At 37.8% G+C, this 72,089-nt stretch overlaps 2 protein-coding genes across 13 annotated transcripts; one reads left to right on the top strand and one right to left on the bottom strand.

Annotated features, from left to right (window-relative positions):
- Positions 1-27,593: 27,593 nt before the first annotated feature.
- On the bottom strand, positions 27,594-45,230 carry RMI1 (RecQ mediated genome instability 1). Of its 2 annotated transcripts, none has more exons than XM_036738045.1 (3): positions 45,171-45,230; positions 35,459-35,541; positions 27,594-30,238 (listed from the first exon to the last, which is right to left on the bottom strand). In XM_036738045.1, exon 3 carries the CDS (start codon positions 30,207-30,209, stop codon positions 28,329-28,331), a length of 1,881 nt encoding a protein of 626 aa, XP_036593940.1. In that variant the 5' UTR covers positions 30,210-30,238; positions 35,459-35,541; positions 45,171-45,230; the 3' UTR covers positions 27,594-28,328. The 2 variants fall into 2 exon arrangements, with proteins under 2 accessions (XP_036593940.1, XP_036593941.1); XM_036738046.1 differs by lacking the exon at positions 45,171-45,230 and adding an exon at positions 43,825-44,098.
- On the top strand, positions 44,269-58,296 carry HNRNPK (heterogeneous nuclear ribonucleoprotein K). 11 transcript variants are annotated; one of them, XM_036738052.1, is made up of 17 exons: positions 44,270-44,400; positions 46,857-46,935; positions 47,042-47,125; positions 47,773-47,870; positions 48,349-48,405; positions 49,883-49,926; positions 50,845-50,917; positions 51,467-51,538; positions 52,044-52,157; positions 52,541-52,669; positions 53,479-53,786; positions 53,902-53,956; positions 54,474-54,578; positions 54,990-55,005; positions 55,082-55,164; positions 56,060-56,229; positions 57,045-58,296. In XM_036738052.1, the coding sequence occupies exons 3-17, from the start codon at positions 47,068-47,070 to the stop codon at positions 57,073-57,075; spliced, it is 1,413 nt and encodes a 470-aa protein (XP_036593947.1). In that variant the 5' UTR covers positions 44,270-44,400; positions 46,857-46,935; positions 47,042-47,067; the 3' UTR covers positions 57,076-58,296. The 11 variants fall into 11 exon arrangements, with proteins under 11 accessions (XP_036593952.1, XP_036593953.1, XP_036593947.1 ...); XM_036738053.1 differs by having other exon boundaries at positions 54,474-54,557; positions 56,985-58,296; XM_036738054.1 differs by having other exon boundaries at positions 54,474-54,557.
- Positions 58,297-72,089: the final 13,793 nt, after the last annotated feature.

A 72,089-nucleotide genomic window follows, 5' to 3' on the forward strand; every position in this document is an offset into this window, starting at 1 on the left:
AAGGCACTTGGTTATTTTAGCATTCTAAAAGAGAAAATAGTAAAAAAAAAAAAAAAGTCCCACCTTAATTACAATTACATATTAGCAGAAGCAGCCCAGGGTCCCACCAATCAAGGCTTTGCCTATATCCCCATTTTAAGTAAACTGTGTTGCCAAGAACATCTATAACTATCAAGCTGAGTAAAGCATTTAAAACCAAGAAAGGGTAAGACTTCACAGTAAGCATACAGGAAAGACTTACAAAGAGATCACATGGACAGGCAGTTTACAGCATGACAGGTCAAAAGCTCACTTTGCCTTTTGAGTAGGACACTCCCCCCTCTTTCTTAATTATCTAGTGGTCAGAGGGTATAGCCTCCTAGAGGCTAAAAAGGTCAGCAAGATCTGCTAAAGCTCAGGAAGATAAAGAAGAAATGGTGAGGCAAGATGCTATAAAGAGATTGAAAGGGATGGTGTATGATAAGTGCTCTTTTGTAAATTAGCAGTTCTGGGTTCTATGATGGAAGAAACCATTTAAATTTACATTTGCTTTGTTTGTTCGAAGACGGTCCAGAAGACAACTATGCAAAATATAAATGAACTTTTGATGGAGCTGTGAACTGGCCCTACTATTCTGGAAAACAATATGGAATTTTACAACCCAGAGATCCTACTGCCAGACATAGACCCCATTAAAGACAGGGAAAATAGGTCCCATGTATACTAAAACATTCCTATCAAATGCATTTACTAAGATGGCATAATAACAGCAGCTTAAAAACATTCCTCCTTACCTCTTCACTCTACCAAACAGACACAGAATCCATGGAAATAGTGGGCACCAGCTTAAGATTATGCAGGTAGTAAGACACAAACATGGGAACACTCAAGAGTCAGACAATTCACAAATCATAAACAGGATATGGGAGTCTCTTCCCTTCTGTGGAATCTTTACAAAACTCACCTATTGTACATGACATCTCTGTTGGGCAGGTTGCTCAGCCAGGCTCCCAGGTACCATTCCTATCCACAGCTCAACTGTCAATTGCCAGACCTAGATCTGGAATCCATAGATGACTCTCTTTGCTGCTGCCAGCTCTCATTCCTCAAAGCTTCTTCCTCTCTTCAAGTGGTAGGCTCTCTATAGCCATGTCTGTCTGGAATGTATGTTTCATTCACATCAACTGGTTCTTGAACTATCTCAAACTAACTCTCCAGAAGAGTGTCTCTGGCTCTGCCATGGTTGATGGGAGGGAATAGAAAGAAAATTCTACCCCTATCCCCCCACCCCCAAGTATCTCCTGACCTTCATTCACCCTAACAGCCATCTATCATTCCATGATATTGCTCCCAAGATACCATTAGAGAAAGATGTTCACATTTAGGGATCACCAAGTGTTAACTAATATCTTTTTTTAACACAATAATTTATTACCTTTGTTAACTTCTTTTTGCTTTCTGAAAACTATATCAACTAAAGAAGAGGGGCACCAAGCCCGCCTCCCTTACAAATGAAAAGGAATATCACTATTACTTTCCTTAGCCATAAGAAATGACAAATATAAGAAATCCAGAGAAACATGGGAAGATGTATGAACTAAGGCAGAGTGAAGTAAATAGAACTAGGGAAACAACATGCAAAATGACTACATCAAAGTAAAACAAAAGTAAAATAAAACTGAACATGGTATAATTAAAATTACCAATTTTGGTCTCAGAGAAGAGATGGGGGATTATGGATGTGGATCACTGCATACATAATCAGATACAATTACATATCCATTGGCTTTATTTAATGGCTTATTTTGTTATAAGGAAAGGTTTTGAGGATGTAAGGCAAGAGGTATATCTGTAAATGACTATGATGAAAAAAGAAATAGCATAAGTAAAGCCTTTTAAGGTCTACGCACAGATGTGTGCTTAATACTGTACACAATAATACTGATAATGATAAATTGCCTTGAAAGCCAGTGGCTTCAATTTGGAAATATACAAACAAGGTGACTAAAATGTCCATATCCTTAGACCCAGAGATTCTACTGCAAGTCGTGTACCCCAAGGAGGCCATTGATAAGAAGTTCCCTTATACAACAGAATATTTATTAGCAGCACTTTTTGTGATAGCAAAGAATTGGAAACAAAGTAGATACCATTGATTGGAGAATGACAAAATAAATTGTGGTACATGAATGAAATTGAATATTACTGTACAGCAAGAAATGACAAAAGTGATGAATATAGAGAAAGATGGGAAAATCTACATTAATTAATAATGCACAGTGAAATAAGCTGTGCTAGAAAATCAATGCATTTATACATGCCTACAAAAATGTAAACAAAAAATATGAAAAAGTAAAAAGTTAGTGTTTCAAAATTACAAAGAACAAGAATGGCTTAAAGAAAGAGGTACCCCCACACCATCCCTTGCAGATGGAGGAAGTCTATAAGTATTGTACATTGCACGTTTTCAAACTATTTCAATGCACTGATCAGTTGAGCTGACATTTTCCTTACTTATTTTTTTTTTTGCTTTAAAAAATATTATTTGTTATATAGGATGGCTCTCTGGAGAGGAGGAAGGAGAGGAATACTGGGGAAATTATGGTGATGTAAAAGACATCAATAGAAACATTTTTTAAAAATGGCTCCTCCATAAAGCTGGGAAACAATTTTTACAGCCAGTGTCTCTGATAAAAGCCTCACTTCTAAAATATATAGAAAACTGAGAGAAATTTGTAAGAACACAAGTCATTCCCCAATTGATAAATGGTCAAAGGATATGAATAGGCAGTTTTCAGATGAAGAAATTAAAGCTATCTGTAGGCATATGAAAAAATGCTCTAAATTGCTACTGATTAGAGAAATGCAAATTAAAACAACTCTGAGGTACCAACTCATACCTATCAGATTGGCTAATATGACAGAAAAGGAAAATGATAAATGCGGGAGATGTGGGAAAATTGGAACACTAAGGTATTGTTGGTAGAGATGTAAACTGATCCAACCATTCTGGAGAACAATTTGGAACTATGCCCAAAGGGCTACAAAATTGTGCATACCCTTTGATCAAGCAATACCACCACTAGGTCTGTATCCCAAAGGTCATAAAAAGCAAAAAGGACTCACATATACAAAAATATTTATTGCAGCTCCTTTTGTGGTGGCAAAGAAGTGGAAATTGAAGCGATGCCCATCCATTGGGGAATGGCTAAACAAGCTGTGATATGTAGAATGTAATAGAATACCACTGTGCTATAAGAAATGATGAGAAGGCAGATTTCAGAAAAACCTAGAAAGACTTATATGAACTGATGCTAAGTGAAGTGAGCAGAACCAGGAAAACATTATACACAGTAACAGCAACACCGGGCAATGACCAACTATGACAGACTTAGCTATTCTCAGCAATACAATGATCTAAGACAATTCCAAAAGGCTCATGATGGAAAATGCTATTCACATCTAGAGAAAGAACTATGGAATCTAAATGCAGATGAAAGAATATAATTTTTCTCCTTTTTTTCTTTCCCATGGCTTTTCCTTTTTGTTCTGATTCTTTTTTCACAACATGACTAATGTGGAAATATGTTTAATATGATTGCATATGTATAGCCTATAACAAATTGCATGCTATCTTGGGGAGGGGGAGGGAGGGAAAAAAAACTGGAACTCAAAATCTTATAAAGTGAATGCTGAAAAAAAAGTTTTTAAATAATTACTCTTTTTTTTAAAAGAAAAAGGATTACTACTTGGGCTGCATCCCCAAATTTTGGGTATATCATCTCAAAAAAAATTTAATTAAAAAGTGGCTTCTCACAGGAGGTTCTGAAGCAGAAACTGGGTGACAGGAGGCATGGTACAGTGAAAAAAGCACTGTATTTGGAGTCAGAGGACCCATATGTGAAACCAAATTCTGCCTCTCATTTTCTGCATGACCTAGGGCAAATCACAAATTCTTGTCCTTCATTTCATCTGTAGAATGAAGGTGGTAGACTAGATGACTTCTAATGTCCCTTCTATCTTATTGCTGCCTGTCTGGAGCTACCCCAAGATGATGGGCTGGAGCCTTTATGATCCCGTGAGGGATGGTACCAAAGGGATTCTAGGCCAGGTAGTGTCTAGACCAGATAGTTTCTTCAGTCTGTTCCGACTCAGAAATTTCTGAATAGAGCTTGTAACTAGGTCTCCACAGAGATGGTTAACCCATATAAGCACTTAAAGCAACAATGCACAGATGGAACATAAGACAGCCTTTCTCCTATCTCACAGAAACCGTGAAAAACACATCAAGGGTTAATAGTAACCCATAACCAATGCGATTCTCCCCCTTGTCCAAAGAGTCCTAAAGTCCTCTAGGCTCAAGTGCTACCCAAAGGGACTCCTCTGGAAGGAAACAAACTAGAAGTAGTTTGAAATTCCTGAGTTTCCTCCAGCCCATTTGGACTTTTACTGTCCGAATGATGCAACAGAGTGAAAAGCCCAGAACTTTTGGATTCCTAAATTGTTGCTTAGGCAGCTACATGGCTCAGTTGATAGAGCATTGGGCCTGGAATCAGGAAGACTTCAAGTTCAAAGATAGCCTCAGACAGTTAATAACTGTGTGACCCTAGGCAAGTTACCTAAACTCTGTTTGCCTTAATCCACTGAAGGAAATGGCAAGCCACTGCAGTATCTTTGCCAAGAGAACTCCATGGACATCACTGGAGTGCTATAGTTCATGGAGTCACAAAGAGTGGACACAACTGAACAACACAATATTGTTGCTTAGATTCCACTGCTGCTCCTTAGGGCCATATTCACATTCCTCTTTTCTCTCTTAGAGGCTATTGATATCCAGGAATCCCCTTCTAGCCCCAAAATGGGGTTCATAAATTCTCAATACTCCCCCAGAAAGGAGTGGTTCAGAAATTCCCATCCCTAAGACCACATGGTTCACCTCTGCATGACTGCCATGTCTTAGGCTAAGAGATTACACTATGGCCTCTCCAAGGCTGGGGCCAGAAACTTGACTCCTGAATAGTGGAAATAATATGAAGCTGTGACCATGGAAACTGCAACAGGATTGTTTGGATGGAGTTGGGGGTATGTATATGACTGTGAATGCTATGCCCATGCACGCTTGAGTATTTAGGAAAGAGATGCATTTTCAGATACTAAATCTCAGCTCAAATACCAACATCCAGTTATGCCTTTTGGTTAAAACAGCTATAGCTGGCGAGATAACTAATGGCAGAGCCTCTTCACTCGTTTTATACAATGTAGAAGTATGATACAACCTAATAATTGATAATGCAGAATTACAAACTGAAAATGGTCTCCCATCTTTTTCTGATTTGTGAACTCCTGTTGAGGAGATACCAGAGAACCTGGTGATCAGGAAGGGTTAAATCTTGGGGGGGGGCAGGAAGCAGGCACAGTAGAATAGATTACAATCACATTTAAAGTAAAAAAGAATGAAACTGATCAAAATACAAAGAATTACTTCAATAATCCACGAGAAAACAATAGGTTCAAGAGGAATGTCAAGTTCTACAAGACACTTTTCCTAATTCCTCCAGTTGTAAATGTTCCCCTCTCCCAAATTATTCTGTATAGATTTTGCATATATATTTTTATTTATTTATTTGGTACATGTTTACCCTTGAAGAATGTAAACCCTTTAAGGGGAGGAACTATTTCTTCTTTGCTTTTGGATCCCTGGTACCTAACACAGTATCTGACCCAAGCTAGGCGCTTGATAAATGTTGAATTTAATACACAAAGGTAGCAGGTAAGTGCTTTTAGGGAATCAGTTGGGAACAGAGGAGAGGGGAATGTATTTGCTGCCACCAGGGCCTCCCTTAGCAAATTAGGCAAAGTTTTTTCTTTGACACTCTCCTTCTTCCCCTTTCTTAATTTCTTCTGGTGCCAAATTATGCCAACAGTGAAACCAGCAGTGTGTAAGAAAGAGTGCTGTATTTAAAATCAATGAGCTTGGGTTCAGATTCTGGCTCTATTATTTACTACCTATATTGCCTTGGGCAAGTCACTTAACCTCTGAAAGTCTCTGTTTTCTTCTCTATAAAATAAGGAGGGGGAGAGGTAGACAACATAAATTCTAAGATCCGTCCACTTCTTAATCTATATTCCTATAATACCTTTCCCTCAGTGGTTTAGCTCCCCAAGGGTAAATCACTAAGGCAGATTTTTCCAAACCATGGAGTACACTTCATTGGGGGAACAAAGGATTCTTGGGAGTGTACAAAGTCATGGCCAAAATTATAGGGAGTTTCAATATTTTGAGTTACAGCTCCTCTATAAACACATTTGCTTTTTTTCCAGTGAAAACAAAGTTCAAATCACATTCAACAAAAGCAAGACTAAAACAGTAAATTCACTCCAACTAAATGAAGTATGAATTTGATGTAGTATATGTAAAAAAGGTCGAACTTGAGTTGTTTGACCGAATCTGTCACCAGCACTGTCAGTCACCAGGTCTAGGCCATGAAACAAATGGGTTATAGCATCATGCTGCTTGCTACATTTGACAGTTATATGTAAATTCAGCTAAGGATTCTTGGTGGGAAAAAAATTAAAAGGATGACGTTATATTCTTCAACATAATTTATTTTGGTAAGCACAATAATCTGGTTCCCAAAAAACACAACTTTTAAAAAAATTAAAGTATAAATAATAGTTATAGATTAACTGACTGAAATGTTCAACAATCAAAATTTAAATTTGTGTTAAATTGTTATTGACTAAAAAAATTATATCATTTGGTGTTGATTAAATGCATAACAGATTTAAGAGGAAATAAGTCCATTAAAGCGGCTGAAACTAGTAAAAGCAAAGACAACAGAAGCAGTTTGACTATCAAAAATGCAGAAACATAAAATAAAAAGCCCAAAAGCAGAAAATACAATCCACTCTATTTGTCTTTGTAATTTGCAATTATTAACAAACTACTCTAGGAATGTTTTCGCTTTATATGGTAAAACAGTTCATATATTGAAACATCTTAAAAGTGTACAGGCAAAACAGTTTGGTATGACAGGAGGATTTTTTTCCAGCGAAAATGAGATGCTTTTTAATAAGCAAAAGCAAACTTTTTCAAAAACTACATCTAGAGTATCCAAAAAATTGCTTACATTATATAAGAAAGCTTGTAGAATTGTGAGGCATAAAAAAGCTTCTTCGATAGGAGAAAAGTTGGTCCTGTCTGCAGTTATTGACATGATCTAAACCAGAGGTGTCAAACACAGTCTGAAAAACCATGGTCTACAACATTCGCAAGTGCCACCTGAACCAGATTAAAATGTAACTGGGAATTATTTAACAAAATAAATAAAAATACAGTAAAACATAGATAAGATTACATTTTAAAACTAAGTCTGAGGCAGCTCAGATAGCAAAGATGGTGGATAGAACCGTGGGCTTGGAGTCAAGAAAACTTGAGTGCAAATCTGAACTCAGACATTTACCAACCGTGTAACCCCAGAGATGTCACTTAACCTCTGTCGGCCTCAGTTTCCTCACTTATAAACTGGAGATAATAATAGCACCTGCCTCCCAGGGTTCTTGTGAGGATCAAGTGAGCTTTTTAAGCCCCTTAGCACTGTGCCTAGAACACAGTAAGCACTACTTAACTAAGTAAGTCAACAGGTGCCCACATTTTGAGACTACTGGTCTAAGCAATACTTGCAAATAATAATATGCAAAGCAACTTTGAATGATTTGACTTGCCCCCCTACGATAACAAGAGTTGCCCATGTTCAAAGACTTTTGCAATCAACAGAGAAACTATATGACAAATTGGCAAAATGGATGTTAGCAAAGATTTATTTTGCAAACCTATTGATATCAATGTTATGCTAGAGAAATTTCAACAAAACTGACAGATATTTTTAATAAAAATGATATAAAAATAGAACTGTATAGGACTATACTTAAGAGATCAATCATGTCAAGATGAAATACAGATCTAAATTCATTTTTAAAATGTGGATTCCCACGCAGTTTTGACACCTTGCACACTTCACAGATAATCACTTATACCAAGAATTATTAGTGAATAACTAGCTACATGCAGCTTTTCAAGTTCTTACATGAGTAAACAACTTTGTAAAAAATGATCCATTATCAGTAAGACTCTTTGCCAAATTGTGTGATGACATGGGGGCAGTGCATAGGACCCTCTCTCCTGTCATTGCAAAACAAATGTCAAAGTACATCCAAGGGTATTTGAGCTAAAAGAAGAAATTGCCATTTTTCTTAGTGATAATAATAAATATGAACATTTTATTTAAAAAATTTCCTCCTAAAACTAGCATATTTGGTGAATATTTTTAAAAAACTGAGTACTGTCTCAATGCAAAGTCCTCAAATTCATACTTTGACCCAGGAAAATAAGACTGTATTTGTGAAAAGGTAGAGCTATGGATAATAAACTTATAAAATAATATTTTATATGTTTCCCAAACTAAAAAATACCTGCCTTGCAAAAGAATCAATTCTCATTTTATTTTCAAACCAAAATATTTCTGAATATGTCTGGACAATTATGATATATTTGTTCTTACTCCATTAGAACAAGAACATCTAACAGATCTGTCTTGTGTTAGTATATTGAACCTGAGGATCTTACTAAGTTTTGCTATGAGCAAATAAAGAGCTCCCTGGTTTATTAAACAAAGCAATACAAATTTTACTATTAGTAATATCTTATTTGTGTGAAACAGAATTTTCAGCTATACCTATGATAAAGAAAAATATTAATCTCAATTAGTGGTTAAAACATAAATATAAAGAATAGTATCAACAGATACTACATTTTTAGAAATTTTGTACCAAAAATAATCCCATTCATCACTGTTGGAAATATGAAAATTTGAAAAATTTTGAAAAATTTGAAAATATGAAATATGAAAATTTAATTTATGAAAATGTATCAATGTTTGTTATTTTATTGAGGTAATATTTGTGTTAAAAACTGTAATAAATTCTTGACTTTATTTGAATATAATATGAGCTAAGATAATTATTTGCATAGATTGTTTTAAGGGGAAAGGGAATAAGCATTTATGTAACACCTACTATGTGCCAGGCACTACACTAAGTGCCTTACAAATACCTCATTTGAATCCTCACAATAAGCTCTGCAGGTAGGTGCTAATACCCTCATTTTACAGTTGAGGAAACAAAGACTAAGAGGTTAAATGCTTGACCAGAATCACACAACTATTTAACTAACTGTCTGAGGCTGAATTTGAACTCAGGTCTTCCTGAGGCCCAGAGCTCTATCCACTGCATACCACTTAGTTGCCTAAAAAGTATGAGAGAACATAACAGTTTGTTGTTGTTGCTGCTGTTTTATGAAGTTCAGAAATTACTGACTTCCAGTGCAAAAGACTCCTTAGGAATATCATTACCCACGGGAGTACCTGCATTTTAACTGAATCTCTGATTGCTGAAATTGCGTTGTGAGGAATGAGGAACCACAGTTAGTTTGTTTGTTTGTTCTAGCAGAAGGGAAGTACTCTTCTAGTAACTGCATGCTTTTGCTGCTTCCCATCCATCCCTGCCAGAACCCAGGAAAAGAGGAGTCACTAACTTGGCAACTGCCTGTCCTGAAACTTTGCTGACCTCAGGGTAGAATCTGAACTGGTGATAATTAGATACTTTTTTCCTACCCACTAGCTCCCTACCCTCATCCAAAATTGGAATTTTAAGAAGCTCCTGGCTAAATCTGTTAAGTACACTTAGTAATACTTAGGATCGAAAGGCAGCATGACATAGTGGATGTGGTTGAGTCTTGTTTTTTAACTATATATTTGACTATATGACAGGGCAAGACTTAGGTACCTAGTGTATTATTATTATTAATATTATTATAACAAGTATTATTATAACAAGTATTAATATGAGCGTACTAATATGTCAGGCACATATTAGTGAAGAGCTAGCTATATTGTTTTTCAAGTTCTTGTATGAGTAATGAATGGGATGGTGAAGCCCTCTCATGGAATCTGGATCTCAACCTTTCTCTGAGTTGAGTGGAATGAATGGGGGTGGGGACCTCCTGGCATGGCTCAGGGCTTCTTACTGACAGCTAGGCCTAAGTTTCAAGTTACTAAAAATCACCTGAACCGTGTCCTCGCCAAATAAGGGAAAAAGTGTCTTTAAGAGTTTGGCATCGGCTAAATTGTACCTGGGGTAGTAGATTTCCACAAAATTGTGAACCTGGACTCTACCAATGAGAGTAAAAGACCAGTGGTTGTGGGGCGGGGGTTTGTTTACATTAAGAGTATAAGGCTGGGTTTTGCCCTCTGGGCCCCGCCTCTCCCTACCAATTATCTATGGGTTTGGAGACTGCTTTTCTGAAGGGCTGGAAAAAAATTATTTTCTACTTTCTACTTGAGTAGCCTCTGAGTTCAATTTTGGATTTAGTTTTTTGTCCCACACAGTTATCAACTCTGTAAAAAATGGTTCATCATGAGTAAGGCTCTGCCAAACTGTGTGATGATACAGGTGCAGAGCACAGAACATTTTGCTATCATTGCAAAATAAATTGGCTGTCTCATGTCAAAGTATATCAAAAGGTATTTGAGTAAATTTGAGAAATTGCCATTTTTTCTTAAGTGATAATAATAATAATGAATGGTTTTTTTTTTTAAATTCCTCCTAAAACTTGCATATTTGGTGTATTTTTTTAGAAACTGGGTACTCTATCAATGCAAGGTCCTCAAATTCATACTTTGACCCAGAAAAATTTTAAAAACTGCATTTGTGAAAAGGTAAAACTATGGATAACAATTTTATAAAATCACATTTTTATATATTTCTCAATATAAAAAATACCTGCCCTGCAAATGATATTGGTAATGTTAGTACTTAGAGAAGTATTTAGGGTATCTCTTCTCTCTAAAGATTATAAATTGCAGAGAAAGTACTGACAACACTGGCAGACTCTCTCATCTGAGAATCCAACTCCTTGTGCCCACAATCTATTAAATTTCGCTTCCCAGAAACAGACTTGCAGCAATCTCAACACCCATTTGAAAATCTGTATGAAAAACAAAAAACAAATCAAAATGATTAATCCTGGGCCTGATGTAGTTCTGTTTAATTATTCTTAGGATACCATCAAGTTGACATAAACATTCAGGCTACCATAGGAATTAGAATCTTGGTGAACCTCTCAGAAGCCACAATCCTAGTCTACTAAAGTTGTAAACTCAATATATGATGGATGTCTTCAGGGAACCTTAAATTCAACATGTTGAAAACTAAACTCATGTTCTCCCCCCTCCCATATCCCCTCCACTCACAACTTTTTATGTGCAGTGATGGCGCCATAATCCTCCCAGTCATCCAAACTTGAAACTTCTACTTTGACTCTTCCCTCTCATTCACCCCTCATATCCATTCAGTTTATAGAATTTAAAGAAGGAAGGAATCTTAGGCAACATCTGGCTCAATCATATTTTACAAATGAAGAAATTCCCAAAGAGGTGATTTTCCTAAGATGACATAGGAAAGACTGTCAGTCAATAAACATCTACTAAGAGTCTACTACTATGTGCCAAGCACTATACTAAGCACTGAGGATGTTGTTATTGCTTGTCCTTCATTCTTTAAGAGGACCATGACATCAGGAAGGTGATGCCGTGACTTGCAAGTGAATTGGATTTAAGTGAGGCAGAAGACGCAAAGTCGCCAGCCTCACTTTCTCCTCTGAAGCCTTCTGGGTCCAGTGGCAAGATATACATCAGGATGACTGGAGAGAGCCCCCAAGGGCTGTTGATACAAACTCTAAAAAGAAAGGCAGTCCCTGCCCTCAAGGAGCTTACAATCAAATGTGGAGGGGAAAAAAAAACAACATAAAAAAGGAAACTGAAAAGTGGGTAGGGTTAGAGGGGGATGGGTGGCTTGAGAAGGTACCCAGTAGAGAAGGGTATGATAGAGAAGTCCAAAGAAGTGTGGCCAGGTGGGAAGTAAAAGGATGCCTGACCTAGGAATGGTGCTAGGATTTTAACCTAAGTGCCTTGACTTCAGATCCAGCGCTCTTGCCCACACTTTGAGTCTATCTGTTGGTACTGCCTCCCTTACCTCTCACCATGTAGCCCCATCTGTTCACCAAAACGAGGGTCATAGTCTCCTAACTGGTAACCCTGCCTCCAGTCTTATCCTTTACATCAGTGCCAAAGTAAATCATTCCTGTAGAGGACATGGGTTGTGGAGAGGAGGAACAGAAAAACATTCACACTTCTCTCCTGCACTGGAGCAAAGGTCTAATTGGGAAGTTAAAGTGGAAGGGGAAAGGGAAATGAGCTGATCAAGAAAGTGGTAGGGTGTCTGGGGAGAGCAGCGTCCTGAGAGTCACGGTGCCTGACCAACATTGCTTCCTAGTGTTCTTTCCCATATGATCGTATTTGACTAAAGCACAGTAAAATTCCAGGCAGCTAGGTGGTGAAGTGGATAAGTACTGGGCCTAGAGTCAAAAAGACTCCTCTTCCTGAGTTCAAATCTGGCCACAGACACTTACTAGCTGTGTGACCCTGGCCAAGTCACTTAACCCTGTTTGCCTCAGCCTCCTCATCTGTAAAATGAGTTGGAGAAGCAAAGAGCAAACCACTCCAGCATCTGTGCCAAGAAAATTCCAAATGGGGTCATGGACACTCAGATACAACTGAACAACAAAGGTAAAATTCCAGAGCGCGATGCAATCACCACAATGTTGTCTGCAAAAAGGATTGCCTGGAATCTGTCATGATCTTACAAGAACGCTTTCACAAGAGCACAGTGTAGGGCCACAAGAGACCTTGGAGGCTGTCTAACACACCTTCTTCATTTTACAAATGAGGAAAGGATACCTAGATAGTTTGAGTGACTGGCCCAAGGGTCACAGAGGCAATAAGCCTGAGCCAGGATTCAAATCCTAGCCCTTTGCCTCTGAATGGAGAGCTTTTCTCACACCCTATTTAATATCCCATTCCATTTGGATACTACAGAGAACAGTTTCCTTGACAGTGGTGAGTGTACTTTTCCCTGTATGAAGGATCACTTCATGTTAATAATCAGGTCTTTGAAAAGAGAGAACTCAGTGGTTACATTGAGATGATCATAAGATCATAAACTTAGAGCTGAAAGGGACATCAGAAACCACCTAGTCCAATGCCCTTATTTTATAGATGAGGAAACAGAAGCCTGGAGAAGGTTAAGTGACTCATCCAAGGTCACAAGAGTACAACCTGGCAGAGCTGAGACACTTGTCTGACCATAGCATACACATGCAAGACACCCTAATAGAGAAGAGCCTTTAAGCATGCATTTTGTTATACCAAAATAAGAGCTTTTTATAATCAACAAATAATAAACACAGTGAGATTTTATATTATAGCCACCTTTACTCAATTGTGTAACTATAAAGATGTGGTCTATTATAGGCTACCATTTGGGAACCTTGCCTTCTCTCTTCTCGTGCCTTAATCAACAATGCTTTCGATACCTCAGTAGCATATTTTCATATAGATTTTATAAAGATGGGAAAGCAGGCATATTGCCCTGATATTCTAGAGCCAGAGGGTAAAACAGAAATTGAAAGAATCCACAGATTGCCTCCTCAAATAGATCCCAAAAAGAAAACTCCTAGGAATATTGTTGCCAAATTCCAGAGCTCCCAGATCAAGGAGAAAATACTGCAAGCAGCCAGAAAGAAACAATTTGAGTATTGTGAAAACACAATCAGAACAATACAAGATCTAGCAGCTTCTACATTAAGAGATCGAAGGGCTTGGAATATGATATTCCGGAGGTCAATGGAGCTAGGATTAAAACCAAGAATCATCTACCCAGCAAAACTGAGTATCATGCTCCAAGGGAAAATATGGACTTTCAATAAAATAAAGGACTTTCAAGCTTTCTCAGTGAAAAGACCAGAGCTGAATAGAAAATCTGACTTTCAAACATAACAATCAAAATAAGCATGAAAAAGTAAACACGAAAAAGAAATCACAAGGGACTTACCAAAGTTGGACTGTTTTGTTTACATTCCTACATGGAAAGATAATGTGTATGATTCATGAGATCTCAGTATTAGGGTAGCTGAAGGGAATATGCATATATATGTGTGTGTGTATGGATATATATGTATATGTGTGTATGTATGTATATATGTAGGTGTATATATATATAGACAGAGGGCACAGGGTGAGTTGAATATGAAAGGATGATATCTAAAAAAAATAAAATTAAGGGATGAGAGAGGAATATATTGAGAGAGGGAGAAAGGGAGAGATAGAATGGGGTAAATTATCTCGCATAAAAGTGGCATGAAAAAACAGTTCTGTAGAAACGGAAAAGGAGGCAGGTGAGGGGGAATGAGTAAATCTTGCTCTCATCGGATTTGACCTGAGGAGGGAATACCATACACACTCAATTGGGTATCTTACCCCACAGAAAAGGAGGAAGAAGATAAAAAAGGGGGGATGCTAGAAGGGAGGGCAGATAGGGGGAGGTGGTAATCAAAAACAAACACTTTCAAAAAGGGACAGGGTCAAGGGAGAAAATTCAGTAAAGGGGGATAGGTTAGGATATAGTTAGTCTTTCACAACATGAGCATTGTGGAAGGGTTTTACATAATGATACGCATGTGGCCTATGTTGAATTGCTTGCCTTCTTAGGGAAGGTGGGTGGGTGGGAAGGGAAGAGGGGAGAGAATTTGGAACTCAAAGTTTTAAAAACAGATGTTCAAAAACAAAAAAATAGTTTTTGCATGGAACTAGGAAATAAGATATACAGGCAATAGGACATAGAAAGGAAGGGAAAAGGGGATGGGAGGGGAGTGGGGTGACAGAAGGGAGGGCTGACTAAGGAACAGGGCAACCAGAATATATGCCATCTTGGAGTGGGGGGTGGGTAGAAATGGGGAGAAAATTCGAAATTCAAACTCTTGTGAAAAATCAATGCTGAAAACTAAATATATTAAATAAATTTTTAAAAAAACCACACAAAAAAATCAATATCCCACATTCTTAACATGGCAGAGAATTCTCCTATATTGGGTCTAATCCAAATGCTTTTACCATTTTGGTGTTCTTTAGCACCCTCTTGGAACACATTGGGGACCATGATGCTGAGAGTTCAAATGCAATGGTTCTACTGCCAGTGAAAACAGCTTGTCATAAAAACGTTGGCAGATCATTGCTTTTCTTCTCCTTGTTGACCCTTTTCTTGTTCAATTTTTAAATGATATTGGAATGATCTGACAACTGATTCTCCCACCAAGCTTTCTGAAAACTGACTTTTCCCTCACTAATTTTTGAGGGCCAATTCTGCCCATAATCTTCCATCATACTCTTCTATAAAGTTTTGCACAGGGCTTTATTTTCAAAAACAGTTTTTCATTTGGCTACCATGTCTGTGTGTCTGCCTGCCTGCCTGTCAGAAATTGAGTTTGCCAGATGAGGCATTTTTACATGTTTTGACCTCCTCATTATACCAACAGCTTTACATTGTTTCCTTAGGAAATTGTGATCTTCTGCACTGATCTGTTCCTTTATTTCTTTCCAATTTTTGTGGTGTTGACAATTTATTTAAATAACGTTAAGTTGAAGTTATAGTTACCAAATTTTCTTACCTTTATTCTTTCTTCTAATTTGGTGTTGCTTTTTGCACTAAGAAATCAATGGGCAGTTGACTTGGAGTGACTCCCACATTGGTGAGCAATTTTCCTAAGATAAAATCAATTTTATTTTTTAATGACATTAAGTCAGTACTTGCCATGTCCATGGCTTTCTGATCTTCTTGTGGAAAAAAAAATTTCACTAAAGATATATATGAGTCTTCTGTGGAGCCCACAAGAAGCCTTTGGCCTCATTTATTTCTCAATATATTTTTGCCACCCTTTGCACTGGTCACAAAATATTAGAGCGTATGCTAATTTAATTTGAAGAGTCTCATCAAGTAATCTGTAGTGCTTTTTCTCCTTCATCTACTTCGATAGATTTTGGTAAATAAGCAATTATCTTCACGATGATCTTTTTTTGCTTATACTCATTATAAGCATCGCAAGGCTAGATGACTAAGTTCGCCATGTAACGTTTCTAGTTTCCTTTGGATGCATGTGTGATAAAACTATCTCCGTCAAATGTTTCATTTCCCTCTCCAAGAAGTGCCTGTAAACCATCCCCATTTAATGGCAGCTTGTTTTCTGAATTCACTTACAAGAATGTCAGTATTGCCACCAAATCTCAGAACTGTCAGGGACTTCTCAAATGTCAGAGTCAAACCCATACCAGAAAAAAAAATCTTTCAGTCTTTGTTTGAAAACTCCGATGAGGGGGAAACTATTCTCTTCCAGGGTAGCCCATTCAACTTTTAGATAATGCCAATAGTTAGGAAGTTCTTAATTACATCAAGAATAAATCTGCCTCATTGCAATGTCCACTCATTACTCCTACCTATGGACTCTGAGGCCAAGCAAAACAATCATCATTTCCTCATGATATCATTCAGTTCCAACATTAATGTTAACTTGTTGGTCACTGAACAAGGATCTCACATTTATAAAGCTAATAGTTACTATAGAAACTATGTCACTCAGCACCTTCTGCCTTCTTTTCTTATATTTTACCAGACATTACAGAAGTCATAGGGGGCTACACGGGAAAGTCATTTTGTTTTTATTTCATAGTTGTCACAGCCAAACCTACTAGTGATGAGCCTCTCTGTACTTACCTAGGCTAGTCCCCAGATGGCAGACAGTCTGTTGAGGAGACCAGTTTTTTTGTTTGTTTTTTTTTTACTGAACTTGTCATTAGCCTAGGGAACTCCCTCCACCTATGAGCTCTGCACCCGCTTTACAATGTATAGTCTTTGATTGCTGCCTGGGAAGCCAGTATTCATTAGCGGCAAGGTTGAACCTAAGTCTTCTTAATTCAGTGATGGGCTCTATATCACCTATTCCATGCTGCCTCTCCCTGGAACCATACTCAAAGCTTTTCCAGCATAGTAAAATTTGCCAACACCTACATTCCACTGGCATAGCTCAGGGTCATCTCCATACCTTGATGAGGCAACAAAGTAGGACTTTTGATCCAGGATATGTATAATGGGAAAAGAAAGTAGGCCAACGATGTAGCAAGAACAAAGGGTCATATACGGTCGGCCCTAATATTACACTGGTACTCGTGAATTATTGAAAGACCTAGTAGAAAGCCACCAGCTTATCTGAATACAGATGATCCATTTGGAATATTTTAAGTTACAGAGCTACTTTCTTCTCACTACCTAGAATACTTCCAAACTTGCTCAGAGAAGTCAAAATAATTTTAATATTGGTCTAAAGAAGACATCATCAGGAAGAAATGTTTCCAGAATCATTACATGATCCACCCAACCTTTTATTATCCACATTCCCGCACGGTACTGGCGTTGACTCATTAGGAACTCCAAAAGACAACCAAATTACTTTGTTATATAGAAATCTTATTAAAAATTTAAACATTGCTAGAAATAGCATTTATCCATTTAGAGGCTGCCGCTCAGCTGGAAGTTAACAAATGAAAAGAAGTTCTTTGAAACTAAAGGAAAAGAGGGAATGTTATCCAGACACCAAAGATTGTGTTTTAGTAAATAGTTGATAGGATCACAGATTTAAAGCCAGACAGGAATTTAGAAGACACTGAGTTCAAACCATTCATTTTACAGATAAGGCACCTGAAACCCAGAGAGATGTAGTGATTGGCCTAAGGTCACAGGTAGTGACTGGCAGAGCAAGAATTCAATCCAGCTCCACCTCCAGATCCAGCATTCTCTCCACTCTAACATGCTGCATTCTTGGAATCATATTTAGATTTAGATGGGAATTTAAAGGGTCATCCAATTGTTAAACTTTCAGTGTGAGAATTAACAACTCAGAAATCACAAAAGTACAATCTGTGACTTGATTTGTTTTGTTGATCATCCAATTCTAGACTTAAGAAAATGATGGATAAAATGCATATTAAATGTAAAAGTGTGTTGTGGGTACATTTTGGAAAGCCAGTCATTGAACATTTATCAGTACGTCCTTGATTTAACCAAAACTTTTTTTATGGATGAAGAAACTGAAGCCCAAAGAGATTTAATGCCCTGGTCACACTAATGGTAAACATCAGAAGTGGGATCCAAACTCTGTCTTCTATCGCCAGATCTATAACACCACGAATTTAGGAGAATTTTTCTAGTTGCTGATATTTGAGAACAACACATCAATCACAGATAACATAGGATAAGGTGAAGGGGAATTTAAGGGTAATTTCTACTTTTCATAAAGACAAAAGACCTGCAAATAATTCAGATACACCTTAGCTCTCCACTACAATATAAAAATTTGTAAACACTATTTTTAAAACCATGTAGGAACTCTTGTCAGAGAAAGGAATTGTTATCTAGTCTAGATTGAGGCCCAAAAAAGCATTTGCCAAAATACCAAAGCAGCAAAATGTAATGAATAAACTATCCCTCAGGATAGAAAAAGAACTATTTATGACATTACATGGGCACTTGACCTGAAATTAACTCTTGGGCCCCTAAATCTTTCTACTTTTTTTTTAACAGTTTCTGCATATGCAACCTCTTATTTGGCATTTATGAAAAATGTTAGATAATACTAGCAGAATGTGTAAAGTCAACCTGGATTCTTATATGATAAGAACAGCATAAACATTCCTAATATAACATTAATTTCATGTAAGCTTGTTCCGCAAAGCTAATTACTAGCTAACTTATTTTTCTATGCTAATAGAAGGGAGTAATGTTAGAGGTAATCCAAAACTAATTTGGATTTGGCTCCAGACTAAGTACTTACACTTACATTTGACTAGAACACTTCAAATGTTCTGCAAATGTACAACTCCTAAAACAAACTGAGAAAGTTACAGCATGAACGCTTAATTTAGGAATACCTGGGGAACTATTGTCTCCAAATTTCTTACTGGGTATAGAGAACAGGACTCTGAGAATCAAGTAAGAAAACAATCTAATTGAGGCTTTTTGTCTTTCCCTCCTTTCCCCTAACCAAACTTTTATCTCTCCTTCTCCATAATCCAGTTCCGGGCAGCTAGGTAAGTGCAGTAGATAGAGTGCTAGGCCTGGAGTCACAAAGACTTGTCTTCATGAGTTCAAATCTGGCCTCGGACACTTACTAGCTGTGTGACCCTGGGTAAGTCACTTAACCCTGTTTGTCTTAACTGCCAAACAGCTCATCTGTAAAATGAGCTGGAGAAGGAAATAGCAAATCATTCCATTATCTTTGCCAAGAAAACCCCAAATGGGGTCAGAAAAAGACACACTGAAAAGGAGTGAATGACAATAATCTAGTTCACACCTTCCCTAGGGACAAGGTAACTAGGGCTGGTCAACTGGGCTTTGCCCCAAGGTGTTGAATTTGGAGCTAGGGTGAGTGAGCTATTTTCCTGTCCCACTCCCATCCCACAAGTGGCCTCACACCAGTGTCATGGAGTCTCCTTCCCTCACTTTCATAGGGAGAAGTATAGGGTCCTCTCTAGTGCTTCCTCCTTTCGCTTGCCTCAAGCATGATCTATGGAGTTTGTTACTAATGCAAAAACTCTTAAGGGTCTGAGGATACTACACATTCTATTGGAGGAGGAAATCTCAGTCTTCTACTCTTTCAATTCCAGTTTGGTTGCAGAATAAATATGGGGATGATAACTTTAAGTCAGGTTATCACAGATGATGTTGGAACATAATTCTCTGCTCTTCTAAATCACTACTGATTAGAGAAATACACATTAAGACAGCTCTGAGGTACAACCTCATAACTATCCCACTGGCTAACATGACAGAAATAGGAAATGCCAAATGCTGGAGATATGGGAAAATAGCAACACCAATGCACTATTGAAGGAGACATGAGCTGGTCTAACCATTCTGGAAAACAATTTGGAACTATGTCCGAAGAACTCTATATACCCTTTGACCTAGCAATACCACTACTGGGTCTGTATCCCAAAGAGATCAAAGAAAAGGGAGAAGGACCTATACGTACAAAAATATTTATAGAAGCTCTTTGTGGTGGCAAAGAATTGGGAAATGAAGGCATGCCCATCAACTGGAGAATGGCTGAAAAAGTTGTGGTATATGATTATGATGGACTATTATTGTGTTATAAGAAAATGATGAACAGGGGGTGTTTCAGAAAAACCTGGGAAGACTTAAATATTGTAATGACGGTCAACTATGAAAGACTTAGCTACTCTGATTAAGCCAACGATCCAAGACAAATCCAAAGGATCCATGAAAAATGCTCATCCATCTCCAGAGAGAGAACTGATGAACTTTGAGAATTGATGAACTGAAGCACAGTTTCCATTTAATTTTTTCTTGCTTTTTTTTATAACATGGTTAATATGGAAATGTTTTGCATGACTTCACAGGTATAAATGACATCACATTGCTTGCTTTGGAACGAATGAGGGAAGAGGAAAGAGACAATTTGGAACCCAAAATTTTTTTGAATTGTTAGAAATAAATTTGAAAACAAAATAATTCTTTGCTTATTAATACGTATCACAAAGTGTATAATCAGAAATTTAGCAGAATCATGGGGTTTCCCCATGAGGTCCAGAAGTCAGGTAAGTCTAATTATTTTTTCTAAGCAAGTTTCAATTTTATTTTCTTAGGAGCCAAGGGAGACTGAAAAAAGAGCTATCTCGTAGCTTATAATGCTTAGCAAATTTTCCAAATTAACTCCTACTCCTATAACTCTCCACGGCAAGCAGGAAACCTGGAGTCTCTAAGGCTGTGCCAGAGGATCACATTCTCTACCTATGTGAACTTGGATGTGAATTCTGAGGCTGGCTCTCTAGCCACTTCCCCAAGCCACTTTTCATCCATTTAACCATAGTTTAAAATACTAGTAAGAAGGTGTGACTGATACCTGCAATTAAACACTGCTTGTTTTGCTCATTAGGACAGTTCAATTCCATTAAACTGTTAGTTCTCATTTAACCAATTCTTTATTATGGCTTCTCCGTCTGCAATAAACTATCAATTATCTTCAAAGATTATTCACCTTGGGGATTATCAAGACAGCTCCCAGAACTGTTTTCATTCCTGTTCTCTAGACCTAAAGTACTTGTAGGTCACTTGGGTTCTAGCTAATCCTCTAGGGCTAGCTTTCCCCTAATAGTTGGTCCATTTATAGGTCTATTTTTCTGCCCACTTGCATAAATTGAGAGAATGATGTTCATTAGTGCAAATAATCCAATCATCTCTAAACATAATTAAAATAAGTAACTTTCAGCTAAACAAAAAAAATAGGTATCTTTCATGTAAACAAAAGCTCTTTATGGGCATTTATTCAAATAGAAGAACTATTTTATAGGAGGGGTGGAATTTTAAAACACCCAAGGCACACACAAATTAAACAGGTATAGAATTCAAATATCCCAGTGACTTCTAAAAATTTCCTATGACTAACAGGAATGATTTTTAGTTTCAAAGACCATCTCCTATATTATATGCTACAATCTTTTTAGGTGAAAGAGTAACCAGAGTGATCCTACTGTATTTCTGAAGTATTAATGATTACATAGGTCCCTTTCTGGTCTTCATACACCTTAATCCCTTCCATATATTCCACCATCCAGTGACACAGCCTTTGCGGATCTTCCCACAAGGTACTCCATCTCCCAAATCCAGCATCTCTGTCCCCTGTGCCTGAGCTCCTCATCTTCACCTCTTGGCTTCCCCGGCTTCCTTCAAGTCTCAGGAAAAGTCCCATCTTCTGTAAGCCTTTCAGTCCTCCTTAACATTACTTGTCCTCTGAGACTATCATCTCAAATTTATCCTGTACGTATCTTGTTTGTACATAGTTGTTCGCACGTTGTCTCTTCAGCTAGACTTCAAGGTCCTTGAAAGCAAGGGCTGTTGTCTCTTTGTATCCCCAGGACTTAGCATGGTGCCTGGAACACATCAGGTGCTTAATAAATGCTTGCTGACTTGGACACAGGATAAGGAATGGACCTATGATTATATCAGTACCTCCTTCTTACCAAAGCAATTCAGCACTTTCCTTGGCAGCATATTTTTACAGGGTCTCACAGCCAGTATCAGTATGTAGGTGGGACTCAAAACCAAGTCCTCAAGGCTTCAAAGCCAACTCTCTGTTTACTATGCAGCACTGTCTTTCTACAGAAATTGCTTTAAGACTTCAAGTATCATGTGAATTGAAGTAATATATTATGGTGTCAGATCAAAATTATACAATGACCAAACTACATTAGTCAACCTTCCAAGGCCACTTCTTTTCCCTGACTTTTGCTCATTTCACTGCTCAGTGCCCATTTTCAAAGGGTGAGCAGCACGTTAAAAAAAAAAAAAAGATATGCCCTTCTATTTGGCTTTTTTTAAGGACCTTTGGTAAAAATCCTGGTGAGGGAGAGGACACAGAACACAAAAAACTACGCCAATATGCAGATGTAAGTACTAATATTTAACATCTTTCGATACTATTACTCTTTTCTCTCAGGTACTTGAACCTAATGTTGTTGTGGAAGAATATATTTAAACCAATCAGCATTCAAGCACCTATTATGTGCCATGCACTAGAGGCATAAAGAGCAGAGACAAGCAGGTCCTCCCCAGCAAAAAGCTTATATTATCAGGGGAGACACTCCTGTGACCAGAGTGGCCGTTGTTTTCTTTGGGTAGCTCAGTTTACCTCATTGGGCCTTGCTGGGTCTGCTGCTCCTCTTCCGGGACAGGAAGCTCAGAGACCATGCCAGGAAGCAGAGAACTTCCTGTGTGATGAGTCATGGGGCTGGTTGAGGAGAGGTGTTAACTCCAGAGCCATGCCCTGTTGGGTGTTAATCTAGTCTATGCTAGGGGGAGGGGCCAACTCAAGAACCAATCGGCCCTGGTCATTCAGGCGGTGCTTGATGATGTCAAGAACTCTATAAGAGGGGAGAGGACAGCTTGAAGAGCCCTCTTTCCTATTCCGGCGTGGGTGCAGTGGCAAGCATAACTCTGGGCCAGCCTTTGCTCTCAGGCTGAGCCCAGATGTTGGTAACTATGAATTATATTGTGTGTGTCTGTTGATATTTGTAATTTGTTTGTATTTTGAAGTTCAGGGTGCTGGTTCGTTTCCCCTGAACTAAATGAATGTTCTGAACCTCAGGGTGCTGGCTTTTCCCCCTGAAGTAAGTGAATGAATCTGTATTTGGTCTGTCTCTTGATGCTTGTCTGTATGCTCCCCTGAACTAACTGAATGCTAACTGAATGCTGGCATTTTTCCCCTGAACTAAATGAATGTTGTCTGCAAGCTAACTGAATGCTGGATTAAAGTAAGCTGGTCAACCCCTTCACCGTGCTTTCCTTGTTTAAGCAGATAAAAAGAACCTGTGCTTTCCCGGTGTGACAGCAGCCTCCTGGGTGCTGGCTGTGGGGGGAATCTTACACCCCCACAGGAGCTGCTAGCCGGATTGCTAAAACAATTCCATAGATATGCAAAGGCACCTAGGGATGGAGTGGATAAAGCATTGGTCCCTGAATTAGGAAAACTCCAGTTCAAACACTGCCTCAGATACTTACTAGCTGAGTGACACCAGGCAAGTCATGTAATCTTGGACTTCCTCAGTTTCTAACAGCACCTACCTTTCAGGGTTGTTGTGAGATCAAATGACATAATATTTATAAGGTACAGTCAACACTAACAATACAAAATAGAAAATTGAGCCAGTCCCTGTACTCTAGGCGTTTATGATCTAACACAGGGAGATTACACATACGGTCTACTGACACATGTAGTCTAAAGCAGGGGTGGGGAACCTGAGGCCGAGAGGCATGTATGACCTTCTAGGTCCTTGGGTGCAGCCTTTTGACTGGGTCCAAGTTTTACAGAACAAATCCCTTTATTAAGAGGATTTGTTCTGTGAAGTTTGGATTCAAAGGGCTGTGCTTGAGGACCTAGACGGCCACACATGGCCTAGAGACCACAGGTTCCCCACCCCGGAAAGAGATGGTCAAAGAACATAAGGGTGGTGAATGGAGCCGTAAGACAGTTGACTGACAGCCCCTCTTGCAATATACAGTAACTGACTAAAAGAAGCAATGTGGCATTGATTTGATTACTGTTCCCAGAGCAAGAGATGGAAGCAAGTGGGAGAACAGAGCACACAAGCAGCAGCCTATTTGGGTGAGTGCAGCCACGTGACCTTGCATTCACTCAACCAACAGAACTGCTAACTCCCAAACAGGAGTTCCAAAACTGAGTAGATTAAATCCCGCAGGACCTGGTTTTAGCACCAAGAGATTCTGCGGTAGAGTGGGTAGCAATAAGATGGACAAAACTTCTATTAGGATGGTACTAGGATAAGGTCTCATGTAAGAAGTGGCATTTGAGTTTACCTGTCAGATTTATGGAGAATGGAAGAATGTATGACCAAAGAAGACACAAAGAACATTATGAAATGCAAAATGGATAATTTTGATTAAATTAAATTGAGAAGTTTTTGCACAAAGACAATGCAACCAAGATTAGGAGGGAAGCAGAAAACGGGATTTTTACAACCAGTGTCTCTGATAAAGGCCTCATTTCTAAAATACATAGAAAACAGTTCTGGAAGCTGTCTTGATAAATAAATACAAGTCATTCTCCAATTTATCAATGGTCAAAGGATATGAACAATGCAGTTTTCAGATGAAGAAATTAAAGCTATCTCTAATCAGATGAAAAAATGATCGAAATCACTATTGATCAGAGAAATGCAAATCAAAACAACTCTGAGGTACCGCATCACACCTTTCAGACTAGCTAACATGAAAAACCAGGAAAATGATAAATGCTGGAGAAGATGTGGGAAAATACTAATGCACTGTTGTTGGAGTTATGAACTGATCCAACCACTGTGGAGAACCATTTGGAACTATGCCCAAAGGGCTATAAAAATATGCATACCCTTTGTCCCAGCAATACCACTTCTAGGTCTGTATCTCAAGGAGATCATAAAAAGAAAAAAAGACCCACATGTACAGAAATATTTATAGCAGCTCTTTTTGTGGTGGCAAAGAATTGGCAATTGAGGGGATGCTCATCAGTTGGGGAATGACTGAACAATTGGTGGTACACGAATGTAATGGAGTACTCTTGTCCTATAAGAAATGATGAGCAGGCGGATTTCAGAAAAACCTGGAAGGACTTGAATGAACTGATGCTGACTGAAGTGAGTAGAACCAGGAAAATATTGCACACAGTAACAGCTACAATGTACTACGACTAACTTTGACAGACTTATCTCTTCTTAACAATGCAAGGATCCAAGACAACTCCAAAGGGCTCATGATGGAAAATGCTGTCCACAACCAGAAAAAGAACTATGGAATCTGAATGCAGATTGAAGCATATTATTTGCTCTTTTTTCTTTTTTTTGTTTGTTTCTTCTTCTGGTGGTTTCTCCCCTTGGTTCTAATTCTTCTTTACAACATGACTAACGTGAAAATAGTGAATATATACATAGAGCCCTTATCAAATTATGCACCATCTTGGGGTGGGGAAGAGGAGAAAATCTGGAACTCAAAAATCTTATGGAAGTGAATGTTGAAAACTAAGAATAAACAGAAGTGGCATTTGAACTGAGCTTTGTAGGAAACAGAGGCAGAAGTGAGCAGAGTATATTACAGGCATGGAGAACAACTTGTGTAAAAACTTAAGAGGGAAGATAAAATGTCCTATGGGAAATAAAATGGCCTGTTTGGCTAGGACACAGAGGTCTGAAAAGGGAGTGTGTCAACACAATAAGGCTGGAAGGGTAGGATGGCTCCAGGTTGTGAAGAATTTAGATTGCCAGAGGAGTTGTTTCTAAGCAAGAGGCAGTAGGGAGCCACTGGAGTTTACTGAGTAGAGAAATGACACGGATGGACCAGTTTGGAAGTTGTTTGGAGGATAAATTAAGAGAGGGACATGCAGAAGGGAGATCAAATAGGATGCCACAGCAATAGCTCAGGGAAAATGTGGATTCCAAAGAGCATTTAAATATATTGGATATGCTAAATAAGTAACAACACATAGTGGAGGTACAAACTAGGCATGGGTCTTTTCATTGGAGATAAAATCTGTCTGACAACTACGCAGCTTTATTTCAGTTACATTTCATATTTTGCATTCTTCTATATACAAAAAGCATTTTCCACACAGCAATAGCTGTATTTTTTAAATCCCATCATTTTCCTCCTCTGTATGCTTTCCCTTAGTTATCTCCTCAGAAATTATGGTGACAGATTTGCTCACCATCAGTCAAAAGGTTGAAAGTTAGTTTTTACAGGAGTATGTTGTTCTTCAGGTCACTGGTCTGTATTTTTTGTATATCATGCCGTACCTTAGTCACTTGAAGGCCAAGGCATTTGCAAATACAGAACAATATTCCCTCTTCCAGGTCTGTGAATGTTAAAAGGCTCTCATGTTTAGGAATGGCACAAATACACATATGCCAGGTTACACAGCCCCAATATATATAAATTCCAATTTACAAAACATCAACTGGGGGAGAAGAGGGATGATAATCCATTTTATAATGTGCTTCTTTGCTTTGTAAAATATTTACCACCAGATTCCTTGAAGTAATGAACTCTCTCGATATATTTAAATTTTTTTTTACTTATAAAAAGCTTTATACATAGACTCCAGGAATATATGCACTATAAAATATGACACGGCTATTTTTTATTACGAATTTAGAATACTATAAGGCAGGCAAAATTGAAAAAAGAGTTCCCAAAACATACCTGAATGCCACAGGTAATTGTTGACATTTGTTAAAAGGTAATTTTGCAGGCAGAAACCATTTTACTGAGCAAGTTTATTTGGTAAATTAATTATTGGTGATAAACTGACAGCCGCTATGTATTTATTACCTCTACTCAGTTATAAACTCCTTTAAAGAGGTAGGGATAATGTGGTCCAGAGTGATTTGTACTCAAAGGATTTAGGTTTCAATCCCAGCTCTGTCACTTACTACTCACCTAACCCTGGGCAATTTACCTAATCTCTCTGGGCCTCAGTTTCCTCAATCTGCAAACAAGAGTGTAAAATTAGATAATCTCTGAGGTTCAAACTTCATTTTATCTTCTTCCCTCTTCTAACATCTAGCACAGTACACTACTCACAGGAGACACAATGTTTACTTGTTTGGTCAGAGGTTGTCCTAAATCATTGTATGCCCAAACTTAACTTACCTGGCACAAAATTCAGCACCAGGAAATAGACTTTTCCTGAAACACTTCCTTATACTCTCAATGACTTATCCTCTAAGCCACCACTAGAGTGATCACTACAAAGTTAGGAGCCAACAGATTTCTATTGTATATCTATTAATGATGATATACTAGTTAATATAAATCCAACCAAATCAGGAAGTAAAAATGACCTATTTAAAGAGTTCATTATTAAAATTTTACTCCCATTAAAAAACTAAAAAGAAATTGGGTTTATTTTTCATTTCTTATATGTAGTCAATGTTTCAAAATTTAAGGCATCATTTATAATTTTCAAAAATATTATGTTCTCTTTTAAAAACAAAGGTTGTCATAGGAAATTGAAAAGGCAATAAAAAAACTCTCAACAAATTCATATGTACTTTAAAAATTTTTTGTTTAAGTAGTCAGCACCACCTATGAACAAAGATGAAAAGCTTATTTGTATCCAAACATGCTCGCAACCCCTGAATTTGAATTTTAACTTTTTGTACCACTTGAAAATAGAACATCTTCCAAAATAAGGTTCTGTAATAATTTACTCTTTTTCATATGTAACATTGTAAAATTTACCTTTCATATCACAAAAACAAGAATCAGAAAGCTAAAAATCAAGAGTAGCTTGAATCTGAAAACCAACATTTGGTACCCTGGGATCACATCAATTTTCTGTAAGAAAAAACAAATAATTTGTTTAAAACATTAAATAATTTAAAATTAACCTATTTTACTTTTGATGTTCAATTTTTTATTCATACAACCCAACACTGGACATTAATACAATACTTCAGAAATTATTGACAAATTAGGAATGATCTTCAGAAGCAATAGATAACAAAAACCAGCTTCTTGTCTAAACTTTAACCTTCTTTCAGATAAGTGTCTTTTTTTCCCCTAAAATTAAAACAGGTTTGGTGGGTTTTTTAACTACACCAAAATTAGTTTTGGATCTTTACTCCTATTATTCCCAAAAACGAAATACAAGAAAAGATTTAATATGTTAACATTTGCCTTTTAGGTCAAATCCTAAAAATTTGTGAGTGCTTTAGATTATTTTCTATTATTATTTTGGTAGGTTATTTATTCAAGATTTATGGATTTATTCAAAATTGATGCTACTTATTCAAGCGTCTCTTTAAGCTTTGTAGGTCTTCCATATTTACATCTTGCAGAACTGACACTATGCCTTTAGACAATGAAGGATTAAATGTAATGGTCATCAGACAGCACAAGTCTATTAGAGCTCTCTGACATTTCTGTAAACCTTCCTGGAATTTTTTATGCTGAATAGTATCTTTTTTTAACTGTTTCGTTTCTGACACTGAAAACCCAATCATATTTGTTAGTATTTCATCTGCAAAAGCCACATCTAGATAAGCAGTACCATCAGAAATTTTTGCAGTTACACTCCAAAAGCCACCACAACGTGAGAGATTACCAGTTAAGGTTACAATAAATGCTTTGACTTTCACAGTTGTTACTTCATTGAGATTTCTAGCCAATAGGACAGAAATATAAGTAAAAGGTGGAGAATCCAAATTGACAGTGACAGAAATTCGATCCATGTTGTTCTCTACTGGTATTGAAGAACAGGGATATACATAACTGCCTTCATTACTGACTTCTGAAACTTGCTTTGGTACATTAACTAGTTCTGTTTTCAGTGTTTTATCATTTACTATATAGTTTTCTAAATTGCTAATGGGGGGGTTAATTTTCTCATATGTTCCCGAGTTCTGATGTTTAACTATAAAATCCTGGAGCAGGTATGCATTATTTTCAAATGACAAAATACTGCTGGGGTTTTGATCTCTAACAGATAGATAACTAAAAGATTTGTCTTTACTGGTTATTTGTTCAAACAAAATCTTTTCATTCTGAACATTTTTTTCATTTGTATTAACCAGAGAAAAATCTTCTGTAATATTAGGTTTCTGTGAACATCTCTCTATATTTTTGTCACTGACTCTGTTCAATGTCAATGAATTCCTTTCTTCTGTCTCCTGAAGTTCCTTCTGGACAGTTTCCTCTAAAAACAAGACATCCTCTAGTGAAAAATCATCTAAATCCCCTTCAGTGAAATTTACAGATGGGTTTCGTAGGTCTTCATTTCTTCTTGGTGAAATGATAGAAAGTCCTGAGCTAGCACTTGCACTGCTGACGGTGGCTGAAATACAACTTCTGCTAAAATACCCACTTTCTGAAGCAGTGTCATTATTGATGCCTATCGAGTCATCATTTTCATCAAGGCTCGCTAGGAGTTCTGCATCTGAAGGTTCCAATGCCAGTTCTAGTCCATCTTCAAGTGCAGGAATGCACTGGCTGGGATTTGGTCTAGTTGAAGTTAAAGAATCAGGCTCTCCAATTAGTCTTGCAAGTATTCTTTCTTGGGCATGTTCTTCAGCCAGAGAATCCACTTCGCCCCCTAGCACCTTCACATTTTCTGGCTTTAGCAAAAGAACACCAAGACGGAAAGAAATATTTCCATGAATGAGAATTTTTGTACCTGGAGGAATAGTCTGATGAAGAGCTGGAATGGGCTGATATTCCATGCCCTGTATTTGCCTAACTCCGTCAGTTATCTGCAACATCAGCATTCGTGTAGGATTAGCTTCCCAAGGCTTCAAGGATATTTGTGTTTCAGCTGTCACTTGATCATTTGACCTGTTCAGTCCTCTCAACTTTTGTAACTGGGAATACATAGGCTGACTAATATCAACCAATGAATTAATCTGCAAAGAATAAAAACCACTCAGCTCTCCTTTTGGAACTTCCAAAATCTTATCAGGTAAAATAGGATACTCCAAATCTCTTAGATCAGTTAGAAGCCATTGGTCAAATACTTGTTTATTGATTTGAGCCTGAGTCAAACTCACATCAATATTTTCTTCTTGAATCCAAGTAATACAAGCTTCTAGCCATGTCATGGGCACTTTAATATGCCATGCAGAGGAAAGCCAAGTTTCCACTCTCAATGCAATACTAGATATATTCATTTTTTATATTAATGTCCTGCATCAATGTCCTGAAAAGAAGCAAAAAAAAATTTCAATCATAATAGTGAATCTTATTCTTCATTCTCTAGGTTGCACATTACAATCAAACAGAATTCCAAACCAAATATTTTTAAAAGACATACTTTTTTCAGCATATTAAATTCTCTTGACTTTCCACATATTTATAATTCAAACAACAAAAAAGTAACCAAACTTCAATCACCTAAAATGCAAGTCTCCAATACCAGAAAACATGTGCTGAAATATACTTTCCTCTTCTCATTAGCGCAAAGGGGACTGCCAGTGTGGAATGCTGCAGACATTGTCAGATGCAGTCATTTTGTCAAAATGATTTTTATTTCTTATAAGGAAAGGTCTGATTTTGGGTTGGTTGGGGCAAGAAGCTGGATATGGCAGGTATGAGAAAATGAGTGTGACATAAAAAAGGTATCAATAAAACAAACAAGAAAAATACATATAAAATAAAATGCAGATTTCTTGAAACAAGACTAAAGCTAAAAACTGAATCACTATATTTGTAATATTTAACACCAAAACAATGGTGTAAGAACAAAATAAAGCAACTGCAAGAAGAAATCTACTGAGCTCGAGGAGTACCACTGATCTAAAAGGATTTTTCAAATTCACAAACATCCAACAGAATAAGGATATCAGTTCCCCACTGTTAACAGAGCAAATCACTAGCAACACATGGAGTCCTAATCTTCTGCTACAAAAACTTACCACCTTCCTCATGAGTAACAAGGCTTTAAGCTACGGTTTATATATTTTTAATATATCCGTTGGGAATTTATTTACCCAGGTTATTTCTCCTAAATTGCCGGGTGTGGTGGATGTTAGCAAATAGGGAGGATGGGGGGGGGGGGGGGAAGTGGTCTATAAGGAGCTACAGTATCAAAGTGACCAGTCAATACCCACAGGCAAAGGCCAGGGCTATCCTTGACATAAAGAGATTCATACTTTATGCTAGCTCTAAGGCAAGAACAATATTTACTTTTGCTGTTCTGAAACTGTTCAGCTTAAAATCAGTATGATTCTATAAAACAGTGGTATATTCTGATCGTGCCAGTGTCATACCAAAACATCTACTTTAATATTTAATTGTTTTCCAAAAAGCAGCTGAGGAAAACATTGAGAACCCCTTTTGATCAGCTATCAAAGTTTTGTTATTCTATGTCTGTAATACCTCTTGAATTTGTACCTTCTCTCTACTCTCACAGTTGCTGTTAGTTGTTTCCGCTGGGTCTGACTCTTTGTGACCCTTCATGACCCCATTTGGGATTTTCTTGGCAAAGATACTGGAATGGTTTGCCATTTCCTTCTCTAGCTCATTTTACAGATTAGAAACTGAGGCAACAGGGTTAAGCGACTTGCCCAGGGTCACATAGCTAGTAAGTGTCTGAGGCAATATTTGAACTCAGAAAGACATCTTCCTGACCTTCAGGTCCAGTACCCTATCCACTGTGCCACCCAGCACCCCCTACTCTCATAGACACCACCCTAATTATAATAGCCTCCTAATAAACAGCCTAAAAAATGTCTATGTAAATCAATCCAATCCAATTAAACATTTTTGGGGCTCACTATGAAAAAGGCACCAAGCTAGGAGCTAAGATACATCAACAGGCTTGATCCAGGACCTCCAAATACAGTTTTCATCATAGCTCCCAAGCCAAACAAGGTACTTCCCATTACCCATCTCAGCAACAAAAAATCCAGTACAATTCCTAGGAATGAGGACAAAAGAAGTATCTCTCACTAACTAAAGAGAAATGAAATAAAACTAAAAAATTTTCCTAGGCAAGTCACTCTGTCTGCCTTAGTTTCCTCCACTATAAAAAAGGGAAAATAATAGCACCCTCCTCCCAGGGTTGTTGTGAAAGTAAAAGGAGATATTTACGAAGTACTTTGCAAACCTTAAAATGCTACACACACGCTAACTATCATTACTGTTGTTGTTAAAATAACAGCAAAGTAATTTAAGGTTGTGGAGTGGAGGAAGGGAAGGGTGATTATCATAATACAAACATTTCAAGTAAAGGGGAGGAAGAATCCCAGGAATGGTGTATGCTTGGAAGTATGTTTTTACTAGTGGGTATGAAACCAATGCGTTTCATCTTTTTCTTGGGATTCCTTCAAAATAAGATACTGTACCAACACAGGTGAACTAGAATTCTCTATACGCATTGTGTGTGTGTGTGTGCGCGTGTGTGTACGTATGTGTGTGTGTATACACACATATACACACACACACACATACGTATATACGTATATGTGTGTGTATATACATACCCACATATATTTCCATTAGAAGTGATTAGTCGAATTGCTTAGGAGTAAATCTAAGTTTTCAGATTTGAAAACTGATTAAAAAAAAAAGAATGGCTTTCAGAAATCTCGAAAGTTTGGACATGATTAACTTTAAGCACAATTTCTTGAGGGAAAAAATTAAAATCTTTGTATTTATATCCTCATAGGTCTATTAGCACTGAATTCAGGAGACAGGAAGGACTCCTATTCAGTGTGAATGAAGTAAATTTGTAGAGTCAAACCAGCAGGCCTCCCTAAGAGAAATTTATATTCTCCTGAGCTGTCAACAAATAATTCCTTAAATAAATCAATGAAATAGATGACTAAGACAATCTGGTGTTTTCATCTTCTTAAGGTTTTTCTAGATAAAGTATCTCTCATAAAAGACCAACAAAACCAAAAACTTTTGGTACTTATACTTCCTTATCTGCAAAATGGGGGTACCATCTGACCTTCTTTAACTAATGAGGATTAAAAGATGCTTTTAAAGCTTTCACTCCGCTGAGTTGAATGCTATATGCTATTTTTGTTTATGATACATGTTTTGGAATTGTTCTGTCATACAAATGTTTAAGCTATGTTTCATTTGCCACCCAACTTCACTTATTTACTTAAAATTATAAAGAAAAATTAAGGAAGAAGCTAAATTGCATCTTAAGCCTTGACTGACAGCTTAAATTCAATCGCTCGGTATAGTGGTTCTTGAACCCCAGAATATCATTAGGTGTGCCTTGAAGCTATGGAACATACACCTGAAATGGGGCATGCATATGCACAAGTCTCTCACTCAATTCTACAAAATTTAACACTTGTAATCATATTCCCCACTCTCACACAGCCTTCCAGATTCTTAATGACAAAGAATACGATGCCATGAGCAAAAAATGTTTGAGAACTATTAACTTAAGATCTACTTTAACACTGCTTTTATTCCCAATATTTTACTACAGATGGTTTTATAATCTTAAAAATTAAGGCAAATCATAGATTCTATAAGCATACTACAGTGAGCTAAGACTTACCTTACCACAAAGTTATCAGTCACTGGAATGAAAGCAGTTTAAATCTTTCCATAAAGTTTTTAAAATTTTGTGTAATAAGCTATATTTAAGAGATACATGATCCTGTGAGTTAGTTTTTAAAAGTCGCTGATTGCTACACGCTCCTACAGCAACTCAACTGAGAAGACTCTCCTTCCTCATCTCTACCTCCTGGTTTCCTTTACATCCCAGCTAAAACCTCACCTTCTACAGGATGCCTTCCCAAGTCACCATTAATGCTAGTGCCTTCCCTCTGTTTATTATTTCCAATTTATCCTGTATATATCTTGTTTGTACCAAGTTGTCTGCATGTTGTCTCCCCATTAGACAATGAACCCCTTGAGAACAGAGATTATTTTCTTTGCATCACAGTGCTTAGCACGTGCCTAGCACATAGTGTTTAATAAATGAGTGATGACTCGACTTAATCAGGCAATGAACCAAATTAACCTGACCAGCTCCCAACTTAAAAAAACAAGAGAAAAATAAACATCAACTAAGTAGAGAGAAGGGGAAATGAGGCCAAGAGTTGTGAGTTCTGTAGCACCTTCATTCTCCTATTCCCAAGTGATCACGAATAAAAAAAGCAAAGAGCCATCAGACATCTAGTCTCTTTCCACTGAAGTTGTTCTCCTGGTAACTGAGGAGCCCCACAGCACAACTGCTAAGGCATTTAAGGCTGATTATTAAGTAGGCAGAAGCCTTTGAAGCCAAACTAGCCCACCTGAGAGAGCTGGTACAAAGGTTTTTTTTTTTTGGTTTTTTTTTTTACTAAATCAAGATAACCTGCCCAAAAGTACTTTTAGTTTGGGTCAGAACCACATAGAGCTAGAAAGTTTATTTGAAAACTAAAAATCAAGGTGAACTGAAAGAAAATTAGTTAGAAAGACACAAAGTTGTTCCTTGCCATTTCATTTCCTTAAAAAGTTTGTTTTAATTTAGAATCTAAAAGAATTCCCCATCTCAGTAGTCAAGGCTACTTAAAAGATGTATTAACTAAGAGGCATATTTTAATAGTAAAATGTTAGTACTAGAATATTGACTATAGATCCATTTGATCTCCTATCAAAGTATGAGCCTTGTAGGTTTGTGACTAGGATACCAGCAACACTATCAAATGTAACATTGTGCTCAATGTGCAGTTCAAACCTAAAATGAGAAAATATTGTTAAAGTGAGACCTTTAGAGAACATCTAGCTCTACTGCAACTTCTTTTCAAGAAGAAATGGAGGCCCACAGAGTTAAGGTCACAGAGCTAGTTAATTGGTAGAGTTCAAACATCAAAATATTTTTCTTATCCTTAGGTACACCAGTGATCAACTATGAATAAGCAATTCAATCCAACAAATACTTACTGAATGCCTACTGGATGTACTGGATGCAAAGGATACACAGAGAAAAAGCCCCTGCCCTCAATGAAATTACCTCATATAGTAAGTACTACAGCTCACTTTTTCAGTATCTGTCAACACTTTTACTCCTCTCTGGCCTAGTATCTTTTAGGCTTAGTATACAGTCTTCAAAACTGTTAAGTACACAATCTAATTTGCCAAAAGTATACTTTCAGCACCAATGGCACAGAGGCAAATTATTCAATCTCACACGTCACAACCATAATCAAGCTCTTTATATAATTTTTATTATCCTAGATCACCAAGGATACTTTAGTGGCTCTTAGCTAAGGGCTATTTTCTACCCAATCCTGTACTCTACTTGATAGATACTGCTGTGGAGAAATGGGGGGGGGGGGGGGGGAGAAAGATTGGTCAGATTAAGGTTTGAGACAAAAACAAGCATAATTTTGGGAATGAAGATCATCTAGTAGGAATGACAGTTATCTAAAGTATGATAGAGAAATGTAAAATAGGAGCATCTTACCTTTGGAAAACTTGACTTTCAAAGTAAATTCCTATTTATCATCTTACTTGTTTATTGAGCTGAAGCAGATCCTTAGAACAAACCTGTAAAGGTAGGCAGGGCTGGTATTATAATTCTTATTTGACAACATCAAGAAACTACCACACAGAGATTTCAACTTTCTTAAAGCCACAGAGCCAATGAGTGACAGAAGCAGCCTGTGGATTCAGTCCTGTGCAGCTAGGTCCCTCAAGTGGGCAGAGCACCGGGCCTGGAGTCAGGAAGACATGAATTCAAATCAGACCCGAGACACTTAACTATAGCTGTGTGACACTGGGCAAGTCATTTAATCTTGTTTGCCTTGACCCACTGGAGAAGGTAACGACAAACCACTCTTATCTTTGCCAAGGACCTCCCCTCCCCCTCCCAAAAAAGGGGGATTATGAGTTGGGCACAAACGAATAACAGCTTTCATTTGACCATACTGCCTGGAGTGGGGGTGGGGTGGGGGGAGGAGTATATGGTTGTTACTGATCAACATTCAACTTTTTAAGCAACTAGCACATAGGAGAAGCTGCTTCCAAACCCCTCGTTCAAATTCTCTTCCCCTTCACTCCTTTAAGGTCACAACCACCAATCTCTTCCCAACCCGAGCTCAACCAAGTTTTCGTCAGGAACATCCTGAAGCCCGAGGGTGGCAGAACACATTCCTAGTGGAATTTAAAATGTACTTTTTCATGGAAATAATGCTTACAAATTAGGGGCTTTTAAGCTTGTGTCACAGACCCCCCTGGCAGTCTAGTGAAGCCCATGGAGTCCTTCTTAGAATAGTATCTTTAAATGCATAAAATAAAATACGTAGAATTACAAAGGAAGCCAATCATACTGAAATTCAGTGAACAAAATATTTTAAGAAACAAGTTCATGGGACCCCAGGTTAAGAATCCCACCTACAAATGGTGATTTGGCTGCACAGAGATATTAGTACTATTATGATCAGCTATATTATGGTTTAAATATTAAGGATGTGCCTGGTAACTTCCCCTTTATTTCTACAGGAAAATAAGCTCCAAGTTCCAAACAAACTTAAAAACTTTAATAATGCAACCTCTAATCTCATTTGCTTGTTTACTTACTTCAAAGATGCGATTTACTGGCATAGACAAAATTCTGTAACTAAAGGGGGGCAGCTAGGTGGTGCAGTGAGTACAGTGGTGGCCCCAGAGTCAGGAGGACACTCGACACAATAGCTGTGTGATGTTGGACAAGTCACTGAACCCCAATTGCCCTGCCTTCCCCCCTCCACAAAAAATATAAAATAAAATTAAAAAAATATATAACATTATTAAAGGGATGATTTGTGAACCTTTATAATAAAATGATCACCAAAAGCTAGGATACCTTCATTAAAAATAAATCATGCTGGCCTAACCTCATGTCCTTTTTCTGAATAAGTTATTAGACTTAATAAAAGACTTCTGTAAATATGACATACCTAGACTTTCACAAAGCATTCAACAACGTCTTTTGTTCTATCTTTATGGACAAGATCTTGAGAGACAGAGGTTAGATAATCAACTAATAGGAATTATTATGTGCTAGGCAAAAAAAAAAAAACAAAACAGAACAATCCTCACTTTCAAGAATAGTCATTAATAGATCTAGCTCAACTTCAAGGGAAGTCTCTAGAGGAGTATTTAGAGTCTTTGGTAAGTGGCTATCATCTTATCAGCGATTAGATGAGAGATATAATGCCACACCTCATCAAATTTACAGGTTACAAAGGTTAGGAAAAGGTAACTAAGACTGGATTTCAGGTTCCCCCCGCAATTTGGAGTTCTTGTAAGATCTCCAAGAGGATGGGCATAATGAGCCCAGCTCCCCAGCTCCACTCCCAAAAAGGCACAAAATAAAGAATGAGGAACAATGAATGGAACTTGCAGAGAGACAGATTTAAGTTTGATATATAACCATATAACCACTTCTAACCATAGAGCTACACAAAATTGGAACTGGCTGCTTCAGGGGGTAACAGATTCCTCTTTACTGTTTTAGAAAAGATTCTTGTTCAGGCACAGACTGGACTATTAAGTCCAATATATAAAAATCCTTCCACTAAAAAAATTCACATTTCAAAATAATTACCTGCTTTACAAAAGAATTTATTCCAGGGATCCTTTAAATAGAAAACTCTTCTAGTGTATTTAAAATTATTTCATGTACACAACTTTTCAGATACATTATTGAATAAAGCAAGACATATCATTATTGTTTGTCATAACCGTACTACTGAGACAATTTTTTTATAAACAAGGTTTGCTATAACAATATTTGTTGTATACAGAAAGTCTCATATTAACACAGGCTTGAGAGAGAATTTTATCAAAATCTCATCCAAATAAGTCTATTATACTAAAGTAGTGTAGGAATATAGTGTATTGATAAAGATTATCAGTGATGTTTTGCCGGTTTCAAAGCAAAGATGTCCATATAAGTCAATGCTATTTTGTCCAGAAACTCTATCTGCATGCTAGGTAAGATATTCTTAATAAAATGGAACACATTTTTCAAAGTGTCATGTTGGCTTTGAAGTTTCACAAATTGGCAAAGAGTACTAGCTCATACAATCATGGTGCTCCATAAGGAGTAAGTTCTTGGTGCTTCCTATTAGCACCTTGACTAGGTAATGAGAGCCTGAGGGGCTTAAGTTTATACACACTTTTAGTCCCCTGTATTCCCTGTATTCAGGGATCACACTCTTACTATTCATTATGTGCCTGCATTAAGTAGCACTTATACCCAGCAACAGTGGAAGATCCATGGAAAGGAGCCTACAGCCCAGGGGCCAAGAGACCTTTCTATCACTGAATAGTCCCTACTAGCTTTCACACCAGCAGTCTAGAAAACCACTAACAAAATTAAGCCTGATCACATTTTTAAAAAATCATCATGAAGACAAAAAGAGTTTCATTTTATCTACTTAGATATTATAATGGTATTCAGAAGGACAGGATTTGATCTGTAGATCAAGAGGAAAATGTTATCTAATAATTTAAGTGAAATTGACATAATTTATTATGAATTACCATATTAGTACATAATTTATTGTCATAAAATAATTTTAAAATTATAGTGTAATAAACAAGATCCATTCTAAAAATGAGGGTTGGGGTAAGAAAATCAAGCAATATAATCTAATTTAGGACAAAGAAAAGTAAATAGGTAAATTCTTTCATTAATTGTTTCCTGACATCAACTAGTTTTCTATAAAATTCCCTAGATTCTTTCCTCCCACTCCCTCTTTTTACAGTAGCAGTTGGGTTGGAAAAACCTTAGGTAGTAGTCTGGTGGTTCAAATGAGAGATAGAGTTAGTCACCTACTCTTAACCAAAAAGAAAAGAATTAAGAGTAACACACATGAATAGTTTGGGTTTTTTTAAAACAGATAAACAGTTGTAAATACTAAAAAGGCAATCTAGCAATCCATATAAATAATCATCTTTGCTCTACACTGGATGCAAGGTTTCCAGCAAAAGTAATAAACAGAAAATGATCTGGACACAAAGGAAACCAGGAAAATTCTCTCAGCCATGAACTGTTTTTGTCATACTGAACTTAAAGGAGAGTTGGATATTTTTGAGTTTGCTTTACATAACCCAATTCTTGTTCGAATAAAAAAAGCATGTCATTTTAGCTGTACTACATAACCCTCTGCAGTGTTGTTACATAAAAATACTATTCAACATTAAACGCACAACTTCTCCATACATAATCTGTTTCCTTACAAAAAAAAAGTTAATATTCCATCTACTTCAGTAATGTTGAGAATAAGCGAAGGTACAGTAGGTGCCATCATACCTCATTTATTCAGCATCAGAAGCTAAGAAGCAGATCCACAGAAGATGCTTATTTTCCAAATTAACTGAAGCTTACAGCTTTACTCCAAGACAATTTTGTTTTAATAATTTGGACAGAAATGCTTCTGGAAAACTAAAAATCTCTGCCTTCCTAAACAATGAAAACAATTCAACCTTTTGATTAACTCAGGAGTTAGTCTTTCTTTAGGCCTTTGCTGATTCCCCCCCTACTAATGTTCTCCCTCCCCTCCATAAATATTACATTTATCTCGTGTGTGTGTGTGTGTGTGTGTGTGTGTGTGTGTGTGTGTGTGTGTGTGTGTGTGTGTGTTGCATCAACCTCTTTGAGAGCTGAGACTTTGATTTCTTCTTTGTATTCCCAGTAGCTAGCACAATGCCTGCCACATAACAGAAACTTAATAAATGCTTGTTGATTACAATGAACATCAATTAACATACTATGCTGTAATACCTGAACTAGATAAATAAGTCTATGATATAAAAAATAGCCCAGATAGGCATTTCTGGTTCTTTTGCATTGTCTCTTGTCAGTGGTCACTCTTCCTATGTGACTGCATCACAGTTGCCCAATATGACTGCATCAAGTAGCACTTCTAATCTGCTCTATATATGGTATGAGTTTTACAAGTTGTTAGCATTTCTGTAATATGAGTAAATACATCTCTCGTATAAGTACATAAACTTTAAAGCAATTATTTTGGCTTCTTACAGGTATTCCTTCAATTCAGATTCTCAGCTATGTCCTAAGAAGCTAAAGTTGCTCGACAGTGACAATGTAGTTGTCCATGGTCAACTAGGAGCTGCTTATCATAAAAGCCATGAGGCTAAACCCTTATGCATAAACTTTTTTTAGCCTAGTGCCATTAACACAATTGGTCAATGATTCCAAATTATCAAGTTATCAAAACAACTTAGTATTACCTAAGAAATATTTTTCCTATAAATTTTATTTCTTCTTCGTTTTTCTTCCAATCACAGTTCCCAGGGTTCCCATCTAAAGCAAACATTTTGATCTGTTTCTGTTCTATCACAGAAAAATCCCACAACCATGTACAGTTATTTGTCAGTCATCATTAATTCACTCAAGGTCCAAAGCAATGAAGTGATCGTAACAGACAGAGTTCACTGCATTATTAATGAAGTCCTTGAGTGAGCAATGATGCACAGCTTTGGGAATAAATGCTTGAACTTAAAAGATAAGCAATGAGGAAGAAAAGCAAAAGCCTCTTGATACAAAAAATAAACCAAAGAATGAAAATAGCCCTAGGAAAGAGGCAGGAATATAGGAGAAAAATTAGTTCCTATTTACACAGTTAGTTACTAGCCTTTCCCATATTCTTGTTACTTCCTTTTCCCTGCTTTATAGATCTAGGTAGTACAAGTAGGTAGAATCATCTTTTAAAAAATACAGTGGAAGTTTGTTACTCCATAAAACGAGGTCATGGCATTTCAGAATTGGAAAGTACCTTCCAGATCACCTAGTCTAAGCTTCTCAGTCCTTCTGTACCAGAGGAACTGAGGTGTCAGAGAACTGAAGTGATTTGCCCACAAGTCAGAGAGCTAATTATTAGCAAGAAAAGAAACAGAACCCTCCTGCTATACCTTTTTGGTTGTAGGGATAGGGAAATTAAGGGCAAAAAATATATACCTTGAAATTAATGTTCAAAGTCTAATTTCTTCCTTTTTAAAATCTACCAAATTATGTTTAGCATTTATTTCTATTAAAAGAACAGGGTCAAATCATTTCACTTCTCTGGGTCTCAGCTTTCTCATCTGTAAAACGAAGCAAATGGACTCATTCTGTAGCTAAATCATGTAGACAAATCAAGGTGCTTCTCTTTTGAGTCTTTAAAATGGAGTCAATAGTATGTTAGAGGCAGAATTCAAATTCAGATCTCTCCTATCTTTTTCTACTATAGCTATCTACCTCTCACCTATTTACAATATTCTGAAGAAAAACTCATCGTTAAAAAAAAATGCCATAGAATTTTTGAGCTGAAAGAGAACTTTGAGACCAATTAATACAACCACATTATCAAACAAATGAGAAAACTTAGGCCTAGAAAAGTTGAAACCAGTTGCTCCAGGTCACCAAGGGAGCTCCTGGCAGCAATATCCACCTTTACTTCCATTCCACCAGAAGAAACATGCCTAAAGGGCTAATGTCCTGAGTAATAATCTGCACCTTAAAAATCTGTACCAAACGTTCAGCAAGTAATCAGATTACCTCCTTAAATTCCATATTTAAATTTTACCTTGCTAAAAAGACCCTGTACTCAAGGACAGAGACAGAATCTTAAGCCCCAAAGCCTCCCCATAATATGTGGAATCAGTTTTAATCTATAGGAAATGCTAAATATTTAGTCATAACAATTTTCCGCCACTGCCTCATGGCATTTTGGTGCTTCAAAAAATTCTTCTTATGCCTTGGTTTCCTTTATTTCTCCTTTGTCACATTTTTTTACTAGCTAGGACAAAGATGGAGGTAAATGGAAGTAATAAGGACAGAGAACATAGTTGGTATTTGGCACGCATTTCCAAATAAATCACACATACACCAAAAAAAAAAACCTCAACTGCAGAATACAAATGAAACCTGCAAAAATCCTGCACCATTCTTGGGATAGCAACATCTATATTTATATAGTTGCTCGAGTCTTGCAAAGAATTTGATCCATTAAGATCCTGTTTCTCCCATTTTACAAATTAGGAAATTTGGGTTCAGAGGAGCTAAAAGACTTGCCTGTGGTGACAGAGCTGACCAGTGTCATAGCAGAGATTCCAACTAAGATCTTCTAAGTCCAAGTCCAGGATTTACTACCAGCGATGTTTTACTCTGGGTGAGACTGGAGCCATCAGCTTCATTATGTTTTAACCCACATTGATGTATACTGTGGAATCACCTATTGTAGGAACTGGAAGGGCCCCTGGGGCTCATAATGGCTTAAAGTTTACAAAATGCTCTCCTTGCAACAGTCCTGTGAGTTAAGGAATCCAAATATTCTCATTTTACAATGAGGAAATGAGGACTTCGAGAACTTAAGTGACTTGCCAAGTACCAATGGCTCATAATCACACTGCCAAGTCCAACATTCAAATCTTCCAATTCTGGGTCCAAGGCTCTCTTTACTAAACCAGCTACCTAAGGGACGGAATTGAGTCTATACACATATTTATGTCTGGAGGTCATGGAGACAGTCAGATGTCTAGAAGTGAAACTAGGCAGGGAGGAAAATTGGGAAAAAAAGCTACACTACGGATTCGAAATTTCAGACCAGTCACATTAAGTTTAAAACTCTGTTTACAAGACAAAAACAAAACCGAACCTCCATCATAAGATGTTTTTGCCCAAAATTCCAAGTAGTGCTTCCCACTTAAAGCTCTTGGAAATGCCTTGTCTGTTCAACTGGTTTAAGAAAAATAGGAGTTAAACTGTGAATTCCTGACAGCGGCCTTTTAAGTTGTGAGATTTAAACACCGTGTGCTTTTATATATCAGTGAAGAACTAATATTTAAAAGGCTGAAATGTCATCGAGGGTTCTCCAGCACACAGAAACATTCATAAATAAGATTTGGTTGACATTGTTTTTATAAAATCCTGAGCTATCCAATTACATTCGAAGGGACTGTTGTTGAGAAAAATATTTGCCACGCACACACAAGAATCGTGATATAATCTGGGCCCTGCAGCAAGATAACTGCAGCCCAAAAAATTTCTGTTAAAATTAATAATTATAAAGTCCGGGTAGGAACTTCAGTAAAACCATTCTCCCAAGGTGGACCGGCGCCTCAGGAGACGGAAGAAAGGTGTATATAATTGCACCTTAAATGCAAATGCTTTAAAACGGAATATAACGACTGAAGAAGCCCCACACTTAATACTTCAATTCCCAGCACGGAATGGTGAGGAACAGAGACCCCAAATTCAGAGGCAGGTTTCCGGGGTCTCTGGGGCTTTAGTTAAGGCACCGGGGCTCATCTCATCTTTCAGGGCAGGAGCTTCTCGACTAGGGGTCCGTGAATGTGGATGTGAAAAATGACGGGGATTTTCACTACCCTTTGCTTCCTTTGTGCTCGTACGTCTTTTATTTTACGTATTTATTTAAAACGCTGTCTAGGGGATGGGCCCAGCCAGGCCTCAAACGAGGTTCAGGAGCCGAGCTGCAAGGGGAAGGAGGCTTCCTCCGACTTCCAGCCTTGAGGAACAACCACCCCCCACGCCCCGCGCCGGGAGGGAGGCGCCCACATTTTCTGGGTCATTCCGAGCTCGGATCCGCAGCTTTTTCAAAGCCTCAGGCAGCGTCCTCTCCAACCTGGGCGAGGCGAGTGCAGAGCCGGGCACGCCCCGCGGCCTCTCCCCAAAACCGGCCCGGAGCTCGGCGCGCCGGGACCGCGGAACGCCGACGCCGTCCCCCCACCCCCCACACCCGCCGACCCGGGAGGCAGAGCGGCCCGGGCCCGAGGGGGCAGGGTGGGCGGGGGCTGTGGGCCCTCCGCGCGCACACTTACCCTCCGCCACTGCGCAGCTCGAGGCCCTAGCTGGGCAGGGGAGGGGGGAGAGCGGAGGCGAGCGGAGCTTCGGCCTCGACCCTGCCCTGCCGTCCCGCCCACCCGCCGCACTGCCCCAGACCCCGGGCGGGAGCTCGGTTTACGTCTCCCCTCCGCACCGAACCGCAGCACTAGCCGCCGCCCCGCGCGCCCTAACCCTTTTTTTCCTCTCTCTCCCCGTTTCGCGCCCTATTCGTCTCGCGGCCTGCCGCACTCGGGAGCGAGCAAACGAACGAGCACGTATCCACCCTGTTTCTCCTCCCCTCCCCCCCGGCTGTAACTCCCCCAAATTGCAAGCTCACGCGGCAGGGGCGCCCCTCCCCCCACACCCTGTTCCTTTGCCACCCCCGCGCGCGAGCTAGCGAGCGAGAGATCCTTTAGATCTCGCGAGATGCCGGCCCGTCAGGGCTAGTGTGTGAGAGCGAGAGGAGGAGGAGGGCGCTCGAGGCGACAGCAGTGCAGACGCCATTATCCTCTGTGTTTCTCTACGGCACCAACCTCTGTCGACTGGCGTTTATCTTGCTCTTAAACCGACAGGTAATGGGAGTTACTGGGGCCTCTGCATTGTAGGTTCGGGTAAGGCACTGATGCCCCCGAAGCGCTTCGGCGGCCTTTCTAACTGGGGATTTTTGGGGCCGAAGAGGCCTCTCAGCCCGAAGGGAGGCGCCGGCGGAAGGCGGGGCCGCCGCCTCCTCCTGCGTTGGGATTGACAGCGCCTTGGGCCAATCACGTCGCCCTCGCGCCACCGCTGAAGGCTGAGTAGCCAATGAGGGACGGCGGTGGAGGGAAGGGAGGTAGAAGGGAGAGCGCAGGCAGTGGGGGAGGGGAGTGAGGGGCCTGCGTTCGCTCTCTGTTTAGCTCGGACCGACTGGGGCAGCGGCGGCATAGAAGAGAAGGCGGCCTCGTGCGGTAAGGACCTGGGCTGGGGAAAGCGTCGCGTGGGGGCTAGGGCCCGGGTCGGAGAATATTTCTCCCCCGCTTTTTGCAAAGGTCCTCTTCAGGGTGTCTCCGCATGCCCGGGGGTTGGCAAATCTCTTTGGAGAGAACGTTGCCTTGTGTTCCCCTCCCCCCAACCTCCGCCATTTCCCTGATCCCGCTCCCGTAGTAGGATCCTAATACTCATTTTTCCGGGGAAATTATGGGGCAGTCCCCGAAACGCTGAGGTGGAGCCCTCCTCTGTTATTGGGGCCTTGTCAGCGGTGGTTGCAGGAGGGTGGCGGAGAGGGGGCGGGATCCTGCGAGGGCTGTAAGGCGACCCAGAATCCTTGGTATCTTGGCGAGATTAGCGCCTTTGTGTGGGTCCTTACCGCGTTTTTGCTTCACCGGAGCTGGCGGTACGGGTGGGGGGCGCACGATTATAATAACTGTTAGAAGGCGGCTCCGCCGCTTTGTCTCTCCCGCTGTGGCGGGGGGGTGGGGGATGCGGGGGGGGGGGAGGGCGGGGGATGAAGTCCTCCTGACCGCGTGGTGAGGGGGGGAGGGGCCTCCGCCTAGTAGCACGTAGGCGCCATTACAGGGGCCGCCATTTCCCGTCGGATTCTGGTGAGGAAAGAGGCGCTGCGTCTCTGCTACGTCCTTTCGCCCTTTTTTCGATTATTGGGTTTTGACGCCGCCGTTGTACCGGTCGGCTTTCGGAGAAGAGTAGGAATCTTTGATAGGGGACTGGCGAACCACTTAAGCCGAAATTTCGAGGTAGCTCGGCAAAATGAAGGCAAAAGAGAAAGGCCTTAGGATGGGCAGCGGCCGCTTTACGTATATGTACGAACCTCGCCAAATTAGACGTTTATTCCTCCACTCAATTTTAGGCTGGTTTCTTAGATGCAGGGAAGGAAGAGAACATTTTGTAGAGAAAATTGCTACAGGGAAACGAGATATTAATGCTGGTGGATTTTTAACCTTACACAAGACCATTTGGCCGCCTCTCGGCTCCACAGGCCACGTGTCGGCCTTTTACCAGTCAGAATAGAGGGCGTCTCCTGCTCTGTCTTCTGTGGTCTCCTCTCTTTGTAGGGGTTAGACTGTGCTAGAAAATCTCTGTCTAAACCGTGGCACGAGATGCTGTTAAAGAAGCTTCTCCCGTGGAATTAAAGTTTAAATGCTTGCCTTAATCTTGGTAGGTTATGGTGAGGTTACATGCGGCATTGTAGCCCTGAGAAAACCAGCCAGGATGCCCATGATGAATCCTTTGCCTTTATGATATCTTGTTATTGTGCCTGGTACAACTTAGTGTTTTATAAAATGACAATATCTTTTGTTCCTGCTTTGTCTTAGTCGAGTGCTGGTGTTGCTGGGGGGGGGATGGGTGAGCGAGAGTGAATATAATACAATGGAAACCTGTTTTTTAGTAGGTCCCTCGCCAGGCTAACATCCATCAGAAGTTTGACCTGGCTATTATGTCCTCGTTTGGGTAAATTGGACTCCAAATATGAATACTAGTATTCTAGTTCCTGCTTTCAAATTTTTCCTTAACATTTTTAAGTTCTCAATGTTTTTTCATAAGATTAAGAAAGGGGTGTAGTATTAAAACAGTTTCAAAAGTACTAGGTTCTGGATGGGGTTTGTTTTTTGAAGACAACTTATTGGAAGCTAAAGCAGGTCCTTTATGTTATAAAGTAACCAAAATAGAAGAACTGGCATCAATGTTCCCGCACTGCATATAGCATACCCAAAAGGTTCTTGTTGAAGTAGCTAATTGTATCTGTATCAAGAGAAGTGATCTGAAGTACCATACCTATTTAACATTAAAAAGAAAGCCATTTTCTTTGAAGAGAACGCATCAAAATATTTAGATGATGGAATAAATTTAAATTTCCATCAACTTAGAGTTAACATTATGGTTTTCTTTTTCAGATAATGTTTAGAGTCCTAGCTGTGCCCTATGCATAAAGAAATAAAACATAGAAATAGGAAGGCTGAGATTCAATTTAAATTTGACGTCAGAATTAGTATTCAGTAATAGAAAAATCAAAACTGATTTATGTTGGTTTTTATAGGCTACTGCAGCACTAGGGTGTCAGTTGTTGATCCCGCCCAGAACACTTCAGTTCTGCCCTGCAAGGATATATAATACTGGTACGTTCTAGAAGCAGAGTCATTTCTTTGCTTGCTCAGTTTAGCGAGATATGCACAGCTTACTTTCCAATGAACCAAATGTACTAGCTTGTTTACTCTTTGACAGATTGTCTACCCATTTAATCTGAGAAAATGGAGACTGAGCAGCCAGAAGAAACCTTCCCCAATACTGAAACCAATGGTGAATTTGGTGAGTAAATTTTGGTGTTTGTTTCCCAGTTACATGGGTAGTATAAACGTGATGTGGATTTTTAAATGGAAGTGCCAATATAGAAACTTAAATATTATTTTTGTTCTATATTTGTTAAATATCCAGTGTCGTTATTGAAAGCACTTAGCCATGTCAGAGTTAAATTTAGTGCTCCTTTAGGTGGCTCTTTTTTTTTTTTTTTTTTTTTTTTTTTTTTTTTTTTTTTGCTTTGGTTAATAGAAAACTTAAATCTCTTTATGCTGTTTTAACAAAAATGCTGGCTTCTTGCAGCCTTTTCCAACAAAAATATTCTGTATAGAAGTAGGAAATTTTAAGATCTAACTTAAAGACTCGATTTTAAAGATCTAGTTCAGGATATTTTGTCACCATGCACACTCTCCCTGATACTAGACTTGATGAGAAAAACATTGGATCTGAACCAGACATTGAAAAGAATGTAACAATATTTATAGCCTTTTGTTAACACTTGCAGTTAGATATTTCATCAGAATAGGACTTACATTTTAGAAACTTTAGTATCAAGATTATTCTAATTTGTAAAATTGTAATTCTCCTGAGGAAAAGGATTAGACTATATTAAGAGCATAATTAGACCTTCTTTTTAACTCAAAACACCTAATTTTTAGGTAAGCGCCCTGCTGAAGATATGGAGGAGGAGCAGGCCTTTAAAAGATCTAGAAACACTGACGAGATGGTTGAACTGCGCATTTTGCTTCAAAGCAAGGTATGAGTTGAATTAAAAATTGGTCAAAATACAATCAACACCATTGTAAAAATGGAACATCTTAAATTTTTATTTCCTTATATTTCACGAGAAATGAATCTTTTATTTTCGGCAGTTATAAGTTTTTGAGTATGTTTTCCTGGACATTGGAGGGGGAAATTAGGAGCAGAAATTACCATCTTAAATCTTATACAAACGTACAGATATCAATTATTGAGATAATTCTCAAAGTTACATTGACATCTCTACAAAGGAAATGAAAAAAATCGTTCTGCATTTATTTAAAAGTAAAAGCATAAATTATGAGGCTTGAAAAAATTGATGGTGGTTTGTGCTTGGATAAGTGATTTTTGAGGCCAGTGAAATTTTGCCAACCTAATTTTTTTTTTTTTAATGGACCTTAAAAGAGCTTCAGATTGAGTGTCTTTTGAACTGCAAATCTAGACTAGTATCTTCATTTGGTTTTTGTTTTTTCTAGAATGCTGGAGCAGTGATTGGGAAAGGAGGCAAAAATATTAAAGCACTTCGTACAGACGTAAGTATTCAAGACTTCAAACTACTATTCGGTCAGCTTCTGTTTACGTGTTGCTAGAAAATTTTAAATTTCAATCAGACTTCATTTAATAGTCTAGTACAAGCCATTTGTAATGATTTTTTATATAAAAGACTTCGAGTTTTGCCATTCCTGTTACAATTAAAATCCAGATTGAGCTATGTGGGAGGAGGTTTATATTAAACCTCTTCGCTTTCTAACAGTATTCCACTAAATTATACACTTCAAGCAAGATAACATCTTAATTAGAAATATTGACAAAGCTTAAAAACCCTTAATTGCACCATTTCCCGTATGTGTGAATCAATTACAGTATTACTGAAAACCATTGCAGGTGGCTGATTTAACCCAATGATTTTTTTTAATTCCTTTGATAAAACTGTCCATCTGTTCTTTAACAGCTTGCACATGAAGCACAAAAACATTAATGTTAAGGCGATTGCATGATTTAAATATGGGTATAGGTTAGTGTAGGAACTTTATTCTAAAAACGGGAAGCAATTTGTCAATGGCTATGACTTGCGTGTTCAAATTTTATAGTGGGTTGACTCTTGTGATTAGACACATTTGATATGGCATCTCCCAGAAGTGTGTATTTATAGGACTTGACTACACCAAAGCGCCTAAATTATTTCTCAGTCTACGCCCTTATATTTAACATCTTGCTAAAATTAAGGCAATTATGACTTTGTGTTGAACACTTATCTGACAGTATTTCGTTTCTCTTTCGGTCGCAGATCTTTGTATGTTCCTCTTGATTACTGTAAACTGAACTTGAAAAATTGTTTTAAAGTTTTCAAACTTGCCTATTAGGACCCAGAAATAAGCTTTAAACATCCAAAAACCAAACTTTTTAATAGCCAGGATTTTTGGTGGTGTGGAGTTTTTCTTTTACTTTTTTTCCTTGAATAAACATCTCTCCTCTTAATCCAGATGTTGTATATCATTATCTGGGTTATTAATTTCCCCATTTCCTCAAGACTTCAATAAAACAAGTCATGACAGGTTTTGTGTCTACCCTCATGAGCCAGCCTGCTACTGAAACAACGTTTGTAAAAAGTAATTAGTTTAGAACCATCATTTTAAGGTCCTTAAATGTTAAGGCACAGTCAGAAATAGAGCAGTCCATTATTGTGTTAGTCTTCAGAACAACTTAAGCTTGTTTCATTAATTGAGAGTAATGAGTATAGTTTGTATTAAATTAAAATTTATTGCTTTTCCCCCTTTTCCCTCTCCTTGTTTTTTTGGCCATATATCTCCGTTGCCCATGTACTGGATCGACTTACCCCTGCGTTGCCCACCATGACGTTGGCCCATCCGCCCCTGAACGCCCATGTGAAAACCCTGGTTGGCTATGCCCAAAAATGTGCTCGTTGCCAAACGGGTACCATACTTGACAACTTCTGATTGAATGCCCATGCCCAATGCCAACATCCACGAACGCCAATGACCAATGCAGTACAATGCCAGTGTTTCAGTCCCAGACAGCAGTGGCCCCGAGCGGTATGTCCCAACAGTTTATGCCTCACTGCCTGATTAGAAAGAGAGAAATGTATTTTATTACCTGCCTTTTATATAATTAAATAGTATCCCCTTTAGACGGTGTATTGTTTTTCAAGTTTCTGTCTTATTTTCCCCATTAAGTCTTTTTGTCACTGAACTTTTACCGTGAGTTGCCCACCCAAACGATCCACTAATTTTATTTCGATGGAAGGAGCACAGCTTCAAGTGTTGCATATTTGCTGCATTGTAAATCAAATTGTTTCAAAATAGTCTTTCGCTCTCTGTCTTTGTGGCCCACCTTGCTTCCCAACATTGCCTGTTCATAATTTTTTCTGATGAAACGCTAACTCTGGTTCACTTTACTTCACTTCTCATTTGTGTTGTCTTTGTTTTGTCTTGCATTTGTATTTGTTTTCTTGCAGAGCCCATTAGTAATCTAATTTCTAACTGGTCTCATAACTTTATTCAAAATATAATGTTCACCACTTGCATATAGTCCCTCTCCCCCACTTCTATGAGAAGGTGTGCCAATTTTTCCAATGTAATAGTTGAGGGTATCCTTAAATTAGTGGTGGCGGGGAACATAATCACATCAGCTTCAGTTCTGGTCAATTTGTTGCCCACTTAATCTGAGCCCTTCCAAAAGTCCATACTCTTCTAGTCTGTCTCTCTTTCTCTTTTCTCTCTCTCTCTCTCTCTCTCTCTCTCTCTCTCTCTCTCTCTCTGCAAGACCTTATCATGTCTGTTTTGGGCGTAAAACAATGCATGTGAAAAGTCTGTAAATAAACTGCTTTAAATGGGGAATATTAAATAATCATGTGTTACTTTTCTGTGAAGATTGCCTTTCTATGATGAACACAAAACTCATTTGTCTTTTCCACCTTTTTTGTACTCTCTGGTATTTGTGATGTTTGACAGCATATTGAGTATCAGTGCAGATATTGAAACAATTGGAGAAATTCTGAAGAAAATCATCCCTACCTTGGAAGAGGTAGGCTCATTTTTATTCATTTGTATATTTGGATTGAAAGGGGGATTATCAGTTTAAACAGGTGTCCCTGAGGCAGTGGGGTGAGGTAACAGAATAGTATATTAGTATGTTGGGTGCAGTAGCTCATGTGATGATTGCCCGGGCTGCTGCATAATGTGTAGTACTGCCGTGATCATTGTTAGGAAATGAAGACTGGTGACTTCTGGAATGTCATTTATGGACATTCTTTTTTGTCAGTGTCCCCTATTGTTACCATTAAATAATATACACAGGGTTCTTAGATTTCAGTTTTAGTTTAGGAAATTTGGCTTTCATTTAGCTAGAATTGGGGGTGTTTGGGAGGGTAATGATGTTTATTGAAAGCTCTTCAATTTTCTGAGTGTGTAGAAGTATGAGGAAGTTTTGTTCAAATAGTTCAGTTAGAGAAGTAGAAGTTTGTCTAGATAATATATTTTAAGTTAAAATGTTGTAGTAGCTTTACCAATATATGCGACAATAGCCTGATCACATTAGACACTTAACCTATTACTCTTATTTTTCTACTTTCAGGGCCTGCAGTTGCCATCACCCACTGCAACCAGCCAGCTCCCGCTCGAATCTGATGCTGTGGAATGCTTAAATGTATGTCATAGTGCCATTGAACCCCCACTGAAGTATGGAGCCTGGCCCATAGGATCAATTTCATTTTAACATAGTGTACTTTTCCCGTCTCTAGAGAAAATGCTTGAAAATAAGATATATGAATGGTCTTACAACTCACTGTTGACCCTGCTCCATGCTGCAGTGGGAATTAACTACATTTGCAAAGTGCTTTGCAGTCATTTATATTATGGTGTTATTTGAATGTTGTTAATAATTTCTGTGGTAACAGCGACATGCTAAATGGCTGCAGTGTGGGTATGGTGTTGCAGGACCTGAAAAAAAAAATAGTTTTTTAAGGTGGTGCAGAATGTCCTTTTTGGGCCTGGCTATTGAGGATAATAAGCACATAACTGGTAAAGTTATTGAAATAAAACTTCAGGTTGTTCACTGCAACAGTATATTGTGATTCTGCTTATAAAAGATGGATATGTTTGGGGGATTTTTTTTGGTTTTGCACTAAAGTTTTATAAATCTCCATCTGCAGTACCAACACTATAAAGGAAGCGACTTTGACTGCGAGTTAAGACTGTTGATTCACCAGAGTCTGGCAGGAGGAATTATTGGGGTCAAAGGTGCTAAAATCAAAGAACTTCGAGAGGTAAAGGCACCTTTTTTTCCTCCTACCTTACTCCTTACCAAAGAGAAAAGGAATCTTTTTTTGTGTATAATTTTATTCATACAAGTGGGATTTTTCTTTTCTTTCTCTACATCCCCATTTTTCCATCTGATCTGATATTTGGGCAAACATGGCCAACAATTTTAAAATCAAGATTGCTTGTGTGTCCAGGCTTTCACATGGCTATACCACACATAGCACTAAGTCCCTAAGTGTATTAGTCCTACAAACAACCCCTCAGTGTTAGACATGTTTACCATCTTGCACAAAGCAAGTGTAAATTTATCAGGAACTAGTAATTTGTTAAGTTAATTAACTTAAACCATCTCAATAAAAGTGTTTCGTTTTTTTAACTTCTTTTACAGAACACTCAGACAACTATCAAGCTTTTCCAGGAATGCTGTCCTCATTCCACGGATAGAGTTGTTCTTATCGGAGGAAAGCCTGATAGGGTTGTGGAGTGCATAAAGATCATACTGGATCTTATATCTGAGGTGAAAACACTTGTCTTTAAGATTTAATTTGGAGACTGCAGGGCTGGTTGGTTCATCGGTATCTATAGGCTGTTTGGGAGAAAATGGTTAACCTTGGATTTCCTTTGTTGTTTGACTTGAGCCACCAGTTTAGGCTGGCTATTAGAAGAAAAAAATGAGTGCCATGATGTTGCCTTTTTTTTTTTTTTTTTTTCATTGTTACCCATAGCACAATATAAACCAATGATATTGCTTAGCTATTCTGTAATAAGTTGTGGCTAGATTTATTTACCCCACTTTTGAGCATGTTTTAAAAATTGGCTTAGGAAAGTCAATACTAGGCAACATGAGGTATTGAGCATTAAGGCAAAAATGACATAGTGCTATGGTTTCATTCTTTGTATTTGTCTTCTTAGCACCTAGTAACTTTAATATATGTTTGATGACTAATATTTAATTGGTCTATTTTCTAAAATCATAAAGAGTCCATGCAAATCTGGATTTGTTTATCAAGAATATTCAAATAAGTGGCTGGTGTTCTAAAGGTCACCAAATACATTTTGATGTTGAGCTTTATCTCTGGCACACTTTGTTAAAATTTAGCAGACAATGGGGGTTGGGTATTAGAAATATTAATTTGGATTTCATTCTTAGAAAAAAAGCATTAGAAACCATGGAAATACTAGAAAATTTTTAGCAGAATCGCATTGAAAAACATGTGTAAGTAATTCAGGAAGTGAGCACTCTGTCTCTAGACATCAAATGGCACTTGATTCTTGCTTTCATTTATGTTGCATAATGAGCTTTTTTTTTTCCCTTTTTTGGTTTAGTCTCCCATCAAAGGACGTGCACAACCCTATGATCCCAATTTCTATGATGAAACCTATGACTACGGTGGTTTCACAATGATGTTTGATGATCGACGAGGACGCCCTGTGGGATTTCCAATGCGGGGAAGAGGAGGCTTTGATAGAATGCCCCCAGGTCGTGGTGGGCGTCCTATGCCCCCATCTAGAAGAGATTATGATGACATGAGCCCTCGCAGAGGACCCCCACCACCACCTCCTGGACGTGGTGGCAGGGGCGGTAGCAGAGCTCGGAATCTTCCTCTTCCTCCACCGCCACCACCTAGAGGAGGGTAGGTTGTGTTTTGAGACCAGATATTGTCTGTAGTGCTTCAGAGGTCGAGTTGCAAAATACTTTTCTGACTCCTGTTATTTTTCTACTTAACGTAATTTATGTTTTGCTTTCAGAGATCTTATGGCTTATGACAGAAGAGGAAGACCCGGTGACCGTTATGACGGCATGGTAGGAATTTTAACTTGTTATATAAAGTTTTCCTTGCTACATATTTATCTAGTAACCTTGTAGCAATTTAAGCTAATTGTCCATTCATGTCCTAAGAAATAAACTTTGAAATTAATTTGGGGAAAACACTAGATGGCACATTGCTGTTATGAGTTGGAGGTGCTATTGGAAATGTAATACATTTAATATTCAGCCAAGATGGAGAAATAAATTTTATCATCCCGATGCCAAAATGCACTACCAGAGATCCACGTACATCATCATCTAAAGTGCCATTATGATCTCATCTCTTACACCAGAAGCAGCATTAAACAATTCTTCTGCTTATCCATGCCTAGAATTCCTACTTTGTAGTTAGTATTCCTTCTCCACAAAGTCCCTGGACTGTATGATGGGAAAAGATTAACGAATCACAAATTGAAGCATCATAGGCTCATGAGAACATTAATAATTGGGGAATGAAATGTTTCAATGTAGTGCATTTATACTAATTGAGACTGTTAACTATGTAATACAGGTTGGTTTTAGTGCTGATGAGACTTGGGACTCTGCAATAGATACATGGAGTCCTTCCGAATGGCAGATGGCTTATGAACCACAGGTTGAGTACCATGAGTTTACGGTATTACATTTTTTTTTAAGTCTTAAAACTTTATTTGAATCATAGATTGGTGTGGGTGCTTAGTGGTTCTCTGATTTGCATTTAATTAGCAAGGGGTGGGATTTCTGTTTCATATAAAAATAAACATAATTTGGGACCTTTGGTTATTTTAATAAATGTTGGGGATTAAATAAAGCCCTTAGAGACTTATATAACCTGAAGGTGTAGAAATCCTTCTGATTTAACTATAAATAACCTAATATAATGCCTTTTGGGGGGGGGGGTGTTTGTTTTTGCAGAATAAGTACTTTGATTTCCTGGGTTGTTTAATCAAAATATTGCATGAGCATTAAATTGATTTTAAAACCGATAATCATATAACTACTTGTTTTATGGAGTAATTTTTCACGTTTCTCTTTCCACAAACTTTAGGGTGGTTCTGGATATGGTAAGTGTTTTTATCCTAATTGAGTTAAAAAAGTTTCCTGCTTCATAAAGAACTTGATGCTTATGATTTAAATTAGATTATTCCTATGCAGGGGGCCGTGGCTCATATGGTGATCTTGGTGGACCCATTATTACAACACAAGTAACTATTCCCAAAGATGTAAGTAATTCCCATATTACTAAATCTTTTTTACCATATCATTCTAAAATTCAGAATAATTTAGCAAAATTGATTGAATTTACTGGGTTGAACTTCAGGGCATGGACATTTTTGGAGGAAGAGAAGACTTATAAACAATTCATTAACATTGAGTCCTCAATTTCTCTTTAAAACTGCATTGTGATTGTTAGTATCCCAGTTATTATGGTAACATAAGCTAAAATTTAAGAGCTATAATTTTAGAAGCTAAAATTTAAAAACCCTTATTTTGAAACCAATGAAAAAGAAAGTTGTACTTCAAATTGCTCATTACCTGACAGGGATTGTGTTGACACCTTTCCTAACTATCCTTTTCAATGTGCAGTGGCCTAACAAAGTTCTTTGCTCTTTAATTTGAAGTTGGTAGTTTATTTCCCATTTCCACTACTTATCACCTCTAAACCAGTTCTTTAAAATGTACTGGGACTGATCGATATTTAAAGAGGGAAAGTGAGTTTTTCTGCCCAGAAAGATGTAGTTTTCACTGTCCTGATGAAACATGAATGAAATGCAGATTTGTCCATAGTTGAAGTGCTTAACCATTTTGTGTGTCATGGTCCCCTTTAGCAATCTGGTGAAGCCTGGACTCTGAATGTTTTTAAATGCTGAAAATGGGATTGAAAACAATATACTGAAATTGTTAATGTTAACAAATTCAGGAACCCAGATTCAGAATCTCTTCTCTAAGACTTAACTAATTTGTAATTAAATTGCCAATTAACAATTGAGCTGTTTGTACTCCTGGGTAATAAAGTTATATAATTAAAATTTTAAAGCTACTAAAAGAACATAGGATTCTGTCTAAATGTGAATTTGTGAACATATTTTTGATTATCAAAGTTTTTATGCTTTTCAGTTGGCTGGATCTATTATTGGCAAAGGTGGTCAGCGAATCAAACAAATACGTCATGAATCTGGAGCATCAATCAAAATTGATGAGCCTTTGGAAGGATCTGAGGATCGAATTATTACCATTACAGGAACACAGGACCAGATACAAAATGCACAGTATTTACTGCAAAACAGGTAGGTTGAAGTTAACGTTCAAATTATTTTAATTCACTTTAACATACTAGAACGTGAAGCTTTTTTTCCCTCGATTGATATTTCTTTTAGAAGCCATGGTATCTCAAAATCTATTTTGGGGGACCTAACTTCTAAACATCCTGGTAGTTCGCTTTCATTTTCTTCTGCTTTCTTACTAAAATGAAGACACCCTCAATACTAATCTTGCTGGAAGAAGCCTTAACCAAGCAGTCCTCTCATTTCTCTGGTGAAAACTGCTGCAAAAACTACTTGTAATAAATTATATAGAGCCTGTAGAAAATATGGAAGATTTCATTGGATATTGGCCTAGTTCTGTGTGGAAGACTAGTGATTTTGTTGTTTTTAGATAACTAAAACGACAACAAATCACAGTCTGCCATATGGCACAGGCCATGCCTCTACAGGACAAGTTGAAAACATTGGTGCTGTTAATGCAGCATTTCACACCTGGCATTTCTTTGTCTTTCCTGCCAAATATTAACAGCTTTTTAAAATTTCATTTTCTTAATCCTGCTATGCTGTCTGTTACTGTTAAGAAGCATTTTTCTGCTGTTGGACTTTTTAAGTCTTTAATTTTAATTGCTTATGTTTTCAAATTTAAATTACATTTAAACTTTAATTGACAAGTTTGTCATTTTAATTTAGCATTAAATTTATTGTCTTTTTTTTAATGTTGATGCAAGATGTTCTGTACAAAAATTCTAATTCGCATTTTTTTTTCTTTTCTTTTATAGTGTGAAGCAGTATGCAGATGTTGAAGGATTCTAATGCAAGATATTTTTTCTTTTTTATAGTGTGAAGCAGTATTCTGGAAAGTTTTTCTAAGACTAGTGAAGAACTGAAGGAGTCCTGCATCTTTTTTTTTTTATCTGCTTCTGTTTAAAAAGCCAACATTCCTCTGCTTCATAGGTGTTCTGCATTTGAGGTGTAGTGAAATCTTTGCTGTTCACCAGATGTAATGTTTTAGTTCCTTACAAACAGGGTGGGGGGGGAAGGGCGCGCAAAACTAACATTGAAATTTTGAAACAGCAGCAGAGAGAGTGAATTTTATTTTTGTTCATTGTTGGTGGTAAAAAAAAATAATAATAATAATTTTTTTCCCCTCCTGTAACTATTGTGAACACCTTGCTTTGTGGTCACTGTAATTTTTTGGGGGGGGGTGGGACAGGGGAGAAAGAGTATCAATAGTCCACGTGTCCCTGGCATCCATTCAGAGCAGTGTGCAGAATGTAATGCTCTTTTGTAAGAAACGTTTTATGATTTTTAAAATAAATTTAGTGAACCTATTTTTGGTGGTCATTTTTTTTAAAAACATTAAATTTCAAGTGGATAAATCTTTTCCCCCTAGACAAAAGCAGCACTAATTAAACACTAAGTTTGATTTTCAGCTCCTCTGTGGATATAGGCGTATCTTCTTGGACATATAATAAGCAAATAGTCCTGGTGACAACTTGATGACTTGAAAGTCCATTGCTTGGGAAGGAATTGCATCACATTCATTCATGCAACAAGCTGGTTTTTGCAAATGCTTGCCCCTACTTGCAGCACAATTTTCTATATTAGTAATTGTGAAGAACAACCAAGCTGGGAGCAGTACCACAAATTGGTCTAGATACACACCTGAAGCCTGATTAGCAACAAGTTTTACTAATCAGAATAACACTTGGTTATGAAAATGACTGAAGCTGAATAAATTCTGATTATTTTTAGATAATTCCTCACTTGTAGACTATAAAAAACTGTCAACTTGCCTGGTGTCTACTAGTTAAACTTTGTAAAAATATATATATATATACTTGTTTTTCCATTGTATGCAGATTTGAAAGAAAGATGTACCATTTCTCTGTTGTATGTTGGATTATGTAGGAAATGTTTGTGAACAATTCAAAAAGTGATAAAAAAAAAAGTACCTGTGGATGTTTTGTGTAGTATCTTGGCATTTGTATTAATAGTTAAAAGTTCTAATTTCACTTCCAAATAAAAATAAACTCACACAACACTGGACTTGATGTGCCCAGTTTGGAGAATGAGTGACATTGTTATTAAGTTTGAATCTTTTATTTCTTTTAAGGAAATGGAATAATCCCACATTTAAATTAGACAATCGTTTTTGAAACCTAGTGTGATAGTTTTACATAGAGCAATTCTTTCATTTTCCACATGGCTTAAAATACATTATGACAATTCTTTACCCAGCAATCTTGTCAAAAATGTTTTACTTGACAAGAATAGAATTTTCTGCTTAGACTGCAAATATCATTATGAAAGCCAGTTGAATTCGAGTGACGTAAAGCCCATTCTCTACATAGTTGATCATGGAGCCTAAAATGGTGGAATGTTTTGGTGATGGGATGTGGGGGAAAAAATTAGCCCTGTGATACTATGCTGGACACTCAAAGCTACTGTGTAATTTTTCCAAATATAAATGAAATACAAGTTGTACCCCTTATAAAAGTCTGGGTAAAATAGAGTTGCTCAGAATATAAAACAATTAGCTTGACATTGAGTCCTGACAAGTATCAATAGATTTAAGCATGTGTTACACAGGGTTTGCACTGTCATTACATGATTACCATTTTAAAATAGAGCAAATGTGATGCTGTGCTTCTTCTAATAAGTTTGCCATGAATTTGCAGTGCCCAACCACATGAAATAGGAGAAACAGCTTGATTTTTCTTAAATGAACTCTAGAGGCAGAAAAATGTTCATGAGGTGAGGGTACTGTTTACTCCATTGTATCTAGGACTTTTTAATTCATTTGTGAGTATAAAGGGTCCGTAATGATTAGCTTTTCAGTAGCCTTCCCCCTTTGTGGGACTAGAATGCTTATTTGATCGTCACCCATTTGACAAATGAATTTGGAGCTAGGCCCAAATAACTCATTTAAGGTGAGGAAGCAAGCACTTTGATTTGCATCTGACTGACCTGGTGGACCATATGCCAGTACTACCCTTGGGATTTTCTTGGTTAAGATAATGGAGTGTTTTGCTATTTCATTCTCCAATGGATTAAGGGGACTGCCCAGGGTCACACATCTAGTAAGCTGGACTTGGGTCGTCTGATTCCTGCTCCAGTGCTTCAGGCAGCAAGCACTACAAGTCATAACTGATTGCTTACACAGAGACCCCAGTAAGGTCTAGCTAGGTGGCACAATGGATAGTGCATGGGGCCTGGAATCAGGAGGACCCGAGTTCAAATCTGGCCTGATACTACTGTATGACCCTGGACAAGTCACTTAACCCTGTTTGCCTCAGTTTCCTCATCTGTAAAATGAGCTGGAGAATGAAATAGCAAACCACTCCAGTATCTGCTAGGAAAAAGGAGGTCACAAAGGAAGACTGAATAATGGCACTAGTAGGACTGGGGAAGGATACTAAGAAAACTTACTGCATTTTACCCTTAAGGAATTTACAGTCTAGGAGGAGAGATGAAATATAAGACAAATTTTGGCGATTTAGAAGATAATATGAGACTAGAAGGAGGTAATAAAATAACAAAGAAGTGGGATTTTGATAGTTTGAGGGAAAGGACCTTTCATGGAAAGAACAGCTTCAGCAAAGGTCTAAGTAGAAACAGGAAGCAGTATTTAGAGTTCAATTAATAGTTCAATGTATTCAGGGGCAGGGAACCTTTAGCCTGGAGGCCACATGTGCTCTTCTAGGTCCTTGGGTGTGGCCTTTTGACTGAGCCCAAGTTTTACACAACAAATCCTTTTATTAAGGGGATTTGTTCTGTCAAGTTTGGATCCAGTCCAAGGGCTATGCTTGAGGACCTAGAGGGCCACATGTGGCCTCTAGCCGCAGGTTCCCCACCCCTGAGCTAAGTGAAGGAGAATACGTTGTTCATGTCCAACTCTTCTTGACTGTAGACCGTACTGTCCATTGGATAAGTGTGGATTTGCCTTTTCCTTCTCCAGTGGATTAGGGTCACACAGCTGGTAAGCGTCTGAAGCCAAATTTTAACTCAAGTCTTTCTGACTCCAGACCCAATACTCTATCCACTGAGCCACCTAGCTGCCTTTGAAGGGAAGTACAATGGAAAGTATGACAGGAAAGGTTGGGGACCAGATCGTGAAGGGCTTAAATGCCATGCAAAAGAATTTGTACTTCATTTTGCAAACAAAAACAATGCAGAGTCACCAAAGTTAGGGAACTGACATTAGAATTGTACTTTAGGGAAATTATGCTGGTAAAGAACAACCAGAGGTAAGGATTTTAGGAGGCTATTAGTATTACAATAGAGCAGGTAATAAGTTATATATTAAGGATGGCAGAAATGGAAAGATAGCTGCTAGAGGGTTTGAAAGGCAGAATCAGCACTTGACAACTGACTCAATGTGAGAAGGGGAAGGTGTCAAAGATGACAGGGTCATCTAACCTGTGATCTTCAGGCTATGATAAGAGGGATCGGAGACCTGAAAGGATCATCCCCTTGACACATCTAGCTTGCACTGTCACATTCAAGTTTCATTAGACTCTCCTCTGGAGAACAGAATGACATATTTCCTCTCTCGCTTCACCCTGGGTGATCCTAGAACCCGTTCAGTTTGACTTCCCAAGAGACGGATATGAGTCACCAACTCTGTTCTTCTGGTGACATGGAGGTCTTCCTGTCTCTCTTCTCTATTCCTTACAGACCCTTGGCCCTGTCATCTGATCTACTGGTGTGTAACCTAAAGATCCTGGCACATCCTTACCAACTGCATCAGTGTTGCATCCTTACATCTTCCAGGCTTTTCCATCCACCCTGCAATTGAACTTTCTTCTCTGTTGTATCCCCAGCACTTAATACAGGTCTTGGCACATAGTATGCTCTTAATAAATGCTTTATTCAGTCATTCATCCATTCCTTCTCATTCAGTTAATGAGATGCCTGGGTCAATCACCCCTTCTGGCTCAAATTAGGGCAAGGGGTTTCATAGGCAGAAGAAGGGGAATCTCACCAACACACAAATGTGATAAATTATCCATTTCTGATGTCATTGGTAAGGAGGCAACAGGGGTTGACCATTGGTGCCTGGTTGAGAATAGCACAGGCTGGAAGTTTCTAGTGAATAGGAGAGTTCCAGAAAAGAGGAAGGGTAGTAGTACCAAGCAGGAGGGGTGAACATAACTAGAGGAGAAGAGACATGATGTAACCAAGTTTAAACACCGCCCCCCCTTCTGTGTGTGTGTGTACATACACTATTATGTATGTATACATAAGTATCACACACATTATTATCTAATTGGTTATATAATTATACATATAGTGTCATATATTCTACATAATTATATACTAATATAGATATAGCTCTGCATGTATATAAAAATACTATTATGTATGTATACATAAGTATCACACACATTATTATCTAATTGGTTATATAATTATACATATAGTGTCATATATTCTACATAATTATATACTAATATAGATATAGCTCTGCATGTATATAAAAAATACCTCCCTGCCCCTCAATCAAGATTTTATTTCAGACTTAGGGGGGCGGGGGGGTGGAGTAGAAGAGTTTGAGGAAATTCAGTATTGTCACAGTGGGAAAGGGGTAGAAGAGTACAAAAGAGAAACAAGACAATCTCTATCTTTGAAAAGCTTACAGTCTATGAGATAAATCACCAATAATTCAAATGACACTTGCATCCTGATGGTGTAAATGGTGAACGATTTTTTAAAAATATTCAGTTTTATCTTATTTTCAGGTCTACATTTTCTCCCTCCCTTGCTCACTTCCCTCCCTGCCCCTCTCCATTGAGAAAAAAAAAGAAAACTACAAATACGTATAAATCGAGTAAAACAAATTTCTGCCATTGGCCACGTTAAATGTTGGTGGGGGGGAGGAAGGAGGTATGTATGTATTTCTCAGTATACACTTTGAGTCCATTTCTCTATCAGAAGGTGGGTCAGTAAGCTTCATCATGGGTATGACCCAATACATTTTTCCCCAATAAATGTTAATAAGCAATTACATTTAACCTCTTAATAACAAACTAATAATAGTACTTATTTATATAATGCTTTAAAGTCAATAAAAGGCTTGCCACTTTTTTTTTGCCACTTGCCACTTGCCATGTCAATAGTTATACTCAAACACTGAGATTATTAGAGCTGAAAGTGCCATAGGGATCATTCATTTCAATCCCTTCATTCCTTTGAACAAAATATGTCGGGGTAAAAAGGTAGGATTCACAGTTTGAGGTGGCTTCCTGCCATAGATTTCCTCTGCTCTCTATGGATTAAAATTCTAATAGTCGTTTACATTATTCCATCAATAACTATTGTGCTAATATTTAAGGTAAAAAAAATGGGAGGGGCTTGGGGGGGAAATTGCCGACAGGGATCAGTGGCTACACCAACCTGTATACCTACTTCTCACCTCTATGAAATCTTGAGAATGGTCATTACTTGTAACGAGGGTATCCTCGGTGAAAATGTGAGAGAGAAACTGATAGGCTTAACTGACCGTTTTCAGCTGTAGATCACTTCTTCACAGTCACACATTTTATTTACAAAGTTAAAATGGATGTCCTACCCACAAGACAATCAGAAGAGAGATTCTCATTGGATGGCAAGGTTCTTTAGGTAATACTGTTGGCAGACAATATTCTTCTAATTGCATTAAATCTCACAATACTTCATAGGGCCTCCTCATGAAATCCATGGCCATGAAAAAGAGATTCAGGCAATTTGTATAAGGAAAATAAAGTAACTAAAGAATGTACTTTAGTTTGATCAGGACATGAAGCTAGCTGGGCAACCATCTATCACTAGAGACGTTGAACTGGCACAGTAGATGGACGATGAGCTGGGCTTATGATTGAACAAGAGGAGAGCAGGATGGATTGCATTTTGGAAACTATATAGTGTTTTTTTAAATCGCAAGCTGCTCCCTGACACGAAAGGCCATCTTTTAAACACTAATATTTTTCCAATGATATGTTATAGGACTATATGTTATATAGCCCTATAACATAGAATATTATTATATAACAATGTTATATGACTAACTATGAATTAGGGAACACCATAATCCATGAAAAAAAAAGAACTGCCAGTGACCTAAGAACCAATGGAAACACATATGGTAGTTGTGAATACACTGTAATATATTGCCAACATGATCTGAATGCAAGAAGGAATCTAAAAAAGCATCATCAAGAGCAAAACCCATGTACGACCAGAAAAGGGCATGGATCGTATGGAATGAAACGTCAAGATTGACTGCTCGAATATTTTTAAAAAACAACAAAACCTAGAAAAACCCCAGTGTACCGGCGAGATCTTCTATGGAGGAATTATGGAAAAACATGTACAGGAATCATATGGAATGAAATTATATCCACTGCAGTGAAAGGCGTACTGATATCAATGAGATCCTGAATCCATTAAAGTATTGGAGTAAAAAAAACAAATTTTTTTGTTCACTTCTCTCTACCCTCCATGGACCTCGACTTGAGTTCAGATTCTGACCACCTACCTAGACTGTGCAAATAGCCTCCTAGCTGATCTCTTGATTTGAAGTCCCTCTCATCTCCAAACCCTCCTCCAAAGAACTGCCAAAAGTATCTTCCTGTGGCAGAGGTTTGACTACTTCACTTCTGCTTAAAAACTTTCAGTTTCCCTTTATTTGTTACCTTAAAGATAAATGCAAATTTCTCATCCAAACATTTGTAGCCGTTTGCAATTTGGCTGCAGTCTACCTTTTTCAGCTCTATCTCACATTCTTCTCTTTCAGGAAATCTACACTCCAGCCAAATTGAACTACTAGCTTTTTTCCAAATCTAGCACTCCATCTCCTTCCTTCAAGCACTGGCACAAGCCAGCTGTTGTGCCTGGAAAGTCCTTCCTCCTCATCACTGCCTCTCAATGCATCTCTACCATCTTACTTTCACTTGAGGCTCATCCCAGGGCCACCATCTCCATAAAGCCTCTTCCAATCCTCATTCAATCATTGCTGCTCTTTCCCTTTTCAAATTTCTATTTCTTCATGTCTCTCTGTACTGTGTCACTTAAGCAAAATGTAAGCACTTGGAGGGCAAGGACTATTTTTTTCTTTGTATCTTCAGCACCTGGCATAATGTCTTACACACAGACCATAAATGATTATGGAATTCAATTGAAATAAACCAGAAACAATAATGTAGTATAGACCTAAGGCCTCAATGACAAGAATAAGTGATGGGATCATAGAATTACAGGATCTAGAATTGGAGTAGGCCTTCCAGTTCAACCCATTCATTATATATATGAAAAAACGGAGAACCTGTCCAAGAAGGCACAAATAGGATTACAGATTTAGAGCTTGAAGGGACTCGTATTCAAAATCATCAAAACATTTTTAATTGTCCACAAACACTTCTATAAATCAGAAGTGGATACTCTTGACATATTGTTGATGGCATAAAGAGGTAAAGATTTGCCATTAGACTGTGAGATCCTTGAGACCAGGGATTGTTGTGTTTTTCTGTTTTGTTTTAGGCATCTCTCATATATGCTATGACCATACAAGACCTCCTGATAGATACAAAGAGATAACTATTTAATAATACTCATTATCACTACCAAGTGAGTATGAAACAGGTTTCATTTGCCAAAGTCATGAAAGATGTACTATTCACAGTACAAATGGAAGAAAGATTCCTGTCAAGGTTTTGCTTTTTGTCCTCCTTTTTTATTCCCGGCTGCTTAGGATAGTGCTGGCACAAAGTAGGCACCTAACAAAATGCCTGTTGACTTATCTAAAATCACCAGTTGGTAAGCCAAAATTAAATTCCAGGTTTCATAATCTAGATACTGACAAACATTTTATAACCGAGAGATTGCTTTGTCTACACATTTTTCCATCACCAGAATTAAATCTGCTCTCCAAGGGAAAAAAAAATGTTTTCCTCCACCAAAAGACATGTACTTGATTTACGACTTTTTTCTTTTCCAAGCAGCAAATCAATAGGCATCCAGGTTAGGAGTAAGGTGGTTGAACTGGAGGGCAGATAAGGAAGAAAGTCACTATGGATGAACCTTTCCAGGTTTCTCTGGACTCATATTTGTATTTCAAAGCTCCTACTCAAATCCAGTCTTTTCATCAGAAATGCTTAAAAATTTTCTATTCCACTAAAAATCTATTTTCCCTATAGGATTATACTCAGTTTTGCAGGGAAAATTATTCTTGATTATAAACCTATTTCTTTTGCCTTTTAGAATACCGTATTCCAAAATTTCTTCTAGTTCTTGGTAGAAGCTTCCAGGTCTTGCGGGACCCTGACTGTAGTTTTTTGTTATTGCATTCTTTTTCTGAATGCTTTCAGTATTTTTTCATTGACATGGGAGCTCTGGATTTGGGCTGCGACATTTCTGGGATATTTCCTTTCAAGAGATAATTGGTGGATTCCATCTTTGCTTTGCCTTCTTTTTCTAATAGATCTGGGTAGTTTTCATTTATATTTTTTTTAAATATAGTCATCAGGCTTTTATTTTTGTCAAGGATTTCAGGAAGCTTAATGATTTAAAATTGTCTTTCCTTGACCTGTTTTACACTTTTAGAAAATATACTGAATATCTTATATCTTCTTCCATTAAAAAAAACTTTTTATTTAAAAATTTTTTTCTACTACTTCATTGAGTCATTGATTTCTGTTCAGTATTTTAGTTTTTAGGGATTGCATTTTGAGTAAGGTTTACCATTTTTCTTTTCTAATTTATTTACTTTCCAATTCATTCCTCAAGAGCTATTATTTCATTTAAAAAAAAACTTTTTTCGCTTCATTGCTTGGACAAGAGTTCTTAAGTCTTTCAAAGTGAGAAATGCGTCTTTATTAAGGCATTCAACAGACCCAGACCTTGAAGAACAAACAATTCTCCAAGATCTATAGATTGTGTGATTGTGGAGAAATCACACAATGCTTTGTTATATTTATTTGATTATATTTTGTCTCATTAGATTGTAAGCTATTTGAAGACAAAAATAACCATGTTTGTAGAAATAATGAATTCCCTGAAACGGTCACATTATTTGAATTCTCACCACATATTTCCATTGGGTTGGAACCAATTACCATGTTTTACATAATTATAACTTTGAATAGTAAAAAACTGAATACTTGGAATCACTTCAGGGGATTCATTATTCACAGTAATCAGCCTAGCTGTATATATAGTTGGAACTCCATACCACATCTAATTCAGTGTCTTTCATGCAGCAGATACTTATTTTTTGAACGAATAAATATAATGGGGAGAATGACTACAATAGTGGAGAACAGAAAACTAATTCCTTTCACCCAGGCTTAAGGTACAATAAACTTTCAATTATAAATATAAAAATATTAAGACATTATGCAAGTCGCAAAGAAAGGTAAAACATAGTGTCTTCTGCTGAAGGATCTTACAACCTAGTTGGGTAGACGTGTAAAAAGCTAAGTCATGAGGTCATAGAACTCAAAAGCTTTCTAAGACATCAAATGTTGTCATCTTGAATAGCTGTGGCAGAGATGAGTGTGCCACTTTGTGGAAGTAACGCAGAAATGTTACTTTTAAACGAGATGGGACGAGGACTCAACAAGGCAACGCCAATAACTCATTAAGTGGGACAAGCGTCAGTCAACAAAGAGATATATACCAACCTACAAAGGGAGAATAATAAGATCTAACGTTACAGGTGTGCAGGTAAATGTTTAACAAACAGCTCTCAAAAAAAAAATCTACCCAAGATATACTTAATTTTTTAAATTAATTTTTAAAAAATTATCAAGCATTCATTTTTTTCTCCCTTCTACCTCATTCCCACTGGAAGTTACAATGTTTTTAGAAAAATGTATTAAATATACACAAACAAGCAAAATAAATTCCCATGTTGGTTATGCCAAAAATGTGTGTCAGAGACCATCACCTCTCTGATTAGCATACACTTTGAAGTTTAATCTGCATATTAACATTTTTTCTATCACTTTCTTAAGCCTAGACAATCAACAAAACAATAAATTCAATCCTGATTTGCAGCATTTGCTGATTTCCTAGGTATAAATGCTCACACTGAAAATTTAACAATTTGCTCTCTTGAGAAGGTATGAGTGGCTCCAGTACACCCCTGGCTAACATTGTTATAATCCTTTATAATTTCAAAGTGCATGGCATTTTATTTGATTCTCACAATACCCTGTGAGGTAGGTAGCTCAAACATTATTATCATCCCTATTTTTAAATTAATTTTTAGCTTTCAACATTTGCTTTTGTAAGATTTTGAATTCTAAATTTTCCCCCTTCTCTCCACTGCCCCCTCCCCAAGATGGCATGCAATCTGATATAAATTATACATATATGATCATAGTAAACATATTTCCACATTAGTCATGCTGTGAAAGAAGAATCAGAACAAAAGGGAAAAACCATGAGAAAGAAAAAACAAAAAACAACAACAAAAAAAGAGAAAATACTATGCTTTGATCTTCATTCATACTTCTTTCTCTGGATATCATACCTATTTTAAAGATCAGGTAAATGAGATATATAGAAGGGAAGAGCCTTGCCCAAGTCCTTGCAGCTATTGAATGGTAGCAAACCTAGGCTCCCTGAGGTTCTAATCCAGCACTCACTCCCCTGTACCATTCACCCTCATATATAAAGCTGTAATCAAGGAGAGTTAGGAAGAAGCTAAAATTGGTCCTCCAACTGAGGGCAGAACTGTTAGAGGCATGATCAGGAGCATTCAGAGTTGTGGTTACTCACAGTTGTTTTTCCTTTTCTCTCTCTCTGATTAAATAATTTTAAAATTCATTTTATTGATAATTTTTGTTTTTACATTTCTCACTGTGTTCCTCCCCTTCTTCCTCCCAGAGCCATCCCTTATAAGAAAAAATAAAGAAAAAAAAGTTCTGTGAAACTAATCAACATACCAAAAAAGCCAGATGGTAAATACAGTATTGCACAGCCAGGGACTATGGACTTCCACCTCTGGAAAGGAATGGAGGAAAGTATCTTCCCATGCCCCTTCATCGTGGCCAAAGCTTAGTCATACTTTCACATAATACAGCTTCAATTGTTTTGTTATTGCTTTCCATTTACTTTATTGTAGTCATTTTATACATAGTTTTCCTGCTTCTGCCTACTTCACTTTTCATCAGTTCATAAAAATCTTTCCATATTTCTTTGTTTTCATGATGTTCATGATTTCTCATGTTCTAATGCATTCATTTCCCCATCAATGGGCATATATACTTTGTTTCTAATTCTTTGCTACCACAAAGAGAGCTGCAATAAATACTGTGATATTTTAGAGGGCCTTTATTTTTGTCATTGACCTCATTGGGATGTATGGCTCTGCATCAGAGCATAAGGACATTTTAGTCACTTTTTTCCCATAACTTATAATTGCTTTCTAGAATGGTTGTACAATTTACAGCTCCACCAACAAAGCATTAACATTCCTGTTTTTCCATAACCCCTACAATAATTATTCCCATTTCTGATTTATTTTGATAAAAATAGTCTTGCTGCATTGTGGCCAAATGGCTTGCAAATGGGAGGTTTGCATTAGGATTTCCCAGATATTAGGATTTAGGTATGAGGATTGGTAGTAGGTTCCCAGGATTGGGGCTGGGGAATTGAACAAAAAATCAGTAAGTAAGAAATAATTAACAGAAGTAAGGCACTATAACTAAGGATTGAGGAAGGCCTCCAGTAGAAGGTGGGATTTTAGTTGGGACTTAAAAGAAGCCAGGGAGGTCAGCAGGCAGAATGGAGGAAGGAAAGTGTTCCCAGACATGGGGGACAGTCAGAAAAAGCCAAGTGATGGAGTGTCTTGCTCAGGAAACCACCAGGAGGCCAGTGTCACTGGATTGAAGAGTACACATCAGAGTGAGGTATAAGAAGACTGGAAAGGTAGGAGGGGGCTAGATTAAAAAAAGTTTTGAATGCCAAAGAGAGCATTCTGTATTTGTTCCTGAAGGGATAAAGAGCCACTTTACTAGTAGAATAGGGGAGTGACGTGATCCAATCTTTGCTTCAGGAAAATCACATTAGTAGATGGAGGGTGAATTGGAGTGGGGAGAGAATTGAGGAAGGCAGATCCTTCAGCAGCTAGTGCAATAATCTAGGCATGAGGTGATGAGGGCCTGCTGCACTAGAGTGATGGCAGTGTCAGAGAAGAGAAGTAGGATTCTAAGAGGTGTTGCAGAGATGAAATCAACAGGTACTGGCAACAGATTAGATATGATGTATGAGAGATAGTGAGGAGACCAGGAGGGCTCCTAGGTTGTGAATCTGAGGGACTGGGAGAATAATATTGTCCTCTACAGTAAGGTAGGAGTGGAGAGGAGTGGGGGGAAAAGATAATGAGGTCCATTTTGGACATGTTGAGTTTAAGATGTCTACTGGCCATCCAATTTGAATTGTCTGAAAGGCAGCTGGATATGTGAAACTGGAGGTCAGCAGAGAGTTTAGGGCAAGATATGAAGATTTGAAATCATCACTACTCCTATTGACTTCTCAGTTCTGAAAACCGACACACTATTCAGTTCTCTCAGCATGCCAATTAAAGTCTCTTCTCAAGAATTCTCTACATAATGTTTCTTCAGAAGTGTTAAAACAGTTCTCTCAGAAAAGAAGTTCTCTTAGACCTTGCTATCCTTCCAACTCTCTTTCCAGCTTTCAGTTAGCACTCTGAAAAGACAGGTTAACTGCTAGACTCTTAAGATTCTATTTTCTCTTAAAGATATAGTAACAGTATCCACAGTCCCTATTGAAGCTAGTATTATACCAGGATTTTACTTTTGTTGATATACTAAATTTTTAAACTTTTCCCTATATATCCTAAGAGCATATAATATATGAACTACTCTTTTATTGCCTACCTCCCATCCCCAACCTCTTTTCTTTGGTTCACCTGTCACTTGTAGTGTCTAATTATAAACAGCATTACTTCACTTCTTCCTCACCCCTTCCCTGAGGAGGCAGGGTGATACCATGGAAAGAGTCCTGGCTCTTAACACAGAAGTGACAGGTTTTACATGCCGCATCTGATGCTTCCTATCTATGGGATTTGGGTCAAGTCCCTAAACCTCCCTAACACTCAGATTTTTCATCTGTAAAATGAGAGGATTGTTCCTTGCTGTTCCTATGATTCAGCCTTTCCGATGTTCCTTCCTGTTCCATTTTCAAAGGATAATTTCCTCAAATTCCTAGCCTTAATGCTTTCAATGACCTTTATACTAGGTATGACTTAGCAGCTACACCTCTTTATAGCGTGCAAATATTGAGTCATATTTGTTATACACTTCCATTCAAATCTAGATTATCTTGTTAAATTTTTGCTAGGTGGTCAATTTGTATATCAAAAGCCCTTAAAATTTTGGATTTCTCAAAAGAAGATAACATTTTCTGACCCTCACTGAATGGTTGGGTTTTTTTTTTCCATTAGAATGGAGACATTCAATTGTGCATAATAGAATATTTTGTGATTTGGAACAATTTTCCTTGTTTTTTGGCATATGTCATGCTAGTCTTTCCTCTATGATCACATATGAATAATCACAATTTGAAGTGGTACGTTTTGATATGTAAATTGCTACTTACCAGCTGAGTGCAAATTTATCTTTCCAAAGTTGAAGCTCTAGAACTTACTGTAATTCTCATCAAGGTAAACAAGTTTCCTGTCAGTGACTTCTAGATACCAGTAATTTGTACCCTGATTTGGGTCTCTAATACTTTCTGGGAATTTTTTGTATCACTTCCTGGAATATGGAATTTTAGGCACTGTTTCTTTAGATATTTTTGGAAGACTAAAAATTCTCTAATTGTCTCCCTAAACTTTGTCCTCTAATGTGTTTTGCAGAGGTCTAAAACCTGCCAGTTTGCTCTGTTGTTTGTCCATCTATTGCTGCCTTTTTGTTTTGCTCAACCACTTTGTACCTCAGGGTATAGTTCATTAAAAATTTCCATTGTCTTATCTATATTGTCAGTTCTTATGGTTTGCTTATTGAATCCTTCAGCAATTTTATTTCCAATTCTATAGATGTTCTTAATACCTTCCTTTGTATCTCTTACACATTTTGAAAGTTCCATTGGTGTATCCATTATCTCTTCTAGAGGTGGCTTTTATTTTGAATCACTGTTGTATCCAACACTACAAATATTTTAGATGTGGTCAATATATATGATTTTAGCCTGGTACCCCATTTGAAGATAGGAGAGTAAAGGGGAGTTCATCATATGAGTCCTAGATCCTGCCTGCCCCTCCTCCACTAGACTCCTGGTGGCAAGACTCTCTTGTTCCTCACAAGGGTGGAAACTGCAATCTCCTTTGGAGAGGATGTGGGCCAGATTCCAGATCAGATATCCATCTATGCCACATGCCAGCCATCCCATATAGAGAGCTACCAGCTATACACACCTGATACTTTTACACTAAGGGATTTGGGCTGTCACAACTATTCATTCTAACATATTGCTAGAACTCTCACAATTGTTTCAATTTGAATTTCTTTGATGAATTTTTCAAAGTTTTTCAGTTATTAACAATTTGTGTTTTTTCCTTCTATAATTGCCTGTTCATATTTTTAGACCAATATTTTTCTGGTGGGAAATTTTATCAATTGTCCATGGATTCTGGATGAATCATTTTTATCAGACATACTTACCACAAAGATTTTTTCCAATATGGTTCTTTTCATTTTCAGTATACCAATATTAATTTTGATATATCTCATATTATATGATGCTCATTACTTTCATGTAGAATATTTGTCAGTATTTTGTAAGTTCTCCTATTTTCTTAAAGATTAGAATTTTAATCTAAGGAAAAAAAGTCTTCCCTTATTTCCCTGGTCAGTAAGGACTTTTGCCCCTCAAAT

The sequence above is a fragment of the Trichosurus vulpecula genome, chromosome 9, assembly GCF_011100635.1.
Source record: "Trichosurus vulpecula isolate mTriVul1 chromosome 9, mTriVul1.pri, whole genome shotgun sequence".
NCBI classification, from domain to species: Eukaryota; Metazoa; Chordata; class Mammalia; order Diprotodontia; family Phalangeridae; genus Trichosurus; species Trichosurus vulpecula.

What these genes read in the sequence shown, in the direction of transcription:
- RMI1 (XM_036738045.1), bottom strand. Translation starts at nt 30,209, where the DNA reads ATGAATATATCTAGTATTGCATTGAGAGTGGAAACTTGGCTTTCCTCT.
- HNRNPK (XM_036738047.1), top strand. Translation starts at nt 47,068, where the DNA reads ATGGAGACTGAGCAGCCAGAAGAAACCTTCCCCAATACTGAAACCAAT. An exon ending in TACTGGATCTTATATCTGAG is followed by an intron (nt 52,670 to 53,478) that starts GTGAAAACACTT and finishes TTTTTGGTTTAG; the next exon opens with TCTCCCATCAAAGGACGTGC. An exon ending in CAGTATTTACTGCAAAACAG is followed by an intron (nt 56,230 to 56,984) that starts GTAGGTTGAAGT and finishes TTTCTTTTATAG; the next exon opens with TGTGAAGCAGTATGCAGATG.